The sequence below is a fragment of the Phyllostomus hastatus genome, unplaced genomic scaffold (genome assembly GCF_019186645.2).
Source record: "Phyllostomus hastatus isolate PE091 unplaced genomic scaffold, TTU_PhHast_1.1 phas_scaffold_385, whole genome shotgun sequence".
In the NCBI taxonomy this organism is placed as follows: domain Eukaryota; kingdom Metazoa; phylum Chordata; class Mammalia; order Chiroptera; family Phyllostomidae; genus Phyllostomus; species Phyllostomus hastatus.
Window position 1 is genome coordinate 15731483 of NW_025334026.1, and position 67974 is coordinate 15799456.

A 67974-nucleotide genomic window follows, 5' to 3' on the forward strand; every position below is an offset into this window, starting at 1 on the left:
GACTCAGACCTGTTCTCACCATTTCCTCCACTACTTTTCTGGGACAGGGTGGAAGACCTGTGCAGAGCTGATGCACTTTAAGGTGCCTCAGCCCAGTGTGGGGCACCAGAGGCTGCCGCCAACCTCTACCTCCCTTGCCTGGAAGATCATGGTCTCTCACCCCTGAAATCCTATTCTGCAAGGCCCAGCTCAAATTCTACCACCTCCAGGAAGCTGTCCCCAAGAGAACATTGCCTTCTTGGACAGTCATCTCACAGATGGCAGGCTCTAGTGGTGGCTCTTCAACCCCCACACAGTCCAAGTACCTAAGGGAGCTCAATTCTTGGTGATCAATGGATTAAAAGCCATAGTACAAAGTTAATTACTCACCAACATTTTCCATTGTTTCCACCTGTAAGCCACGTTGTCCCCTCAGTAAGTTCTAATTGTATAAAATTGAAACAACATAGACTGGAAAACACCAAAATTCTCCTTCACCTTTCTGTTCATTCACATTCCCCTCCTTAATTTAATTATCATGAAGTTTAAACTGTCATCAAGCTTTCATCATATCTGAATTTTGTATACTGCTTAGAAAGGCCAACTTCTAAACATAATTTTATAGTTTTGGTTTTATTCTTAACTGAGGGTTTATTTTTAGTCCCATGAAGAATTTTAATGGGTCAGGGGTGTGGGCGGGGGGTGTAAAACAGTGTGACATTGTAGGTAGAGAGCCAGAAGTCCCCTACCCGTTTATTGAATAGTAGTCCCTTTCCCTACTGTCCCAAAATGCCATCTTGATCATAAATTCTTACAAATGGATATACTTCTGGATTACCACATGTGTCTCATTACCACATGGCCCTAAGTAGCATGCTTTTTATATTTTGATACATGTTAGGGCCCTTGTTCTTGGCTATCCCTGAACAGTCTCCAGAGTTTGGAGCTTCAGAGACCCAACAGGTCATTAAATCTAGCAGCATAAGCCCGAATCATCAGGTCTGTGTTGTCCACATCTTCCCTCTTGGGCCTGGAGGTACAAGTTAGGGGACACAAATCTGGTAACAGCCACTTCCTGCCCTAACACCTCTTGGTGACATCCATACAGCCATAGCCCGAATCTAGCTGCCGTGAAAATAGCCCTTGTGGTCAGTCTCTAGAATGAGGCCCAGAAGGGTTGAACTGGCACCACAATTTCCTAGTTCTGCAAGCTTAGGCAAAGTGACTTCATCTCCCGGAGAAGCAGTATCTCCATAGGAATTGACTCTGCTTCACAATGTACTTGAGAGTAATCATGTATGTGTGGTACTTTGTTCACACCTGGCTCTGGCCCTCAGTGAGTACTGGTGACCATCCCTTTATATAAGATATTCCTCATGAGTTTGCAGAGTGAGACACATAACTGCTCCATATAGTTTTCACATATATTTTCAATGTTGTGAAGAAGTCACTTGTGTTCCAGCATTAAAGTAATATAAAAACTAAGATGTAACATCTAATATATACTATGTGCTAAATTTGTTGTGAGTGATTCCACACTTACAATTATCTGATGAGGAAGTAACTTGCCCAGGGTCATGAGGCTAGTACACAGTGAAGCTCAGATTTGAACTCTGACAAAAACTTTGGCTCTAGAACCCACACTACTGATTATGCTGAGCTGCCTTTCCTACACATAGTTCAAAAATTTAAATTGAATTATAAGGTTTTTGTCAAAAAATGGTAGTCCTGCCCTGGCTGGTGTAGCTCAGTGGATTGAGCTTGGGCTGCGAACCAGGCATCGCAGGTTCGATTCCCAGTCAAGGCACATGCCGGGTTGCAGGCCATGGCCCCCAGCAACCGCACATTGATGTTTCTCTCTCTCTCTCTCTCCCCCCCTTCCCCTCTCTAAAAATAAGTAAATAAAATCTTAAAAAAAAAAGGCAGCCCTCCACCCCATCAGTGGGGACCTGTGCAGAATTCCTAGACTGGGCTGCCTGCCCATCCTCTAATGCGAGAGGCCACTGCAGTCACACAAAATGCTGTATTTTTCAGCTTCCATTATACCACTCAGTCCCGTTGCTCGTTCTAATCTACTTTATCAAATTACATAATTTCCTTCAAGTTTCCCCAGGATTCTAGGCTCCTCTACCTACTAGAGGTCTTCTTTAGTTTCCTGGGATTCATTTCAGTGGGTTTGCCATTCTTCTATTTCTCAGCTCCATCCTGACTTCAGTCTTTAGTGCCCACTCTTTTGGCAATTCCAACTCAACGCATAGTTAGGGTTTTCAGTGAATCTGTGCTTAAGACTTGTTTTATGTATCCTCTCAAGGATCACAACATTCTACCCTATTCCCAGGCAAACAACTACAGAGCTCAGCAAAGACTTTTCCACCACCTCATCCTTTCAGGCCAACCAAATACAAATTCTTCTTTCATCTTGTAACCCCTCGGAGTCAGTGTTGCTTAGAGTTCAAAGGATGGTGGCTTACTTATTAGCTAAAGACTTTTTTCAGCAATTTGGGAGGGAAAAAAAAACCCTTCACTTTATAATTTAGGAGAGACTACAAACAACTCACTTTCTGTCAAGAGTTCATGGCCACAACCAGAGTTGAAAAAGCCATGTTTAAAATGACTTTAAAAGCAACTATTCAGTAGTAAGCTAACAGGCAATGCACAGCAGTGACACTCCTGAAAAGCACTACTTAGTATCATTTATCAACCCCGGTGAGCTTCAGCCTGTGTGGAGGCCCCCACCTCTCCTGCCTGAGCTGACCTCTGCTGCAGTTCCAGCCTGGCGGGGCCTAACCCACTGGAACAGCTCTTGAAGCCCACAGATCGACCTCTGCTGGCAAGGAGCTTATGGCACAAAATCCTCTGAGCTGTGGTTGTCAAGATGGGGTGTGTGTCCCACAGGTGGTATACAAAACATTCACTGGTGTCATGCAGAAAAAATGATTAACATTTTTAATTTTTAAAGATAAAAATACAATGAAGTTTTATTACTATTAAGTGACATTGGTGCCCTCACTGAGATCCAAATGTCATGGTTCACCTCTAATAAGATCAGTAACCTAAGATAGAGGGAAACCCACAGCCTATTATGATGGACTGTAATTTATATGCTACAGGATGTAGCAGTTCTGTGGTCCCAAACAATGGGTGATACTGTTATTTGCTGTTGGAAATAATTTTATGACCTGTTACAAGTCTTCTAAATGAGTAATTTCGGTGGATTTGAGCTCATCTATTAAAGTAGTAAATGCAGCCAAAGCAGAACCGATTCCATTTGGATTTACATGTTTTTGAGACATACTCTTTTCAGATATGAAGGCCACTGAAACTATTAAGCTAAAGTCAAGTTTCAGCTATACTCAAAAATGTTAAGCTCTGGCCCTGGCCAGGTAGCTCAGTTGGTTGGAGCATCATCCCGTAGACCCAAAACGTTGCGGGTTTGATTCCCAGTCAAGGCACATACCTAGATTTCGGGTTCAATCCCCGGTCAGGGCACATATGGGAGGCGACTGATGGATGTTTCTCTATCTCTCTCTCTGCAATCAATATATACCTCCTCAGGTGAGAATTAAGAAAAAAAAAGAAATATTAAGTTATGATTTAAAAAATGTTTCTCACTTTGCTCTCACTACGATGTTTTTAGTGCAAAAAAGTGTATTGTACTATTAACCAATCAAGTATTTAGAAACATTTACTTCATCACTAACTCATCCATTGTATTTTAATATGTAGAAGCAAATGTTTAAGTAACATGTTTATATAACACATAAAATTTTTTTAACTGATGAAGATGCCCACACATTTGGAGTCTTAAGACTCTAAGGTTCCACCCTGGCTGGCATAGCTCAGTGGATTGAGTGCAGGCTGCGAACCAAAGTGTCGCAGGTTTGATTCCCAGTTAGGGTACATGCCTGGGTTGCATGCCATGACCTCCAGCAACCGCACATTGATGTCTCTCTCTCTCTCTCTCCCCCCTCTCTAAAAATAAATAAAATCTTTAAAAAAAGATTAAAAAAAAGACTCTAAGGTTCCGTTTCAGTTTAGTGTTACATAACAAGCCACCACAAACTTAAGTGGTGTAGCCACCACCCTTTTACCATGCTCATGGATTCTGTGCATCAGGAATTTGGAAAAGGCACAGAAAGGTGGCTTGTCTCTGCTCCCTGATGCCTGGGAACTCAGCCAGAAGACAAAAGCTGGGTGTTGGAATCATTTGACTTATATCTGAACCATGTGTGGTGGTTAATGCTAGAAGTAGTCTGGGACCTCAGCTAGAGCTGTTGACTTAACACTTATGCATAGCTTTTTTCACAGAACGGTGACTAGGTTCCAAGAGTAATTATGTGGAAGCTGCCAGTTTAAGGTCTGGGCTTGGAAACTGGCATAGCATCACACAGTCATATTCTATTAAGCAATCACAGAGCCCACATTCAAGGGGAGAGGACCTAGAACCCAACGTCTCAGCAGAGAGTGGTAAAGAATCTGGGGAGCATGGCATAACACTTGCATAGATTCTAAGGTTGGAGCTCAATCCACTACACTGGGCTGTCTGGCTGCATACATATTGCCAACATTTATAGAGCTTCCAAGTTTCTCTTTTGATCTTGTGAAGCACTCTCAGCTTGGTTGGTATTTAAATAACTCAGGATTCTTTCCCCTTCTGCGTCCTCAGTGATCTTCACCTCTGTTTTCCCACTGTTCCCAGATCCCATAGAAAAGGCTCCTTTTCCTGGTGCCGTTGCACCTGAACACAGACTAAAGATCTCTGAATGTATCAGCTGCCCTTAGGGTACTGGTAGGCTGCCTTCCCAAAAGGAGACTCACAAACCAACTTCTAGCTTTCATCTAGGAGGAAGGGGAAAGGAGGAAAAAATGGGTTTGGCTGAGTGACCTGCAGGAAGTCATGGTTCCTTCTGCAGAGACCACTAGCTGGATGGCTGTCTTCAGCCTGGAAGACCACAGTGAAAACTGGAACTTAAAGCAGATGCCTAGTACAGGGACGAACTGGAAATCATATCTAAAAGGAGAGACTAAAGGGTTCCTTAAACCATGAAGGAAAATAGTTAAAGTAGAAAGTGATAAGTGTCTTCATATATTTGATTGTTTGTCAGAGGGAAAAGAGAGAGCAGAGGTCTGTGCTGCTCCAAAAAGCAGAGTAAGATCAAACAAGTCAGTGTTTCAAGAAGGCCAGCTTCCACAGATTATTTTATGACAACCTAAGTGAGAGATGAAGGTGGTAATGAAAGGAGAGACGGCTCAGAGAGAGATTTTGGAGAATGGCTTGACAGGACTTGGTGAGAACTAGCTGGGGAAGGCAAGAATGAAGGAGAAGATGATGTCAAAGACTTGCATTTTAGGGTTGGACACTTAGAATAACTTCTAAATTACCACCTACCTCTCAGATACTGAGATTCTATAAAATTTCAAATTATTACAGGTGTTTGGGGAATGAGGTCATAAAATCACCCCTGGAAAGAACCCTTAGGTGAAGGCTGCCAAGACGTTTGGACTGGCCTGGTCCCGTTGTAGGTGGGACAGGCAGGTCCACCCTCTAACCAATTAGAATACTACCTTTCCTCTTTAGCCTAAACTATTCTCAATAGATAAACTACTCAAAGGCAGCCAGTCTCTCCCTAACTTCTCTGCCCCGCCCAGTCTCAATCACTAAGCAACAGATCCCTGAGAGCCAGCATACTATAAGCACCTGGGGTGTGTGCAGAGCCACCCCTGCACACCCTGCTATGGGGCTGGGCAGGGCCATTTAAGACATCAGCAAAGACCTGATCCCCATCAGTTTAACAATCTCAAGCCACACCTGGGATCCAGCTGACTCAAACATGTTTATTGAGCTAATCACTAGGGCACAAAAGAGGTGGGAAACATGTTCCAAAAATAAAGGAAAACTGTTATGCTCTTTCAATTCAACACAGGAAAGTAGTGCCCCTCTCAAATACTGAGATGAAGCCCCCACCCCTCCAAACACAGCAGGAAATAGGCACTCTGCTCAAATACAGAGGAACAGAGCCATGGTGCATTAGGAATGATGGGGCTTAAGGCTTCTCTATGCCAACATAATCAGAGAAACATTAAATTAGAAAGGCGAAGCCCACTTCCTCTTCCTCTCAGAGACCAGGACTGGGGGTGGAAGTAATGGTTCCTTTTGCTTCCTTTTCCTGTTTGCCTTTTCTAAGTGATCATACTGTTGAGGTGGTGGGTGGAGATGGGTAGGGGCGTTGAGTCATGTCAGAAGTCCTGTATTGAGAAAAGTTGAAAGGCAAACACAGATATTAACAGACCACAGGGCAAAGAGACAATTGCAAGGTCCTACAGATGACAGTTCTAATTCCCCTCCTCCCAGGGCTAATCCTAAAGCTCTGGACATAGCTGAGAAGGCAGGCCACAGGCTGTAGCGTTTCTTTCCATCTATTTGGCAGGTACACAAATTATCTGCCAGCACATCCTAAGAATACATATCTCCTCTTACCCTGCCATCCACTGCCTGTTTTGGGGCCACTCACCTCAAAGTTCAGCTCTGTAGAATCCAAGAGGTCCAATCCAGGCTCACTGGGGTAAGAGTGCTAAAGAGAATGGGGTTGAAAGTCAGGAAGGTCCTTCCCTACTCCCATCACATTGCGAACAATCACAAAGTTCCTTTTCCAGTAACAAGTTTAAGGGCTGTAATAGGTCCCTGAAGCAGTCAGGGAGAGGAGATTAACAAAGGCAGGGTGGGAGGGAGGTTCAAGCCTAGGCTTCCCAAAGTTATCAGAGAAGTACCTCCTCTTCTGATATGCTGAGTCCCTTAAATTTGTTCCATTTTGGAACCTGAGAATGGGATTTTTCTTGAGGGGTCTTTAGGAGAGACTACAGAATTTTAATCTCGGCCTTGCTCGCTAGTCTCTGGTTTAAAGATGTCATTGTCTGTTTTTTTCCTTCTGAACATAAGATCTCCATTCTCCTGCTTTATTCCATCCCTTCTCCTTCCCCTCAAAGAGAAGGGAGCAGAAGGACAGCAATAGCAGACACATAATCTTTTTCAATTTATAATCCTTTTTGTTCTTTTTCCTTTTGTATTTTGTGTAAAAGCTTCATTTTAAAGATGAAGAGGCTAAGGGGGTTAAAGAGCTAGTTTGATGAAGTGGTAGAATTGAGGACTCTCAGGTCACCTCAAATTCCATGCTTTTCCTACTCAACTGGCAGCATTTCCTCCTGGGGAAACAGTCGGTCATGCTGGAGTAGAAAAGGGAGTGAGTGGAAGAACAGGGACTGGCACAGCCCTCTAAAGAGACAGGAGGGAAGGCAGGGTGCCCATGTGTCTGTGTACATGCATACATTATGAAGAGACTTAATGAATGGGCTGCAAGACTAGGCTAAAGGACCTTCCATCTCTAGCTCTAGAACGCCTTTCAATTTAGATTCAGAGGCAAAATACTTATTTGGAGTGCTATTTCAGTCCTTTCTGGTATTTTTAAAATTTCTTTAATAAAAGTAAAATCCCAGCATAATGCAAAGCAACTTCAAACCTCCCTCCTTTACTCTGTGATGCTTTTAAAAAGTCCTATGTATCTTTCGGGGACAAAGGCACCATCAGGACTGATAGAGCAGAACCATTCTAGTTTCTCTTTCTCATATGTGCATCTCATATGAGGGAGAAGGGAATGCTGGGTCCACTCACCTTGTCTGGATCTTGCCATTCTTCACCTGACTCGTTCTGAATTTCTAACTCTTCCTCATCCTCTTCCATAAGGCTGAGTCTGACGGCAGTAGCAAAGAGTAGAGGTTTCCAAACTGCTGTTTAAAGACTCCTGAGAATTTCTCAGAGGCACCCCAGGGAGCAGTAAGTACAGCAGGGCTCTAGGTTCCCACTCCTGCTTTAATCAGCAACTCTACTCTTATCACAGTTTTACATACTAGAGTTCCATATTACATTAAAAGAAGTGTTCTGTGGTTAAAACAATTCCACAAAGCATCAGCACAGAAGCTCTGGATAAGGGGAGGACCCCTTCACCATGGGTAACAGATCTGAAGTGAAGATAGAAGATAATGAGAAAAGCTCACCGGGTCAGCCGGTTGCCCAGACCAGGACCTGAACGGTTGAGAGCAGTCTGGAAATGCTGTGGACTCAAGAACCTTGACCTCTGGGTGCCTCTAAGGAGCTGGCTGTTGGGACGGATATAGGATCAGTGACAGGTATGTAAAAATAAAGGATAAAAAGAAGAGATAAGGTGGCGAACATTAAAGGGGAGAACAGCTCAGAGTGTAGGGAAAAAGAGAAAGTGTAGAGCTGAAAAAATTGAAAAGGACTGGAGGAGGATCCAAGAATGAGGGAGTGCTGCAGGGGAGAACAGAACAAAAACAGCAAGATGGAGATGGCAAGACACCAAACTAGGAAATCAGACACCCCGATTCTCCCTCTCAGCCCTCACCCTCGGGTAAACTCTGACTCTGAGCCACCTTCTTCTTCCACCTCTTCCAATGCCCCGAGGGGCTGCCTATTCTTCACAGCTGTGGAGGTAAGGGTGGGTGTAGGTGGGATGCTGTTCAGCTGCAGGCTTTCCTCCTGGGATGAAGAGATGTCTTCTCTGTGCTGCCTGGAGGAGCCTGCAAAGAAGCAGATGTGCATATAAACTGTAGACAAGGTACTGCCATGGACAGTTTTATTTTTTCAAGACCTGGATTTTGGTTAGAAAAAGTTAAGAAAGGAATGGAAAACCTAAATGGCCTCATTATGTTCTGACTAAAAAATGAGTGCAGCTTTATATACTAAAAGAATAAGACTTATAGAAGTATATCTAGCTCTTTCCACCTCCGGCCAACACAGTAAAAGCAGCTGCCACCACGTCTGCCTACCTGCAACAGATGGTCACACAGAACTGCTCCAGCTTTTTGATAAACAGGGATAAGCAGACATACAGCATTGACCCCAATAATCTGAAGGCATGCAACTCCTTCTGTCACAATGGGCTGATTCACCACAAGATGGTGGGTATGGAGCCAGTGGCAAAGGTGTGGTGGTCATCATGAAGTAGAGATGGGAACAATGAAAGCTGGCCACTTCCTATGTGCAAACCACCATCAACAAGAATGCCTGGGCCACCCTGAGCAGCATCCAGCACATGATCTGCAAGAATAAGTACTACTTGGATCTGTACGTGGTCACCATATGCAGGGCCAGCACTATCTTGGGCAGCCAGAAGCCCATGATGGTGAAGATGAAGCAGGTCCCCTTCACCAAGAGCTCCTGAGCACCACAAAGCAATAAAGATATCAGCGACTTTTCTAAAAAGTCCTGGCTGGTGTAGCTCAGTGGATTGAGCACAGTCTGTGAACCAAAGGGTCGCTGGTTCGATTCACCAGTCAGGGCACATACCTGGGTTGCAGACCAGATCCCCACTGGGGACTACGTGAGAGGCAACCACACATCGATGTTTCTCTCCCTCTCTTTCTCCCTCCCTTCCCCCCACTCTAAAAATAAATAAATAAAATCTTTAAAAAATAAATACTTTTAAAAAGACATGGAGGGACCTTAAATGCATATTACTAAGTGAAAGAAGCCCATCTGAGATAAATAAATAAATAAGTAAATGGTATACCTAGGACCCATAGAAGAAAAACTTACTACATAGGTTATAAAATAAGATGGAAAAAGATATAAATATATTTTTCACATATGAACAGTAACATCTGAACATGAATATGAGAAAGGGTTGGACTCCCCTAAGATTGAGAGGTCTCAGTTAATAAATGAAGATATTTAAGATCCTATTCATTCAAGATTTCTGTGGTGAGAAAAAGTTTAAAATGGCAAATAGAGTTTTGGGACCTGAAGCTATGATAGAAGGGGCCGGGAGGGAAAAAAACGGAACACTGGATTTTCAAAAAGCCAGAAAAAATTGAGATGATTGCAATGTTGGTGTAGTGCTGATATGAAGGATAAGTGAAGAACCTAGTTAAGAATCTCCTGCAGAGATCTAAAAAGGTAAAGGAGAAAAAAGAATCCAAAATGTCTCAGAAAACCCAGGTAATACTATTTGAAAACATGAGTCAAATTGATATTAATATTTGTCATCTGTAAACATTCACACACCCATTAGCCTCCCCCTTTATGGCCATGATCGTACACTGAAACCAATAACCTGGAAAAATAAGGAAGGGGAGGGCTACAGATTACAGGGGAGAGCTACGAACATGAGTCTGTAACCTGAGAGGAAACCTTGGGCCCCCAGGTGGATGGATCCTCCGAATCTCCCCAGCCTATTAATGGCATAATTCCCAAGCACTCAGCCCTTGGGCCCCTCCTTTGCCCCACCTTCACTGGCTTCCTTAGCCATTTAGCCTTCACACCTTTAAATACCAACTCCCAAATTCACCTCAGCTTTTGCCTTTCCCCTGAACTCTAGATTCCTATTCCCAGCTGTCTGTCCAACATCTCCACCTGTAAAAACATGGCTAATACCAAAGTCCTGATCTCACTCACAGCCTTCCCCATCTCCTATCAATGCCATCCTTCCAACTGTTAGGCCAAAATTCTTGGAGGCACCCTCAACTCCTCTGTCTTATATCACACATCTGTTTGTCAGGAAGTGCTGTTAATGATAGCTTGGAAATATGTCCAGAATCTGGTCACCTCTGCCACTCCCCTCATTGTATCCCATCTCCCGTCTCATCTGTACTCCTACAACAGCCTCCTCAGTGGCTGCTTTGCTTCTACCCTTGCCCCTCTAGTCAATTCCTCAAGAGGAGTGTTTTTAAAATGTAAGGCAGATCCTGTCATTCCTCTATTCAAATCCTACAGTATTTTCTTATTTCATTCCATGTAAAGTCCAGTCTTTACTCTGTGCCATACATTCTGAGCTCCTATGACATCTTTGTTCTTATATCCTACACAACCTCCATTCAGTGATTATGTACAGCCAAGGAACAACAAAGACCAGTATAGACAATCTCTATTTGGCTACACTGGTCTTCTCTGTTGTTCCTTGAATGTGCCAGACACATCCCCTATCATGGCCTCTGGATATGCTGCCCCTCTGATAAACTATCCTGATATACACCTAACACCTTCCTTCACTTGCTTTAGGTTTTTGCTCAACCTTCACGCTCTCTGCAAAGTTTCCCTCTGATCCCTCTCTACACGCCACAATCCCCACCTCATGAGTGTTTCCTCATCCTCTTCCGTTTTTTTTCCACAGCGTATTATTAGTACCTGACACTCTAAAGAAAGGGATATTTGTCTTTTTGTTGTTGTTGTTCACTGCTGTATTTCCAATACATGGTGCTCAATATGCATCTGCTGAATGAACAGTGGAACCAATCTTTTTAGAGTCATCCTACCTTTCCAAGCCCTGTTTTAGGGAAACCAATCAGTACATCCATGTGTTTTACCTAAAGCATAGCTTCTTGTGTTTGCTTATGCTATGCTGCTAGACCACGGTACTCATTCTTCCTTTGTTCAGCTTATGTAAATCTTACCTATTTTTCAGGCTCCAGTTTAAATTCCATATTCTTGGTAAAACCTTCAAAGATAAAGTAAATTTAAAGTGATAACTTCTTTCCCTGAATTCTTTAGCATTGATCTTTAAATTCGGAAACACTCAGGAAATTATCATTTCCTGGTGACTATTCATAATTCAGATTTTCTATAAATGTATTTTCTCTTTTTCCTATTAGATGGTAAGCTGCTTAAGGATCCTTCATGGTCTCTAAAACACCAAATACAACATGTTGCATATAGTAAGTCCTTAACAAATAATTTATTAGCTAAATGGTTAAAATAAAGTTTCCTGGTAGTATAGGATAATTTTAGGTGGTATACTGAAGACATTAAAAAGAAGGCATACTGTCTCTCACAACATAGACAAAAATTAACTCAAAATGAATCACAGACCTAAATGTAACAGCAAAACTAGAAAAGTGTTAGAAGAAAGCATACGTGTAAATCTTCATGACCTTGAATTAGGTGATGATTCCTTAAAATGACACCAAAAGCATAAACAATGAAAGAAAAATCAGATAAGTTGGATTTCATCAAAATTAAGAACTTTTGTGTTTCAAAGGACACCATAAAGAAAATGACAAGACAACCCACAGAATGGTAGAAAACTTTTGGATATCCTATTGGATATATGGCTTGTATCTAAAATATATAAAGATCTCTTACAACTCAACAATAAAAAGACAAACCAATTTTAAAAGGAGCAAGGGATTTGAATAAATATTTCTCTAATGAAGACAGATATACAAACAAATCATCAATAAACACATGAAAGATACTCAGCATCGTTATTAAGGAAATAAAAATTTAAACAACAATGAGATATCAATTCAGAGGCACTGAGGTGAATAAAATAAAAAACACAATGACAAATACTGGCAAGAACATGGAGAAACTGGGGTCCTCATACATTGCTATTGGCATTGTAAAATGATGTAGGCACTTTAGAAAACACTTTGGTAGTTCCTCAAAGAGTTAAACATGGAGTGATCATATGATTGAGCAATTTCACTCCTAGGTATAGCCCAAGAGAACTGAAAACATATGTCCCTGCAAAAATTTGTACATGAATGTCCATAGCAACATTATGTATAACAGTAAGAAAGTGGAAACAAACTAAATATTAATCAACTGATGAATGGATAAATAAAAATGTGGCCTGTCCATACAATGGAATATTAGTCAGCCATAAAAAGGTATGAGGTATGATACATGCTAAAACATGGATAAAATTTGAAAACATTATGCTAAGTGAAAGAAGTCAGACACAGAAGGCCATGTATTGTATGATTCCATTTTGTAAGATGTCAAAAAACTGGCAAATCCAGAGTTACAAATTAGATTAGTGGTTTTGCCCAGGGTTGGGAGGGTGGGGAGAACGAGGAATGACTACTACTAGTTAAATCACATCAAACTTGTGATTTCAAGGATGTCACTTAAGATGACATTATATAAGAAATTCAGTTTAAAGAAAAAACTCCTACGTGAATTATAAGACAGGTGGTGATCTGAAGGTAAAAAATCATAAAGGTTGTGTAAAAATATTTACAATTTGTAAAACCACAGAATATAAGGGGTACCCCAAATATACAGATCTTAGCTCAATCTTTGGCTTTATCATTAGTTTCCAGTTGATTTTTCATGGAGGTTTGCTTTTTTAAGTTGGCTAAATAGACCTTGATAAAATGAGTACCCTTAATGATAGTAGATGCACAATGAAATATTTTTTATTTAACCAAAAGCAGAAGTTTGAAGTACGCAAAAGACCATATGCTGCTTATCCACATAGTGGCACTAAAGGAAGTACTGCTGGGGACCCTGAAACCTGTATACACAGTATATACACACAGGACACATACATGGCACTTTACCTTCAATGCGCCTCTTCTTGGAGTGGGGGTAGCCCTGAGGGTTGGTCTCTGCTGCGTTCTCTACAGGGCTGAGGGAGTGGCAGTAAATGGTGACTGAACCCCAGGGATGGCCAGGGGTCTGGGAGACACGCTGCAGACACTTTTCCAGGTAGGACAGTCTAAGCAAGGGGTGGGATGAAGAGGCTGAAATGATCCCTGGGCCCTCACCATCCCCTTCTTCCCTAATCCACATCTTTATCCACCCATCCACAACTTACAGTAGCTGCTTGTCCTGATGGAAAAGTCTGGGGGAAAACTCTGAAAGGAGCTCCAGGAATGCAAGATTTGGAGGCTGACTGGAGGATCCAGCTGGAGGAAGCTCAGACAAGGAGAACTTGATACCTTCCCTTGGTTGAACAGAATTATTTTAGAAAAACAGTCCCTTTCCATTTCTGTCTCAGTGCTGTCCAAGTATACCCTCCTCCTGTCCCCCAGCTTGTCTCCCATAGCTACCCACCTGCCAACCTGACTGCTTATCCTCCCTCTAAGACCTTATTCCCAGCTCTCCCTATACACAGTGTTTGGCTTAAACTTCTCAGGAAAATTCAAAACACTGACTTCCAACCAATACTGCCTTACTTGTGTAGCATGACCACAAGGTCACGGTTCTGTAGCTGCTGGGGTCCAAAGCTCAAGGCAAACCTCCGGGCTAGGTCCCTCATCTCCATGAAGGCTGGAAGTTCATTCAGGCCCTGGGGCCCCTGTTCCTGCAGCAGTTCTGTGTATAGCTGTGTCCAAGACACATGATACATTTGAGAGAGGGAGGAACAAGGTGGACATAGAGAAGCAGAGCATTCCCTTCTCTGCCTTGATATTCTGAAGGGCTTGGGATGCTGTCTGCTACTTTTACTTTCTTTCCGCCTAGGACACTAGCTCGACTTCTGACCCCTGCATCAGAGACAGCTTTCACCCCTGCTCTATAGCAATAAAAAAAATGTCTGTAGTAACCAAAGGAGGCTGAGAGATAACAGATTTTTGAAAATTAAAAATTCCCTATTACTTTATTGTTGGTGTTCTTAAGTCCCATCTAATAGTTGAATTTCTATAGAGTTGGGGTAGAATCTGTCCTTCAATTAAATATTTTTTATGGGTCTAGTAGTTATGAAGGAGATGTCATGTAAAGTAACAGCAAAAAAAAAAAAAATCAGAAAGGTCCTGCTCTTAAGGATCTCACATTCTAAATGGCTTCAGGTGAACAGAGAGTCTGTCAACTATACACAGGGCATGCCACAGTTTTGAGGCTCTCCAGGCAGAAGAGCGTACCTGCTTGAGGCTCAGCAGCAGGATTTGGGAACAATGACTTCGGTCAATCTGTCTTGCTCTAGTTAATGTTTCCTTGATGATGTCACCATAGTCATTGTAAAACTGAGGGAGAAGAAATGAAGAAGACAGTGTTTGACTACAGGAAAAGACTGTTTGTTTGGTTTCTTCCTAAACATTCCTAATTAAGTCTCCTTCCAAAAGTGACTTAGTGACACCTTCACTATTTGTCTGACCCCACTAGAAGAGAAGTTCTATGAAGCAGGAACTTTTTTCTATTTTGTTCAAGGCATTGCCCTTAGTGTTTGGAATGATGCTTGGCACATAGTAGATGCTAACTAAACAGGAATCAATGCAATGGTGGGTTGAAGAAACCAAGATATACATCTAGGCATCTTATGAAAACTGATTCCTCTTTTTTCTTCCCTTCTTATATTACCATTCCAGAGACTGGGTTCACACAAAAAGATATTTCCTCTCCAATGAATTTCCTCCTCCTAATAACTTTTTCTCCATAATTGTTTACTACTAAGTTTCTTTTCTTTGTTCTTTTATTCTAAACTCCTATTGCTTTTTTCTCTCCTACTTTTCTTTTAAGCCTGATACCATAATCTCCCCCACCCACCTTTCTGTAGTGCTACAGAGTGCAGTCTTGCCTATAGTCAGCTTGGTGCCACACTGTACCTTGTTATAGTGTTTGAAAACATCTGAAGCTGCATCCATCTCCAGCACCCCATAAATCAAGAGCTTGCAGAATCCTGCCAGGAGGCGGCGCCGCTTGTGCAGCTGCTCTATCTGTAAATGGTCCTCCTGGGAATGACCTGGCTCATATCAAACGCAGAATGGAAATATAAGAACCAAAGATTTAGGCCTCTTGTCCTATTTGCCTGAGGTAGGCCCAAGCCCCAGACCTTCTTCAGCCCCAGGCATACAACTCCTGTACCCTTGCCCAGTTCTCCAGGCTGGATGAAGATGTGGTCCATGAGGAAGCTGGCTAGCTCAGACTGCAGAGTGGCTTCAGGAACAAAGACAAGGGGCCTAAGAAAATCACGTCCCCCTACAATCATCTGAGGGCTGAAGATGAGAAGTAGATCACTTAGTAAGACAAAAGCCTGTTAGGGAACAAAAAGAATGCTTAAAAATGTCAGAACACAGACCAAAATCAATATTACACAACTACTTCCTCCTTAGAAAGGGATTGCTCAAACAATGGGAAGTCTTGCCTCCTTGGTCCTTCTTGAGTAAATGCTCACCTGTTCCTGGGTCTCAGGATCCACATCCGAGAGGCAGCTCTGGCAGAGTTCACAGAAGGCCACCATTCTGCCCTTCAAACTCAAAAGCTGTTTCTGTAGAGACAGTGCCTTCAGGGGAAGGAATGAAGACACAAGCCCCTTCATTCCCATTCCCCCTACTCAGGCCCATATTCACCTGGGAAGCACCTGCTCCAGAAAGGTGGGATAGTGTCCAGAGAATGGAAAAATAGACAACAGTCAAGGCTGGCAGGATCACCTGTAACCACCAAATGTTACAAAAATGAGGGATGGGTCAGGAGAGTAATGGGAAGGCAGGGAGGGAAAAAGAGAAAGGACGAGAAGGAGACAAATAGGTAGGTGCATATGAGGTCTGTCTGGAAAAAAATCCAGCTATTATTAATATAACAAGAATGGTTTGTGCAATATCAATGTAACCTAGCAGCCAAGGGAGAGTGGACTGGAATGTGCATGTGTGAATAATGATGCCTTCACTGTACTAGTCAGTGAGGGTGGTAGCTGCTGTTGAGTGAGCATGTGTAGGTACTGTGTGGCCATTGTATTAAAAATGACTGAGTAGAACAATGGATTTGCATCAGATTTTACATTAAGCTTGAACACTTCTCCTCGGAAACTCTTTAGATGATGCAGAAGGCTGCAGCTATAGGCAACTAGTAATTGGCAGCTTCATCACAACAATGTGCCCACTCATACATCATGTCTCATGCAAAGTTTTTTTGGCAAAATCACTCAGGTGACTCAGCCCCCCTACAACCCAGATTTGGTGCCCTGCAACTTGTGGTCTTTCCCAAAACTAAAATCACCCATGAAAGGGAAGATATTTCAGACCATTGATGAGATTCAGGAAAATATGATGGGGCAGCTGATGGTGACTGGGAGAACTGTGTGAGGTCTCAAGGTACCTAATTTGAAGGGGACTGAAGCATCATTGTCCTATGTAAATATTTCTTGTATCTTCAATAAATGTCTCTATTTTTTGTATTACACAGCTGGATACTTTATGGACAGACCTTGTACAAAGCAGTAAAAAGAGACAGAGCCATGAAGGAGAGAGAAGATAAGATTAAGGGGTGACCCAATTCCTTTTCTGCTATAAAAGAAGTGATTCCAGACAATCTTCAGAGGATTTTATCCTGGGTAAAAATGTCACCTCTGCTTAATTTATTTGAGGTCTCCTAGAATCTGTCAATATTATCCTTGACTTCCAGACAACCAGAGATGATGGCTGTTTTCAGGCATTGAACAATACAGTTCAGCCCTGACTGATGTGGCTCAGTGGGCTGAGCACTACCCTGGCAAAGGAAAAGGTCACCATTCGATTCCTGGTCATGACACATGCCTGGGTTATGGGCCAGGTCCCTGGATGGGGGCATGGGAGAGGCAACTGATGGATGTTTCTCACACATCAGTGTTTCTCTCCTTTCTCCCTCCCTTCCCCTCTCTCTAAAAAATAAAATTTTTGAAGAAAATAAAAGTGCAGTTCACTTTCCAAGAGTGAAATGGAAGGAGAGCACACACATGATCTTCCTTTGTGTCTGTACCACATCCCTAGGACTGGAGTTGCCTGGGAGAATTTGCTACCTAGAACACAGGGCCCTTAAAAACTCCTCTCTGCCTCCACACCTCCAACTAGTCTACTTGCCTGGTGAGGAACCTGTCCTGTGTCCACAGCCTTCCGGATGAGTCGGTAGCATGGCTCATAAAGCTCCCATCGAGTTAGATCATGAGCACTTGAGTGGGAGGGAGGAGAGGGAAATGTTACACCAGATCAGAAGGTGGAAGAATCAACTCCATAGACACCAGTGGAAATCAAAGAGGAGGCAGGAGGTAAGCTGCTCACTTGTAGAAGGCAGAGAGGCGCTTCAGAGTGGCTGCCAGGCTATATACCTCATCCTCATCTAGGAAGGAAGACTGAGGAAGAAAGAAGGTCCACAATGGGATTTTCTCAAGAACTCACAGATAGATGTTCCCTGTACTATGGCCCTCTCCCTGTCACTCAGCCTCAGTTCCTACCTGCAGCAACTCTTCAAGCTCCTGCTGGAAGCGGTCAGTCAGCAGATCGACTAGTTGGCTGCGGGTAAAGTCTACCCGGCTGAAGAATGTGAACTCAGGATTACAGAGCAGACAGAGGGCGTGAGCTCCAGCCTCAAGCACTGCTGGATCTGCATGCTTCATCACCACCTCCTGGAGTTGCTGTAAAAACAGCTCCAGGTGCTGAGGAAAAAAATGGTGGGAGAAACTAATGCTGTTAGGGAGGTGGCGAGGACAACTCTTCTGAAGAGGAGTATAGCTAAGGGAGATAAGAAAGAGTGTTAAAAGCATTAAACTTTAAAAATAAGATATTTAAGAAAGGGAAAACTGATTTTTCAGAAACTCAGGTTCTTAAGAAGAACCAGATACTAGCAATAGGACCTTTGGCCCTAGCAGGGAAGCAGCAAGGTAGAGGAAATACATCTTCCTTCTCACCTTCTCTAAACGCCTGGTGCAATAGATGTTGAGGTCAAAGTAGTTAAGCAGCTGCAGCAGGGGAGCAACCTTCTCTGCATCAGCTGAGAACTGTGGTTGAGAGGGAGACCAACTTGTTATCTAATATAGTGCTAATTCTTACTCCTATTCCTCATCAGACACCCATTTCTTTTCACTCCTTCATTCCCAGATGCTGAACAGTGAGGCAGCTCTACCTTGGCCAGGAGCTGGGGTAGCAGAGGAATGAGATGCTCAGTCAGCTTCATCTTGTCATCTGCTTGGGTCTTACGTTCTTTAGGAGTTAAGCCCTGGAATTAGAGTCATTTGGAGGTGTGGAAAAGGTGTGGAGAAACACTGGTATGTGTGTCCCCCATCCCCAGGAAGGATAAGAGTATTGAGCAGCTCCATTCAGATTTTTTTTCTGGAAATGGAATTCTTTGAGGGACAGAGTAAGGGGCACCCTAAGCTAAGACTTGAAGATAAAGATTGATAATACCTGTTTGGATTTAATATTGCCACTCCCACACCATACCTTCCTCCCAGTGACCCGTCCCACAGGTGGGTGACCCTCTGAAGCTTGCCGAACACTGGACACAAGGATTTCTATCAGTGTGTTCTCCTGCACATCACCTAGGTCTGGATTGGCAAGAGAATGAAAACACAGAATCATGTATTAGCCACCTTCTACATCCAAGTCTTCCGCCATGCTGTGTCCCCACTGCCCATTACACTTCTGCCTTTTAAAATACAGGAAAGAAATCTCTCCTGGTTTCCCACCAGGTAAAAGGCCCCCACCCTGCCCCCAGCTACCATATGACACGCACTCTGGTCCTTCTCCAGAAGCAAGCTTGTCAGACTCTCCCAGTCCTTCAGCTGAGACCCTGCACAGTCCCACAGGCTGTCTACTAAGTAAGCAGCATGGTCATGGAGCTGTGGAAGAAGGTACACATTAAGTTACTGAAGCCACATTAAAAAACCCTAGGAAGTGACTACTGATAAACCATGTTTCTTCTTCCTGTAGTGTCAGCTCCCATCCTTCTCTACCTGCAGGTGTAATGCACAACAAACAAACAGCTCCTTCCTATACATCACCTCACTCTCCACAAAGAAGGACAGCAGAAGATGGAAGAAAGTCTTCTGAGCGAGTGGACTTCGGCGTCGCTCTTTCCCACTCACCATTCTTGTCTCATATTCAGGGTAGAAGAGCCTGGTAGAATGGACACAAAGAAAAGGCATAGCACAGGAAGAAATAACCACCATGGAGGGAGGAAAAAAATCCAAGAAGAGGTATAAAGAGAAAAGAGATTCAGAGCTAAGGGAAGCCCCAACGAGTTGACAGGGAAAAGGAGACCCTGAGAGACTTTAATAGGTATGGGGAGTTCTTAGCAACATCAGCAGCAGGTGAGAGAGAAAACAACAGAGGATGGTGTTAAAGGAACAAATGAAAGGAGCCCCACTCACTTCCAGTAGAGAAACTCCCCTGCAGCAGAGGCCAGGGCTCGGTGAGAGGCATACACAACAGGGTAGATGCTCTCACAGTCTGCATCTGTCAGCACTCCTTCCATGTTCCTGTCAAGAGAAAAAAAGAAAAAGGAGATGGATATGGATGTAGTTTTCTGGCACAACTAAGGCTAGAAACAAACAAAAACAATAAGGATTAACTCACAAACAACTTTTAAACAAAAAGTGGAAGGCAGAGGAGTATGGAGAGTTAGAGAAGATAGGAAAATTTCCCCCTGGATATCTTGCAACTCAGAAATGACCTCTGTCTTTCAACCTGTACATAAGGGAGAATCAACCTACACGAGGTGGAGGGACAGGACTCTGGAAGGGCCTGTCTGATGCTGGAAAGGTACAAGTTCGAGAAGCTTGCTTCCCCACTTCCCATGACTCACTTAAGGATAAGTATTAGCAACCTGACGGCCTCCACTGCCACATCGTACTCTCGGTCCATGACCATGGATACCATCCGATCCTGCAAGAAGGAGAACATTGCTCAAAACTTCACTGTACCCATCCCCAAAATCATGTTCTCTTAGAATTCGAGAGATTCCTAAAGAGAGGGTGTAAAAGCAGATGCTGGGATAGCTATAGCTATATCAGAGCAATAGAAATGGAAAGATGAGGCAGGGCAATGGGAACCACAGGAAAGAGCCAAGCACAGGAGTACTGTCCTAATTTTACCTTAAAGCGACTGGTAAAGAGCTCTAGGCGTGCAATCAAGTCTCGGTTGCTGTACAACTCTTTGAGAGCCTTCAGGCACTTCAGACGGACCTCTCGATGCTGCTGAGGAAAATGGAAGTATTACTGACCATTCCTCTCCTCACCCTCACTGGGCCTCCATACTATCTCCCCATCCCCCAGATTACTCATTCTGGGCCTGGGTGTCCTCTACAATGAGGATTCTGAGATACCTTAAAGACAATCTACAGCTATCTTATTACTTAAAAAATAAAAAGATCACAGTGGTATTTAGCAATCATAATGAAGAGGATCTCTAGTTATCACCCCAGCACCTATACTCTACCAAACCATCAATAAGGACTTTTCCTTTTTTATAGGAAAAGTCTTCCTCCCCTCTACTCTGGTTTTGAGGTGTTTCATTTCCTGGATAGGTCTTTCTCTCTTCTACCATATCCTATCCTCTCTTCCCCAATACTGAAGAAGTTTCAAGGTTCAGTATCTTGATAGGCTGATCACTGATAGCTAATGAAACACCGAAGTGGCAGGACCAGGAAAAGCTGAAGTATCCTAGGGCAGGGGAAAGAATGAGGGAAGTAAGGAAAAGGAGATGGACTCTGCTCTCACCTTATCATGCAGGGTCCAGCCAATGTATTTTAAATAGCTATCAGTGAGGAAAGAGGCACTGTAGCATTGCATCCAAGACCCAATCTCCTCAATGCAGATAGCACGAATGTCAGGAAGAACATCTCTAGGCATAAAAAGATAAATTGACCCATATCACCTTCTCTCCAAATTCACTTTCCATCCTACCTGATGATCTGTCACAGAAGAATTTTTCTTGACTAAACACCATGTTCTATGCTTTTTACTACCTTTTCCCAATGTAAATATAATAGATAAAAAGTAAACATTTTCTTTCTGTTACCAACCCATAAAATAGTTAAACTTATCTTTCTTGTCCCCTTTAAAAACTAATTTTGGAAGTTAATTTAACTGTTGGCAAAATGGTGTGAGTGGTTTAATTCTACTTCAAGGAAAGATCAAATCAACTAAAGGGTTCTAAAATGGCAGAGGAAAAAAATCTAGATAAGAATGAGAAACAAATACAGATGCTCTTTTTAACTAATTCTACCCATTTAAACAGTATAAGACTTCCCCGCTTTAGCATAGTGAAACAGCATGCTGGGCTTGGAAAAGGCTTGCCAAGCTATACACCCTCAGAAAAGCCCTGTCTTTTTGCTTTCTATTCTTATCCTCTCAAGTATCTAGCCTCAGGAACATGGGAGAGGGAAGGTACTAAACAATGCTAGAGCGTAAGAATACTCAGCAATGCCCAACCTCTTATTTGATCTCCCAGAAGAGCTTACAAGATCCTTTGTAATAAACTAAACTTTATTAATTTTAAACATCTCTTAGTTTGTGCTCTAGCTGAATTAGTTCTAAGACTAACCAAATAACTCAGAGTTAAGAGGGGGCCGTGTTACTTCTACAGACTCCATAACCAAAGACCAGCTCCTTCAATGAGAAGAGTCCATTAACTCACCTATACCGGTGTACAAAGACACCCCTGAAGAGGGCATTCATCATCCCCTCAATCTCCTCTTGATGCTCTTGGAGCTGAAGAAAAGGAAGGAACAGGTCAATGTCTCTTGTACTCGAACAATATAAGGCCACAAAAATATGAAAAAGTATGGCTTCTGCCTGCTTCCTATTTATTACAGAACATAGTCTGAACCCTTGGTATCCTATGTTCCCTTTAAACCTTCTAATTCTGGAAGAACCTGTATAGTCAACTAATACCTCAGGGGTCTCTTTGTATTTGGAAAAAATAATATTTCCTTTGCATCTGGTTATTTTATTTTTCTAAATTTTTGAAAATTTCATATTTAAAAGAAAAAGGAGAGGGAGGATAGAAGGAAGAAAGGTAGATCATCAGTACCAAACTCTAGAGAAGTTTGGAAAAGGGAATTTGAGAGAAGGCCTTTGGCTAAAGGGATTAGAAAGTTACTGGTTTGAGAATGATTTCAAAGAAAAATGAGGACAGAAGCTAGACAGCAAAAAGGATTCAGCTGAATATTAAGAAAGTTAGGAAACACTTTCTCACAGAAGCAAAGAATAAGGGTACAATTCAAGGGTCTCCATATATTTATAAGTGGAGAGAAAAAAACAGCAGGGAAGGAGGGACTAAAGACAAAAAGAGGAATGATAATTGATAAAACAAGAGCATAGAGAAGTATAAAACAGAAAGACACATTACTGTACATAAGGTTTGAGACAGAACTAATACATGTAAAGTTTAAGAGCATATTGACAGTGAAAACTGAAGAAGAGAATGAAATAGAAAGTTCCTTTCTCTAATGATTTAGCACACAAGATATCTTTGGTAAGGGCTGGGAAAATAGTTAATTACTACAGTTAGACACGGTGAGTCCTGCCATCTAATGATGGAAAAGTCTCAGATATCAAGGGAGAGTGGGGGGGAAAACCAGTGTTAGTCTCATGACAGACACAGCTGTCTGAAGTTTTAATCAGTGTAAAAGATTTTGTTAGGACTTGTATCCTCCAGTGGTCTTTTTGAAGTCTCAAAGGAAATAAAGCAAGTATCTATTATGTGCCAGGCTAGTTTACTCATCATATTCTCCATAAAAGGTAGAATTATCCCCCTTTTAAAGAAATGGAAACTGAAACTTCCAAGTGTTACATAAGGCCCTGGAGCTAGTAGCTAACTGGAACAGAATTTAAGCTCAGGAGTGACTGAAGGGCCTGTGCCCTTTCCATTCCTTAAAAACTTGGCTCCCCCATCAGTCGTGAGCCTTAGTGGTGACCTGTAGACTGTACACTTGACAAGAAAGTAAAAACTTAACTCCTTTCATGAGATGCAGGTACAACACTTAACCACTTCTAATAATGAATGTAGTCAATGGAAACTGGACAAAAGTGGAATTATAGAAAACTCTAAAATCTACAAATTATCAATGGAAATGATAATAATTGAGTCCACATCCCAGAAACAAGAGGAGTGTGCAATGACCTCTGACAGGATGGGTCTGTTAAATTACTGCCAGACTCCATTATTCATGATGTAAAAGGATGCTTGGGGACCTGTACCTTACCAGAGAGAAGTGCTTGGGGACTGATAAGGTGGGCTGTGGCAGTAGTGAATGGAAACTGGAAGAGAGGCAGGGAACACTTCTTACCTCTTTCCGTTTCTCCAACAGGCTTTCCAGCCTCTCAGGTGCTCTCTGTCCTGGCCCCTTGTTTCGTTCAGCCTCATACTGGCGCTGATTATTGTCTTTGTGCAAACTCAGTTGCAGGGCTACTCTTACCAGAGAGGTCATTAGCTTCATGGCTTTGAGTCAGGAAAAGCAAGATAAGGAAATCATCACTTAAGTCAGAGGACAGAGGGTAGATTCAAAAGAGGATGAAATAAGGAGCAGTAAAAATAAAAAGCTAGAACAAAATCACTCTCGAATTGTAAGACTCATGGTCCTGGAGTGGACTTTTTCCTCCCTAACCCCTTTGGGCTTCTTTTAATCCTCAGCATATTCCCAGTGGTGAGGTATAAGAAACACGGGAAAGCTGGAAATTGTAAATGTGTTCCATCCACCATTTTCTACAATTCCACTAGTGAGAAACTAAATTTGGTTTGTGATTAAAAAAAAAAAAAAAAGGCATGGCCTTGAAATAAGGAGCTAAGATGCAGGAAGGAAAGAACATCCAGGACTATAGAACAGAGGAAGGTCCTAACAATCCCCAGAAGAACATTTATAGAGTAAAAATAAGTGCTCACCAGCCAGGGTGCTAGTGTGACGAAAGGCACGGACTTGGGAGTCTGACAGGCCAGTGAGCAGGGAGATGAGGTTGTCCATAGGAAAGCCATCATAAAGGAGACTGTACTGACACTGATAAACCAAAGTCCTCACAAATTCACAGAAACTTCCATGGAATTTCTTCCAGGAGGGACCTGGAGCTGTCAGGGGATAGTCTCCTGAATCCTACACAGGGTTTATGAAAAGATTGGGAAAGTTACTACCGGGTATGTGAAGCCATAGGAGGTCCTGGATGTCAAAACCCAACAGTATAGTATGTTATCTTTGTTATACCGAATTTCCTGCAATTTTCAACTCTAGAGGTATATTCAGATAATATCTATGGGTTCCTTTTGCCCCCAAGAAATTGAACTTGTCCTTCTAAAAACTATCCTATTTCCCAGAATCAGAAAGAAGGGGATAAGGAATCTTGTGTTTTGAAATAAGAGTGGCATAATAATCTTGGTCTTCTCTTTCCACCTCATTAAACTGTTCTGTTAGATGCTGGATAATCTCCGAGTTGGACATCTCCTTGAACATCTCAGGTGTCACAGTGCCTAAGGAATGGAGGGGATGAGATATTTACAAGGGAAATAACAAGACATCATAACTCTTTACATATACATCTGAAGATGAGCTCGGGAATATATCAAAAAGAGCTTAGGTGGGGAATCAGAAGACCCAAATCTGCTCTCATCTAACTGTATATCTAATACAAGGCAACCACTCTAGAAAACCCAAAGGAATCAGTCAGTGGAAAACTACAGTTACAAAAAAATTCTACAAACAAAAACCAAAGACAGTGATAAAATGACACCAGATTTTGGATTCTTATAATACAGCCTGCCTAAGACTACCTGCCCCAATAAATTAGGTCATAGGGGCCCATAGCTTCAATGAAGAAATATGCAATAAAATGTCTGAAGAATAAGGAATAAGAAAATAAAATATTATTTCATCTAGAGAAAGGAAGACCAGAAGGTGTGTGATGGTCCATTTTTAATTTGTGACTAACATTAGTATGATTAATTGCTTTTCCACAGAGGGTTTTGTCTGCAAACCAAACAGTGTTCCCTATTGGATCCCTATTTGCCAGCTAACAAGGTAGTTAAACAAGTGAAAGTTTTCTTATGATTTACCTTCTCCCTTCATTTAGGAAATGCCCATTCCTACTTGACTAAATGGAAGAAAGTTTCATAACATAGGAGCAGAAGGCTGGAGATCAGAAAGAGGTAGGAGTTTCCTCACCTTTACATCCACAAGATCGAATGAAAAAGTTAATGAGCTCCAGGAATGCTGTCTCTTGGTTTTGCTTGTAGCTTTCCAGCCATTCATCCACCAAAGACTAGGAAAACAATGTGGATGATTTATATTTTTGGCAATACAACAGTCTAGAAATCCTGTATGATCTTCCCAACTGAAGCATCTAAACTTCTGATTAAATTTTAAAAATATCTTTAAAAATTTATTGCTGAACTGGAAAGGTAAAATTCTGTATAGTCTAAAAATGAAGTGAAGGCAGCGATCCCTAGAGATAAGCCAACTGACTTAGGCCCTGAGGACTTTTATTAAACCCTGGGAGCCTCAACTTTCTGTCCAGAAGGTTGCCTGGACATCAGAGCATAGGAGATGGAACCTAATAACTTCCCAAAAGAGGCTCCTACATAGAGCTGGGTCCTGCAAAGAGTCACACCCTCATGAAAGCAAGATTAGAAATAAACCTATGGATCAGAAGAAGACAACAAGAAAATTCTCTTGCTATGATCTTAGTGTGAGGTGGAGAGAAAAAAGAATTCTCCTTTGAGAATTCATAACCATAAGCCAGCTCACAGGTCTAGATACGCAGTCCAGATTCACACTACCTTATATAATCAGAATAATTGCAATCAGGTAATTTAATTAAAAGTGATTCTGGAGTGTTCCCAGTCAACTACCAGAAGCAAATGCAGATTCCTCTCTTAAAACCCAACTTCAACCCAGGCCCCAAAGAATTCCAACATATAGAGCTCCATGGAAAATGAGTGGATCATAGTAAAACCTAGTAAAGAAACAAGACACTAAAAGTAAGAATCAGCAGGAGAAACAGACAGCAGAATTATATTCACAGACTTTAGACACTGAAGTTATCACAGATTATAAAATTGTTATGTTTACTATGATTAAAGAAATGAAAAAGAAGCCTGAAGGTAGAAGCAAATAACAATTAATTTTGAAAAGGACCAAACAAAATCTGTTGTGGTAGAAAGTGTAATAAATAAAATTTAAAACTTCAATGAATGAATTAAAAGCAGATTGGGCCCTGGTTGGTGTAGCTCAGTGGGGTGAGTGTGGGAATATGAATGAAAGGGTCACCGGTTCAATTCCCAGTCAGGGCATATGCCTGCGTTGTGAGCCAGGTCCCTAGTAGGGAGCGTGAGAGAGGCAAGCACACATTGATGTTAATTAAAAAAAAAAAAAAGGCAGATTGGACACAGAACAGAAGATGAGTAAACTGGAAGATTAAGCGAAAAAAATTATCCAAAATGCAGCCCAGAGACTAGGAGAAATAATGAAAGAGCTATTAGAGACATGGAGAATACAGCAAGAAATTCTAATGGTATCTAATTGAATTCTAGAAGATAATATTTGAGAAAGAGGCAATATTTGAAAAGAACTTTCTGTAATTGTTGAAAGACACTAATCCTCAGAGCCTGTTCACTGATAGATGTTAAGCATGACAAAACATCCTTTAAAACATCCTAACACAAAAGCAAAAAAAGTCTTGAAATGGTCACAACAAAAGGAGATCACTTACAAAGAACTGGCATTTAACACTTACAAACAAAAACATACACAAATTAGATCTACACAAATACATTAGCCCCTAGTCATATCTGGTTATTAAAGTTAAATCAAATAAAAATTAAAAATCCAGTTCCTAAGTCACATTAGCCACATATCAAATGCTCAACAGCCATATGTGGCTAATGGATACTGTACTAGACAACGGTGACAAAGAACATTCCATCCTAACAAATTGTTGTATTATTACACAGCACTAACTTAGACTGATAGCTGACTTTCAGCAGCAATAAGGGAAGTCAGAAGGCAGTGGAATAATATTTTTAATGTGCTGAGAGGAAAGAAAAAGGTCATCTTAGAATTCTATACACAGCAAACAATCTCTCAAGAAAAAGGGTAAAGAGCCCTGACCAGGTGGCTCAGTTGGTTAGAGCATTGTCCCATATATCAAAAGGTTTACAGGTTCCAGTCCTGTGGGTTCAATCCCCAGTAGGTGTACATATGGGAGGCTACTGATCGATGTTTGTCTCTCACATCAATGCTCTCCTCTCTCTCTCACCCTCTCATCCCCTTCCAAGTCAATAACAATATCCTCAGGAGAGGATTAAAAAAAGAACAAAGGCAAAGACATTTTATACAAGCAAAAAATAAGTTTGTTAACAAACTCATATCAAAAGAAATTTTAAAAGATAAATATTAGATAGCAAGAGAATAATTCTGTACAGAAGATGTGAGATTTCATAATGAATGACAAAGAAAAGGATAAAAATGTAGTTACATATAAACAAACACTGTATAAAATAGCAATGTCTAATTTTGTGGGAGAGGAGGAATGGACACACCTAAAACACTGTACACAAGTATGTAAACTGGAAGGGACAATGGAATTAAAATGTGCTTAGGTCCTTGTGGAAGACAGAAATCCAAAAGCGAAAAGGGAAAAATAGACAGGAAAGGCAAGATAAAGTGAAAGTACATACAATGGTAGAAATAAATTCAAATATATCAGTAGGGACAATAAATATAAATGAATTAAACTCTCTTGTTAAAGGAGAGATGGACTTCTGGTCAAGATGGAGACACAGGTAGATAGTCTTTGCCTCTTTGTGTAACTACAGAAAGAATTACAACTAGAACTCAAAACAATTGATACCCAGAACTGTCAGAAAAGTGAGCTGTATGGAAGTCTGATAACCAAGGATTTAAAGAAGCCACATTCATCCAGATGAGTAAGACGAGCAGAGTTTGCAGGTGGGTGGAGGGGCACAGAAACATGGTGTGGCACGAAGAGGCAGCAGCGGTGGCAGAATGGACAGTCCCATATTCACGTATGGTGGATAAAAATCAGGAGGGATACCTTGGTAGTGAGCAATACCAGCCCCAGGCCAGACAGCACAGCCCAGGGTTCCAGAGCCAGAAAAATAAATCCCCATAACTTCTGGCTATAAAATCCATTGGGGGTTGTGGTGTCAGAACGAACTGCCAGATTATCAGGAGACTCTGTTTAAAGAGCCCACACGGACTTAGAACATATGCAAGTCCATCCACTCTGTGATTTGGCACCAGGGCAACAGCTGGAAGAGTGCAAGTCAAATATGGGAAATGAGTGAAGTGACGGGAAATGCGCAAACCTCCAGAAGCCAGGCAGTAGCACTGTCCCTTCTCTGAGCCCTCCCCACACAGAGCCACAAAGTAGTGAAGGGGGTTGCCTTGCCCTGGTGATTACCTAAGGCTCCCCTCCACACAATTTACAGGTGCCTTTTCTATAATAGGCCACACTACTAAGACAGGGAGTCAAAGCAGCTCTACCTAATATGCAGAAATAAACACAGGGAGGCTACCAAATTAAGGAGACAAAGAAATATGGCCCAAATGAAAGAACAGAACAAACCCCCAGAAAAACAACTAAACAAAACAGAGACAACCAACCTATCAGATGCAGAGTTCAAAACACTGGTGATCAGGGTGCTAAAAGAACTCATGAAGTATGGCAACAACATAAGAAATGAAGGCTACACTAAGTGAAATAAAGAAAAATCTACAAGAAACCATCAGTGGAGGGTAGGAAGCCAGGATTCAAGACAATGATTTGGAACATAAGGAAGAAATAAGCATTCAACCAGAAGAAGAAAAAATAATTAAAAACAAACAAAAAACAAACAAAAAAACGTGGATAGTATAAGAACCCTCTGGGACATCTCCAAAAGTGCCAACATCTGTATCATAGGGATGCCAGAAGGAGAAGAGGGAGAGCAAAATACTGAAAACTTATTTGAAAAAATAATGAAAGAAAAATTCCTTAATTTGGTGAAGGAAATAGACATATAAGTCCAGAAAGCACACAGAGTCCTATACAAGTTGGACCCAAAGAAGACCACACCAAGACACATCATAATTAAAATGCCAAAGGTTAAAGATAAAGAAAGAATCTTAAGAGTAGCAAGGCAAAAGCAGAGATTTACCTACAAAGGAGTTCCCATAAGACTGTCAGCTGATTTCTCAAAAGAACTTTGCAGGCAAGAAAGGACTGGCAAGAAGTATTCAAAGGGATGAAAAGCTAGGACCTACAACCTAGATTATTCTATTCAGCAAAGCTATAATTTAGAATGGCAAAATTATAGGGCAAAAAATTGGAAGGGCAAAGTGCTTTCCAAACAGGGTAAAGCTAAAGGAGTTCATCATCACCAAGCCATTGTTACATGAAATGTTAAAGGAACTTATTTAAGAAAAAGATGATCACAATTATGAATATTAAAATGGCAATAAATTCACAACTATCAACAAATGGATTTAAAAAAACAAACTAAGCAAACAACTAGAATAGGAACAGAATCATAGATATGATCATTTGGAGGGTTATCAGCTGGGAGGGGGAAGGGGAGGAATGGGGGAAAAGGTTCAAGGATTAAGAAGCATAATTGGTAGGTACAAAACAGATGGGGATGTTAAGAATAGCAAAGAAAATGGAGAAGCCAAAGAATTTATATGCACGACGCATGGAAATGAACTAAGATGGGGGATTGCTGGAGGGAAGGGGGATACCAGGCAGAAAAGGGTAAAGGGGAAAATTGGGACAACTGTAATAGCATAATCATAAATATATTTTTAAATAAATAAATAAAAATATAAAGGAGAGATTGGCAGAATGAATTAAATATGATAATCTGGATGTATGCTGTATGCAGCAGACAAATTCCAAACACACCTAGAGAGTATAGGTGTAGAAAAGATACTAGGCAAATACTATTAAAAAATAAAGCTAGTATAGATATGTTAATACAAACAAAACAATTTTTGTCTTAACGTATAAAGAAGTGTCAGTATACCACAACAAAAGGTTTGATTTACTAAGAAACAAAGCTTCCTCATACTTAAGGCAAAGACAGATATGAACACAAAAAGAGTAATTGAAAAAGTCACCTTTTTAATACACTTCTTTCTGTAACTGATATAGCAAACAGACCAAAAAAAAAAAACGAACCCCAAACCCCCTAAGTCAGTAGAAATACCAAAACAGTATCACATTTAAATCTTTCATCTCAGCCCTGGCTGGCATAGCTGCGAACCAAAGTGTCACAGGTTCGATTCCCAGCCAGGTACATGCATGGGTTGCAGGCCATGACCCCCAGCAACCACACATTGATGTGTCTGTCTCTCTCTCTCTCTCTCTCTTATATATATATATATATATATATATATATATATATATATATATATATATATATAATCTCCCTTCCCTCTCTAAAAATAAATAAAATCTTAAAAAAAAAATCTTTCATCTCACATAAGAGAACACTGGACCCAACAACTGAAGAACACACATTCTCAAGCACATGTAGAACAGTTTCCAAAAAGGACCAAATACTTAATCATAAAGCTAATCTCCAAGTTTCAAAGACCACATTTTCTGACAATGTAATAGTGTTAGAAATCATGACACAAATATAAAAACTCAGTATGTTTGAAAGTTTTAAACTTCTAAAAACTATAAAAACCTATACTACACATCAATATGGATCTCAAACAACTGAAATAATTAAGTCACAGAAGACTATAAAACGATTCATTTATTTAAATTGAGGAACACATTAACTGGTGATAAAACCACAATGAAAAGACAAGGAAATGATTAACAGAGAATTCACTCTAGTGGTTGCCTCTGGGTGGTGAGGGGGACTATGGGGGTAGGGTAGAAAGAAGATATACAAGGGCCTCTACAGCACTATTAATATTTCATTTCTTGAGCTGGGGCTGGAGATCTGGATGATCATTTAAAATTTTTGTAAACTACATAAAAGCCTTATATACTTTTAGGTGATAACAGAATTATAACAAGTTATATTAAAAAGAAATGTGGGGAAGGAAAAAGGAATTAGGTATAATCGTTAGAGTGGAACTAAAAAGTTACAAGGGTGAACAAGTTGCCTCCCATATTCAAGCTTTCTCTCTAGATTTTCCAATGCCTACTTGCTCTGTGATACTGTTAGGAAAGAAACACTTTCTCATCCAAGGTTTGTTTCCCTTTGTAACATTCCAACGATTCACTTCACCGTCTTATCTGCCTTTCCTGATATAGGTTATATTCATTAAAATGTCTACATGAAATTAAGTTTGTAGACACTTGTCCTTATCTTTCCACCCTACAAAGAGTGAGATGGTATCAAGAAAGAGAAGTGAGACACTGTTTTTTACCTGCATGTCACTCTTGGCAGCTTTCACAGCATCAAACAGATCATTGGCTAGTGGTTCTGACTCTTTCTGGCTATGACCACGTACCATTTGAGATCCCTTCCTAGGGTGTTTTGCCACCTATAAGTATAAAGAGATCAGGGATATTTTTAAAAAGTGCAAGTCACATCAACACTTGGTTTCATCATCACATAGGTAGGCTTAAGCTGCTAATTATACAACAGTTTGAGTTACTGACTCAGATCTGAAATAACTGATTTTAATAAATAACTTTGTTTTTCTTTTAAAAAGCCCCTTAGCCCCATAAAGATTTATTCATTTAAATTAAGGAACACGTTCATTGGTGATAAAACTACAATGAAATATTCCTCTGAATCCTAATACCCTCCTCTTTTAATCTTTTCTCTTCAAAATTTGCCTTCTTCCTCTTAACACTCTTTAAGTCTTGTTTTTTCGTCAAACATATCTCCTGAGCTTCTTCTAGGTTTTCTTTTGGCATTTCCCAGAACAGGTTTGAAAACAAAACAAAACTGACTGACTCACTGGGGTTGTTTTCAGTGGTCGTTTTGCTGCTCTCTTCTTCATATTGCGTTTCAAGCTGTCTTCAAAGTCACTGCCTTCATCAGTTGACAAAGAATCACTATCCCTATGAGGGAGTGTGGTTCTCCTTAGATACAACACCCCAGTTCCTCCACAGAAAAGGGTAAATAAATTATAATTTCTTTTTACTTTCTAACTGTACCCTTTCTCCATTAAGTATTTATTCAGATTTTCTTTAAGAAGAGATGAGCTTACTGACACCGAAAGTAGAGACAAAGCCTTAAAGAAAAATTCACTTGAATAAAGCAATGGAGAAGAAGAACGAGGAACTAAGGTAAGTGAAGAACAACTCTTTACTAACAGTCTCTCTGAATAAGAAAATCAAACAATATTTACTTAAGCAGGCAGAGGTATCACTGCTGTGTGAAGAAAAATCAGCACAGCTTGGGGAATCATATATTGCTCATACATAAACAGGAGATTGATATGGGCCTGGAGTTTAATCCCACCCTGGAAACAAATGCACATGTCTGATCAATTAAAGTTTTTAACATAGGTATAATCTGGTCCTCGATAGTAGCAGTGACAAAACTGGAAGAGGGGGATCGAAGGGTAGGCATGGTGGTCCAACTGCAGGAGGAAAGAGAGGAAAAGGTTCCTACCCTACCACTTCCCCAGCTCTGATCACCCCCCTTCTTTCCAAGGGAACTGCTCTGGAACTTGGATTGGGCGCGGGGAGGGGGGGCACAAAAAAAAAAAAAAAGACAGAGTCTTGACCCAAGACATCAGGGGATTAAAGACACCACTGCCCCAAAAACAGAAATGATTCAAAGGAGGCCAACTGAAAGAAATAGGGGATAAATCAGATCTTGCATACGATTGTATTTTTTCCTGCAAAGATTAAAAAACAAGTTATTATAACCTTCACCAAAAAGGCTCAAAAATGGTAACAAATAAGGATAGATGAACCTGTATATAAAATCCCCAAATAAAAGCACTACAGGACATCAACTACAAAGCATATACTGCATGTCAGGCAACAAATAAAGAATGCTTTACTTTCCCTTTCCCTCTCGCCCTGCTCCCATTAGAGGTTGTACATGCTGAAAATACAAATGTATTCAAGAAAGGTTTCGACAACTTGAATGATGAATTTAGAACAGAATGTATTATTCTTGATCTTTACAACATGGACAGCAAGTAAAAACAGACACCAGAACTGGAGGGGTGTCACTGTCGTGCACCAGAAAAGCATCTTTTACGTTTTCATGTAGTCACATCCATTTTACTATTAAAAGTACCAGTAGTAAAAAAGAGCAGAAAGCTGCGGACCATGCAGGAGAAAACCGGACAAGGTAACAATTCCTCGCCAACTCCACTCACCCCTCTGAAGTCTGGTCCGAGTCCCTGTCTTCACAGGGCACATTGACATACAAACTGGAAGATGCAGACAAGCCCCTCTGTCCACTTGCCATTGCTTGTTGCAGTGGGGAGGACACACTGCTTGGGGAGGAGGAGCCATGGAGCCAGGAAGAGGGGGATCGAAGGGTAGGCATGGTGGTCCGACTGCGGGAGGAAAGAGAGGAAAAGGTTCCTAACCCTACCACTTCCCCAGCTCTGATCACCCCCCTTCTTTCCAAGGGAACTGCTCTGGAACTTGGATTGGGCGGGGGGAGGGGGGCACACACACACACAAAAAGACAGAGTCTTGACCCAAGACATCAGGGGATTAAAGACACCACTGCCCCAGACAGACGCAGACTGGGTTTGGAGTTACTCTCCGAGGGCAGAGCGAGGCACACACACCAGAGCAGCTGAAAGCAGGTCCCTCTCCAGATTCGGGAGCCTAAACTGACTGGCGCAAGTGCACCAGATCACACGTTACAAACAAAAAATTAAAAAGTACCTAGAGTTTCATTTCTAGCATGGAATAGGACATTTTTCACAATTTGGGGGTGGAGGTGCCATTAGAAAACGGCCAGAAACGCCAAACGAGTAAAGGAAAGCTCGCATTCTCTACTTTTCTAGATGGTGGTACTTCTGACCCTCCATTGGGTGTTTCTTTGGGCTGAGGAGGCTTCTAACCACTCAGAAGAGTAACTATCAGTCCCTCGGGTTGTAAAGACGGAGGAAGCCACTGAGGCACGGAGGAAAACGGCTCTCTGAGGGCCGGGAGGGCTGTGGGTGAAGGGGTGGGGGCGTATTCTCAGGTCAAGGAGCCTCACTGTCTGAGCCGGGAACAGCAATTCTGGCTGAGCAGGACTGAGGAAAAGTCACCACCTCGGGGGTCCCTCTGGTTTCTGTAGTCACCCCACCTGCGACACAGGAGCCCACTGCTTCCCTTCTTGTGGCAGAAGAATCCAGAAAAACGCGGGAAGGCGCAAAGTACGTTGTGCGCAGGCGCGAGCCCAACGGCTAGTTGCAGGGCTGGTAATTGTCGCGAGGCTTGGACGTGTGCGAGCTCGTGCTCACTACATTGCAGTCACGCTGCTCTGGTAGCCTCGTGCGGCGGCCAGCTCTACCGCGTGCCGCCCCGTCACGTGGGCTCAGGCGCGCAGTCTGCCTGCTTCAGCTGTGCCTCATCCTGGCTCCGCCCCTCTGCTTCAATATTCTCCTTTTCCCCCACCCCATTGGCCGGGCTTTGCACTAGACCAGTAGTAGCCCCTTCAATCTGGCTTATCAACTGCCATAGGCTGGGTTCTATCCTGGCCCCTACTTTCCGACTGGATCGCCACGCCCCTAAGAAAAGCCACGCCCCCTCTCCCTCACTAACCTCCTTAGTTCAGCCTAATTACGCCCCTCTGCCGAGCATCCCTACTACATTGGCTTAATTTCTCTCTTGATCCCGCCCCTGAGGCCGGCTCCGTGCTATCATTGGTAAGGCTCCACCTTGGGCTCCTCCCGCTGTCCGACTCCTCTCTCCCATTGTCTCAAAAGAGACAGCTATCGTGCTCAGTGTTCGTATTTCTGAGGTCGCGCTCTTTCTCTGGTCGGCGGGGCAGTCCTGTAACGGAGAACCAGCTTCCCGAGTTCGGGCAGCTCTTCTTTCCTCCTTAGGACCCACTTTGCGTTCCAGGGTCGCAGCTACTATGTCTGCGCTGCGAACTCTTCTGCTTCTGCTGCTACCTCTGTATCCTGGTCTTGGTCCTGGAACCGGGAGCGAGGCAAAGGTCACCAGGAGTTGCACTGAGACCCGGCAAATTCTGGGGGCCCGGGGATATAGCTTAAGCCTACTCCCTCCCGCCCTGATCTCAGGTGAGGAGAAAAAGGAAGACTAGAGAATTCGGGGAGAGAGAGGGGTGCGGGGTGGGTCCTCCCCATCTGACAATAACTCTTTCCTTTCAGTGACCTTTATAATCTTTTCATCCCATAGTAACTGTCTCTCCTCCTGAACTTCCTTGTTAGAATCACAATAGCCCTCCTGTTCACATAATAGCTCTCTTACTCCACCCCATCCCTTCCCAGGAATCCCTTTCTAGTAAAGAGCATCCACCTCTGTTCCTTTCTTTATAGCCCAATATGTTCGCCTCGCTATTTTTAACAGTACTTCTATGATAATACATTATATCCTGCTTACCAAGTAACCCCAACCCTCCAAACCCCATTCTTTCCATAGAAGCGGTCCCATAAGTCCTTAGAGACCTGGGGTGTGCGATGTTGGGGAATGTCCCCTGAGGACCCTCTGATCACTAATTTGGTCCATCACTATTTGATTCCATGGCCAATGCCAGTGGACTTGGGATGGGTGAGGGGACAATAAAGTGGGGATACAGTCAGGTGGAAATGCCAGTACAGACAATAGAAAAGAACCCAGACAAGCAAAAGAGAAGGGATGGCCCCCAGAGATTGGCAGGAAAAGGAAGGAATTTCACTACATCACTTCCCACCATTCCTTATCACTTGCCACCATTCCTTGTTCTCTGTCCAGGTGAGCATCTCCGGGTCTGTCCCCAAGAATATACATGCTGTTCCAGTGAGATAGAGGAGAGGCTGACCTGGGACACTGAGGCTACCTTCCGAGGCCTGGTGGAGGAGAGTGGCTCCTTCCTGGTTCACACATTGGCTACCCGGCATAGAACATTTGATGGTGAGGACTTGGGGTCCCCAAGCCTGGCCACACACCCCCCTCTGTGCTCATAACCCCAGTAAGCATCCTATCATTTCCTATTCCATCCCAAAGGCACCCCAGCCCAGGCTTAGCCCCCCACTCCCACCCCATCCCCACCCCAGGCTCTTTCCAGGATGCTGCCCCACCCCATTCCCAATCTGCTGAGAGTTGCTCAGTTTCTAACTCACTTGTCTTTTCTCTTCTCTCCCCATTCCCATTTCTTCTTTCCTCTGCCCTTTCATATTTCCATCCTTCTCTGGCCTCACCTCACCTCACACCCCTTTATTTGCATTTACCACAGAGGTTTTTCGGGACATGCTCTCGTCAGCTGAGCACTCCCTGGCCCTGCTCTTCCACCGCTCCTATGGCCGCCTGTATTCCCAGCATACTCCCTTATTCAGTGGCCTGTTCTCTAGGCTGCGGGACTACTATGAGAAGTCCGGTGAGGGGTTAGATGATGCCTTGGTGGATTTCTGGGCGCAGGTCCTGGAGAAAATGTTCCCCCTGCTGCACCCACAGTACATCTTCTCCCCTGAATACCTGTTCTGCCTCACGCGCCTTGCTTCCTCTGCTGATGACTCTCTGAAGCTTTTTGGGGACTCACCCCGTCGCCTCCGCCTGCAGGTGAGAGGTTTCAAGGCCTGAGTTTCCATTACCTCTGATCTAGCGACCTCTGAACTGTGCATTCACCTCGAATTGAATGACCCCCCCTTCATGCCCCAGTCACTTCTGACCTGGTGATACCCACATCCTGAATGTCAGCCACCTCTGACCTGGTGACTCCTATATTCAGCCCCAGTCATTCCTGCCTGACCCAGTGCTCCTTGGTCTCCTTTGATTGGATGTCCCCCACATTCATCTTGTGCGGGAGTTTCACACACATCCCTGACCCACTCACCTATTCTTGGTCCCCAGTCACCTTTCTGCCAACTCTTCCTTCATCCCAGTATCTTGACTTCCTCTGGTTCAACTAAATGTGAATTAGGCCCTTAATATTTGAGAATGATTTTTTTTTACTTAATCTTTATTTTTTTCCCATTACCATTTAGTCCCCTTACAATCACCACAGGATTTTCACTTTATAGTATCTCATTTAATTGCTATTGTAACTCTGGGAGGTAGGTGGTAGTATCCCTGTTTTGCAGATGAGAAAACCGAGCCTCCCAGAAGTTAATGTCTTACAGCCAGTAAGTGGTAGAGTTCTGTCTCATACCCAGGTCTTCTGGCTGTAAATTCAGTGATTGTTCTGGTGCACACAGTCCCTCTGTCTCGAAGCCCTGTAAAACGTAATCCCTCCATCTCTTCCCAAGCCCAACTCCTCTTGATCCTTCCAGACTGTAATTCCTTTGAGCCTCTTGCACCTGCCTCCCTATACCACCTAACATTCCTAACCACCCCTTGATTAACTCCACAGACCTACCCCCTCACTGCTTATCCCTTTGGTGCGGTCTCTTGGCCCATCTTGACCGACATAACAGCCCTATGGTTTTTCTCCACTTTTTTCCCCTCCTCCAGATAACCCGGGCCATGGTGGCTGCCCGGACCTTTATCCAGGGCCTGGAGACTGGAAGAAATGTGGTCAGTGAAACGCTTAAGGTTAGAGGGGGCCTGAGTGTGGGAGGGACTCAGAGAGGGAGAGGAAGAATAGGAGAGGTCCCATGATGAACAGTCAAATGCCAACCAGCAGGAGAGACCTGGAGCCTTCTCATATCAGCCTCAAGGTCCTGGCATTCCAGGGAGAATGAGGAAGTGGGGGTGCCAGAGCGAAGTCTCCCTTGTGTCATGATTCATGACCTCCTCTCACCTCTGCTGCCCTCTGATGATTCATACCCTTGCCATTCTCTAGGGACCTGCTCACCTCCATAACATTCTGAGGTGGGAGTACTGGTCCCCCTGGCTTCCTCCAGACTCCTCGGTAGCTCCCTTTTCCCTCTCCTGAAGGCCAGATTCCTGATCTGGCTTTCAAGGCCCTCTTCCTTCTGCCCATTCTCTCCCTGACCTCCCAGCTTTACCTGCATCCTCAGTTTCATCCTTTCCCTACCACTGTTGCCTCATTCTTGTCCTTAAGCCTTTTCTCAGACCCCACTGTCCCATCTCTCCCAAGAAACAGTTTCTGCAACTTGGCTCCTAGGAGCCTCCCTCCACAGTCTTTTGGAGGTCTCACCTGCCGCCTCATGGTGTTCATATCAGTTCTCCACATAGGGCCTGGGAAGGTAGAGTGGGGTATTTGATTTCTCTCTGTGCCTGACACCAAGCTTTGCTGAGGGCAGCCTCAGTGTTTATGGATGACACAGCCCAGCCCTCTGCCCCTAGGTGCCCATGTCCGATGGCTGCAGGCGGGCTGTGATGCGTCTGACTGGCTGCCCCTTTTGTCGGGGGGTTCCCTTGCTGCCTCCTTGCCGGGGTTTCTGCCTCAACGTGGCCCATGGCTGTCTCAGCAGCCAGGGATTGGACCCTGACTGGGGGGCCTATCTGGGTGAGCACTCAGGGAAGCCTGAAATGGCTGTCTGTGTAGGGATGAGTGGGATGGACTGGGAGGGGGAGCATGGAGGGGAGCTCTTGAGTCTTCCCCCACCTAACACTTTGCTGCCCAGGTTAGGATTTGTGGGAGCTCCCTAGTTTAGTGAGTATCTCCCTGGCTGCCCCCTCACTTCACCCTTTGTCTTTCTCCCCCTCTTTCAAGATGGTCTCCTGTTACTGGCTGAGAAGATCCAGGGCCCCTTTTCCTTTGAGCTGGCAGCCCAGGCCATTGGGGTGAAGATCTCAGAAGGTTTGATGTACTTGCAGGAAAACAGTGTGGGGCTGTCCGCTCAGGTACAGGAGGAGTGTGGGAGTGTCAGTATGGGGGTGAGGGGAGACAGTCGGGGGGTGTCTGTTCTAGTACAGGACAGAGAAGGGTGGAGGCAAGGGTCTAGGGTTGGGGGACAGTGTGGGGTATCAGGGAGGCACTGTATCTGGGGAAACAGGGAATGTCAGGGGAGATTTAGGTGTTGGAGAGGGGATACAGTTTCAGTTTCACTGTGTGGGGGCATCCCTGTGCCACAGGTATTTCAGGAATGTGGCGTCCCCCCAAAGGCGATGACCCGTGCCCGCCGAGCCCCAGCACCAGTAGAAGAGGTGGGCCGATTGTGGACAGCAGGGGCAGAGGAGGAGCTGCCAACAACAGCAGCAGCCATGTTGCCCCGAATGGTGAGTTAGGGACAGGCCACATGGGGGTGTTGGGTGGGTGAGTGGGCACGAGCTGCAGCTCTACCTGCTCTCTCTGCACACCCAGGTGTGGGAGCTGCGTGAAAGGTTGGGCCGGGTCCGGGGCTTCTGGGCCGGGCTGCCCCTGGCGGTGTGTGGGGACCCCCGTATGGCAGCGGACATCGCACAGGAGGCAGCACCCTGCTGGACCGGAACCGGGCGGGGCCGGTGAGAGCTGGGCAGATGGATGACCTGGTGGGTGGGTGAAGCCCAAATTCGGGGATGGGCTGATTGGCAGGGCCAGGCGGGAGCCTTCAGTGCTGCTGTGCTCGCAGGTACTTGTTGCCCGTGGTTGGAGCCTCCCTGACAGAGCAACTCAACAATCCAGAGGTGCGTGTAGAAGCCTCAAACCCTGACCTTCAGTCTCGGATGCGGCGGCTGCAGCTCCGGTCAGCCACAATCAGGATGAAGGCAGCCGCCCTGGGACGTGACCTGGACCTCGAGGACTGGGGTAAGATGCCCAGGGTGCCCTGATGGCCTCCCTCCTCTGGCTGCTTGAGACTGGACCCTGGTCCTGCCCACTGCTTTCTGAGTCCCTCCCCTCTCATCTTGGTTTTCATTCATTCTCTCATGCATTTTACAGTCCTGTACTAAATGATTACTTCAGAGGTTAGGGGTAGAAGAACAATTTGTGAGAAGGTCTCTACCTGTGAGTTCACGTTCCGGTCAGGAGACTCCAAAACATTCTTACAGAACAGTCGGCAAAGGACTGTGGGAGAATGGGGAGAGTGGGCAACCCAGGGGAGGTGGGGGAGTGGGGTGGGGGTGCCATTGGCCTGGCTTCCCAAAGTAGAGTTTGCCAGAGAGGCAAGACAAGGACACATGGTTTTTTTCTCTCTCCTACTATCTGTCTCTATATCTCATTGTCCTCCCTTTTCCTGTACTCTCTCTGCTTCTGTGTACTTGTTTTCTCTGTCTTTTCCTATTTATCCGCTCTCCCCATCTGTCTGTCTGTCTTTTCTGTCTCCCACTGCCTTCCCTCATTCCCATGTCTACCTGACCTCTCTCTCCCCTTGCCTTCCTGTCACTGTCTTTCTGCCTCTTCTCATCTGCCTACCTATGTCTCTCTCTCCTACCACTCTTTCTTACTGTTTTGGAGTTTTCTTCCTCCTTGTGTCTGTCTCTGATCCCCTCCCTCCCTGCAGATGAGGATGCCAGCGGCTCTGGAGAAGGACAGCACTATGCAGATGACTGGATGGCCGGGGCAGCAGCTGTGGGGCCCCCAGCCCGGCCTCCTCGCCCTCCTGGCCGCAAAGGAGGTTTCATCATCCGCCAAAACCAGGGCAGGAGCAGGACTGGGGGGACATCTGTGGGTTTTCACACCCAACCCATTCTCATTCTCTTCTTCTCAGCCCTGGCCCTGCTTGGACCTCGATAACCGGGGAGGGGTGCCCTGGCATCAGAAGGGTTCATGGCCCTTCCCTCCCCCGCACTTAGCTGGGTCTGGGGAGGAGTTGAAGGGGGCTGCAGAGAGGGTAGAGAAGGGACTTTTTGGGTGAATGGCTAGGGCCCCAAATCCAGGAGATTCCCACTGGGGTTGGGTGGATGGGTGTTCACAATATTTATTTTTTCATTTGGTATTGGGGTGGGGAGGCTGGGGGTGTTTATTTAGGAAGGACTTGTGGTCTCTCCAACCAAGCCTCTAAGGCTGGGCTCTGGTGGTCAGCTCCAAGGAGGAGAAAGGGAAGATTTTTAAACTGACATTTGGCTGTGCGGGGTGGGGGTAGGGGAATAAAAGAAGTTGGAAGTGGGGGGTGGGGGGGCCACCTGGTCTCAGAAATGAACAAAGCTGGGTGCCCACAGGTGCAGGGCAGGGAACTTGGTTGGGTATGTGAATAGGATGTCAGGATCTGTGGGCTTCGGTTCTATGAGTTTTTTCAGCATCAATTTCTTCAACTAAAACACACACAAAAAGGACAACTCGTGACCTCTGCCATCCACATCCTTCACAAGCTTTGCATTTCACAAATAAACAATGAATTTATTGGACCCTGAGTGTGTGACTCTGTAATTTCAGCAGCTCTCCTCGGGCCCTGGCTCCTTACAGAGGCCCCAGGGCCTCTGTAAGGCTCATTTTCTGCTTGCTTCTTGCCTCTCTTGGATCCTGTCCCCTAATACTGAGTTTGGGCAAGTTGTTCACCCTCTGGATCTGAGGACCTTCATTTGTAAAATGGAGAGAAATGTGAGGACCAAACAGGAACTGTGTGAGGAAGCACCTTGTCACTGCCAAAATTCTTTTTGAACGTGAGGCATCATTATTATTACCACACTAGTGCCCCTGCCTTCAGGGCAGGGTCCTGTTTCTGCCCTCCTGCCTTTGGCTACCTTGTCACAAGCTCTTGACAGTGCCTGCTTTCAACTCTTGTCTGTTACTTGCTCCTTTCTTTCTGTCTCCTGAATGAGTCTTTTGTTCTGCAGGAAGCAGAAACAGAAAAGGAATAAGTGATTCCTAAGTGTGAAAGGAGGGTAGAAATTGTGTCTTCTAAGGGTGAGCTGGGTGCCCTAACAAGGGAAAGATGCAGGGAGGGAGAGGCCCGGGACTGGATCAAAGCTGAAGCAGCAGCAGGGACTGGCCAGACAAAGGGAGGGTGAGGGGAGGAGCCTGGGCACTGAGAAAGTTTATGGGGAAAGTTTAGAAGAGTGAGGAGCCGGTCGGTGGCTGGGAAGAGCCAAACCCTGATTTCCCTGCTGCCCCTCAGGTGGCTTGGTGAGTGGGCAAGTGACACTGAGGCTGCAGCCGGTGGAGGGACTCTAGAATTAATGGGAGGAGTCCTTGGAGGGGGGCGGGGGGAGGGGGAGTCACCAAAGCTGAAGGGGACAGAGGGCTGGAGTCAAGAGTAATGGGAGGAGACAGAGATGGGTGGAAGGAATAGAAGAAATCTGGACACAGGAGTCTGGCGCAGGGCTGGATTCTGGGGACTGTGTTGGGGGACGGATGCCAGAAGGGGCAGGTCTCTAGATTGCAAATATCGATTCTCTGTCTGGGGTTACTCCCGGCTCATCCTGGAAGGGGGCTGTCCGGGCTTGTTTGAAGGGCTGTGGCCCAGTAGTTGTGGGCTGTAATCTAAAGGGGTGGGTCGGACTCCCAGTTGATTAGGAAACTAGGGCCTGGGAAGGAATTCCAAACTCGATGTTTATGTCTGTCAGTACCTTTGTCTTGCAGAGTTTCTCACCTGCTCTCCAGCCTGACTGTCTCAGTCTCCTCTGCCTGCACTGATAGGGTTGGAAAGTGGGAATAGGAGTGTGTGGAGGTGTGCCCAGGTATCTGGGTTTTGTCAGTAACCCCACACTGGGGTCAGCCCTGAGCTGAGAGGGGGAAAGGAGATGCCTGAGTTTAGCCCAGATGACTGACTCTTACTCATTACGAAGTCAGTCCTGTGGTCTCACCATTCTAGGTTCATCTGACCCATATTCCCTCCTTATGGCTTTCCCTTTCAGCCTCCAAATGGGACTCTTCTTTCCGATCTATCAGAAGCTCAGGAGGGAGCCAGGGCCTGGCAATGTCCGCCTCACTGTCATATGAGCAGATTGGCCTGATCTTTCTGGCAGGGTCTCTTTTTCCCCTTCCCCTCCAAATTCCTGAGGCTCAGGAAGAAACTATAGGTGGCAGTTGGGAGAGCTGGTGGCTGACAGCAGAGGAGTAGTTGTGGGGCCACCTAGGTCTGGGTGTAGAGAGTACCTCATCACCACCCCCCTCTGTGAAATAGTCTCAGCTGCAGGAGAGAAGGCTCTACCCTTTCCTTAGACTCCCCTCCTTCCCCTCATTTCCCTTCTAGACGCTGACAGTGGCAAAAATCTGCTAACTCAGGGGGCAGACTCAACCAGGGCTGCAAACAGGCCTGGGGAATGACCCCCGATCTCGAACCTGTGCCTTCTGCAGCTGCACGGCTGCCTCCAGCTGTCTCTGCCTCTGTGCCTGACCCTTGCCCTGTCACCCTTCTCTGTGCCACATGGGCCCTCTGTCTCCTACCAGGACCATGCGCCTCTGGGGGCCTCGGAGCCTGGGGGTGGCTTTGGGAGTCTTCATGACCATCGGATTTGCCCTCCAGTTCTGGGGGGGACCCTTCCAGAGGAGGTGAGTTTCATCTTGTTCCGATACCTTATAGATGCCCCCTCACATGCTCCTCCCAATCCTACCCATGACTGCTGGGAACTTGGAGGAGGCTCCACACCCTCTGAGGCTCCACACCCTCTGTCCTTGCTCCACAAGATGCCCAACCGCCTGCTGGTGAGGGACAGAACACATCCCCTCCCATCTTTCCCCCAGGCTACCTGGGCTGCAGCTTCGACAGACCTGGGCCCGATCCCCAGAACCAGATGTTCCATCCTGTTCTCCTCGGCAGCGACTGGTGTTCCTGAAGACGCATAAATCCGGGAGCAGCTCAGTGCTGAGCCTGCTTCATCGCTACGGGGACCGACATGGGCTGCGCTTCGCCCTCCCCGCCCGCTACCAGTTTGGCTACCCAAGGCTTTTCCAGGCCTCTCTGGTCAAAGGCTACCACCCTCAGGGTGGAGGCACCCAGCCCCCTTTCCATATCCTCTGTCATCACATGAGATTCAACCTGAAAGAGGTGAGTGGTATCGAGGGAGTGGGTGGGACTGGAGAGAGATGGGATCGGGCCTTTGGCCAAGACCATCCATCAGTGGAGGAGGCCCCAGGCATCACCTCACCTAAAAGTTGGGCATGGGGGCCACAAAGGTGAAATTTCCTGCCTCTTCTCAGCTGTCCCTTCTCCAGTAGTTCCTGAGAGCTGAGTCCTGGCCCCTCCTATCCAGTGCATTTTCCAGTCTCCTCCTTGACTAGCTGACCCAGCTGGTGTCAGCACCCTGACTGCTTTGATTCCCACCCCCAAACTCTCCCTCCAAGTGCCCCTTGCCCTCCTTGGACACTTCCATTGACATTACCAGGCTCTCTGCTTAGCCACTGCCTTCTGACCTGTCTTCCTTCCCTCCCCTCACCATGTCTGCCAGAGTTTGAGGGTCAGATATATGCCAAGCCATAGCTCAGCGCTGACACCCCTGGAGCCTCAGTTCTAAAGGGGAAGATGGGTACATGGACTCAGATGCTCATCTGAACACACAGAGAAACCCGAGAGCTCTTGGAGAAAGTCAACATTGCAAATGAAAACATGCAGGGAAGAGGCTAACTTTTATTGAATATTTCCTGAGTTCTGGGTATTAATCTTACCATCACCTTGCTGGGAAGGCATTGGAAGTGCCTCCATTATACAGAAGAGGAGATCAAGACTCTGAGAGGCCAGTGACTGGTCTCTGTTAACCAGATTTGAACCCAGGCCCATCTGCTCCAAAGTCAGAGTGCCTCCTGTGGCATGTGTGCATACGTGTGTCTGTATTTGGGACTGTGGGGAGAATATTCATCAAAAAGAGGTGGGGCTTTCTGGAGAGGTAGGTTTTAAAGAAAAGGGTGGACATGATTTTGTAGTAAGAACACAAGGCATTCTAGGAACAAAGTATCAACTAATGTGTGGAGGTGTGTAAGAGGTGTGTGTGTGTGTGGGTGGTAGAACTTCAGTGGGGGCAGCAGACACACTCCTGTTGAAGCTGGATCTGGAGAAAGCAGCTGAGGAATGTGAGTGTGACCTAGTGGGCAGCGAAGGCCCACTGCTGGGGGCGAGGCAGTGACAACGATCTTTGAGGCAAGTTTCTCCAGAGGTTAGAATGATGACCTTCACTGTCCCCACCACTTAGTGAATACCTATCATGTTCCATGTACTTCCACATTCTTTAAGTGTTAACCCAGATTTATAGATGGAGGAATGAAGGCTCTGAGGAATTCAATAATCTGCCCAAAGTTACTTAACTGGTAAGTGGTTGAATTGTGATTTTATTCCAGGTCCACCTGATGCCACAGACTATTCTGTGTACTGTTCTCCTCTTCCTTCACAAAGACACACACTTCACAGCTCCGCCCTGCAGGCATGCTCATATTAGCAGGGCAGATTGGAGGACATCATGTCAGGGAGTCAGGTTCAATGATAGGGTCACATTCAGAGGCAGAAACCCTTCAGGGAGCCCAGGAGCTGGTTTCCGATGTGCATGCACCTGGCTCTGCCCAATTCCCACCTTCCTTCTTGCTGAGAAGTGGAACCAATGTCCCAGGTCTCAGGGCAGCTCTCTACCAGGTGACCATGGCTCCCCAGTGTCCAGTCCAGAGGTGTCTTTCCCTCTCCAAGATGCCCAGGAGCCCCAGAAGTGCCCTGTTTTTCAGCCATCCTGGGCACCAGACATCTACACCTGAGACAGCATTATGGTTGCCACCCTTCTCCCTCTTCACAGCAAGTGACCTCCACCCCCACTGAGAAGGCCTGATGCCTTAGAGTTGTGACCAAGAGTCCCAGGGTAGGCACTTAATAGTTTTTTATTGGAGAAGTGAACACAAATTGTGATTCTTAGAAGTTTTACTGACCAAGGAAGACAGAGAGGCCAAAGGAAATAAATATTTTCCAGAAGCTTTGCACATTCCAAGTTCCCTCATATCCTTTATCCCATGTAACCTCCATAATCAGCTAGGAAGGCAGGCACAAGTATCTTCATTATGTAGATGAGCAAACTGAGTCTCAGAGACATTAATGACTTGGCCAAGATCTGTCAGCCATTTAAGAAAGCTGGGGGTTCCTTGCAGAGCTGTCGGGAGGAGGCTGGGGTATCTGTGGATGTTAGGCTTGCACTTAGTTTCTTCCTGGCCCAGTTCTTTCTCCCTATGTCTGTTTTCTCTCCTCTGCAGGTACTTAAGGTCATGCCTTCTGACAGCTTCTTCTTTTCCATTGTCCGAGACCCAGCAGCTCTGGCCCGCTCTGCCTTTTCCTATTATAAGTCCACCTCATCAGCCTTCCGCAAGGCGCCTTCCTTGGCTGCCTTCCTAGCTAATCCTCGAGCCTTCTACCGACCTGGGGCCCGTGGAGATCACTATGCGCGCAACCTGCTATGGTTTGACTTTGGCCTCCCCTTCCCTCCAGAGATGAGGACCAAGAGAGGATATCCTCATCTTCCCAAAGACCCCAACCCCCCAGAGCTGCATGTCCTGCCTTCTGGCACTGGCCCTCGAGCCCACACCCTGCATCCCAATACTCTCCTCCATCCTGCTCCCACTGCTGTTGATGGTCACAGCCAGCTGTCCAGCCCTGCTGCTTTAGATTTGGGGTCTTCATCCTTCATCCAGTGGAGTCTGGCCTGGTTGGACTCTGTCTTTGATATGGTCCTGGTGGCTGAGTACTTTGATGAGTCTTTGGTTCTGCTGGCAGATGCCCTGTGCTGGGGTTTAGATGATGTGGTGGGCTTCATGCACAACGCCCAGGCTGGAAGTCAGCAGGGCAGAAGTGTCGTCAGCGATGGTGGACTGTCTGCTGAGGACAGGCAGCTAACTGCACGGGCCCGAGTCTGGAACAGTCTGGACTGGGCTCTTTATGTTCACTTCAACCACAGCCTGTGGGCACGAATAAAGCAATATGGCCAGAGTCGACTGGAGAGTGCTGTGGCGGAGCTCCGGGCTCGCCGAGAGGCCCTGGCTAAACATTGTCTAGTGGGGGGTGAGGCTTTAGACCCCAAATACATCACTGACCGACGGTTCCGCCCTTTCCAGTTTGGGTCAAGTAAGGTTTTGGGGTATGTACTTCGGAGTGGATTGAGCCTCCAAGACCAGGAGGAGTGTGAGCGCCTGGCTACCCCAGAGCTGCAGTACAAGGACAAGCTAGATGCCAAGCAGTTTCCTCCAACGGTCTCTCTGCCCCTGAAGACTTCAAGGATACTCTCCCCCTAGACATTAGACCACTGAGTCTTAGGTTAAAGAACAGCTAACCTACAAGACACCTGTGACAAGTGTGGGGCTGCCAGACGACATTTCTGCTTCCCTCGGAGAGCAAGCCTGCTCCCTAGAGGATGAATGGAACGTTGCACGGTTGTGGGAACCAAAATTAACCAGGCTGTGCCCAGGAATCCAGTAGTTCAGCTCCTAGCAGCACTCCTCTGCCCCGTTTTGCCTCCTTCCCCTTTCCAGGCCCCTGCCAGGTCCGGGTAGAACTCTCAAAGGCTCCCTGGAGGAGCAAACCATGGTATAAGCCAGAGAAAGTTTGGTACACAATGGATTGGAACAATGCATCCATTTCTCCATGAAATATTTGTTATTAAGCTATCCTCATTTCACTATGAAATGTTTGTTGAATGAATAAATAATTTGAAACTTGGACTTGCTTTATGTAGGGCAGAAAAGGGACGGAGCATCTATCTTTCTTCCTGGGAGAAGCAGAGGTGGCGGGGGTTCTTTTAATATTACTTTTCTAAAAAGTCTGTCTAGTCTTCCCTAAATCCTCGCCGCAGCCTAACCGTAGCCGAACCCCGCCCTTCTCCAGGGTCCGATCACCCACAAATTCCGGGGCCTCCGAGGCCACGCCCCTCCCCTTCCGCTTCCGGCTTCTCTCCAGTCATTCGGCCTTGCACCGGGTTCCGGCCCCGTGGGGTCCCGGTTCCCGACCCCGGCAGGTGTCTTTGGGCCGGCCTGGCCTGGCCACGCACAGCGCCCGTTGGGTGTCAGGACTCCCTGCCCCTACCCCGGAGGCTCGCCCTTCACGGTCCTGTCCCGTCTTGTCCTGGCCCGTGCAGTTCTCGCCGCCCCATGGAGTCCCAATGCGACTACTCGATGTACTTCCCGGCTGTGCCGCTGCCACCGCGCGCAGAGCTGGCTGGGGACCCAGGCCGGTACCGGGCGCTGCCCCGGCGCAATCATCTCTATCTGGGGGAGACTGTCCGCTTCCTGCTGGTGCTGCGCTGCCGGGGCGGCGCGGGCTGCAGCACCGGGGGTAGCCCGGGCTTGGGCTCCCGAGGGGCCTGGGCAGAACTGGCAACTGCCCTGGCAGCCCTGGCCTCGGTCAGTGCCGGAGGCGGGGCCCCCGGGGGCGGTGGCTCCTGCGACCAGGATCCTGAACCCCCAGGGGGCGGGGATCCTGGCGGTGGGGGGTTGTTTCGAGGCTGCAGCCCCCTTCTCACCCACGGCCCGGGTCCTGCTACCTCAGGAGGAGCGACCACGGTGAGAAGCTGGGGTGACACACATAGGGGCGAGGACGCGATTTGCTGGGCCCCAAAGACCACAGAGAAGAGGGACACGGGAGGGAAGCTGGAGATAGATGACAGTTGAGAGGGGAGGGAAAGAGCCAGGCACCTGTTAAAGGGGACGCTGCAGGCTGCCTCTACCCTGACCTCTTCACCCCTTTCACATCCCCAGCTGCCTGTGGAGGAACCAATTGTGTCCACAGATGAGGTCATCTTCCCACTCACTGTTTCACTGGATAGACTGCCCCCAGGGACACCTAAGGCCAAGGTAAGATTGGCAAGGGGTGGAGCTGTTGTTCTAATTACCATGCCTTCTCTAATGTTGGCTGGCTGTCTCCCCTCTTAACTGTGGTCCTGTGTACCCTGTGCTCAGATTGTTGTGACTGTGTGGAAGAGGGAAGTTGAGGCACCAGAGGTCAGAGATCAAGGCTACCTGCGCTTGCTGCAGACCCGATTTCCTGGGGACACCTTCCGGGGAGAGCAGAGTGCTTTCAAAGCCCAAGGTAGGGAGAATGCGGGGAGAAAATGTTGGAGTTTGGAATTTGTGGGGCAAAGTGGAGGGGTGTTATTAGCAAGTGCCATATCTGAAAAGAAAAAGGTTAGAACTGTGGGTTGGCCGAGGTCGGTGCCCAGCCCATCAGTTCTTGCCTCCACCCTCTCCTGCAGTGAGTACCCTGCTGACTCTGCTGCCCCCTCCAGTTCTGAAATGCCGCCAGTTCACTGTGGCTGGAAAACACTTGACTGTTCTCAAGGGTGAGCAGATTGGCGGCTCAGGCCTTGGGTAGTAGCAAGGGCACTGACTGGGTGGCACTTAACCTGTGCAGGATGGTGGGGATAGGTCCATTTTGGTGGGATTAAGGTGGGGTCTGAGGGGTCCAGACCCTCTGTGCTGAGCTGGTTACCTTCTACAGTGCTGAACAGCTCCTCCCAGGAGGAAATTTCCATTTGGGATATCCGCATTCTCCCAAACTTCAATGCCAGTTATCTACCTGTCATGCCCGATGGCTCTGTGCTGCTGGTGGACAATGTCTGGTGAGGTCCTAGGGAGGGGCAGGGCTGTGAAGTGGTGGGGATGGGGGCAGGGCTGAGAGTTCTGGCATGGAAAGATCCAGCTCTTCCTCCTTCTGAACTAGTCACCAATCTGGGGAGGTCTCCATGGGCTCCTTTTGTCGACTCCCTGGTACCTCTGGCTGCTTCCCCTGCCCGCTCAGTGCCCTGGAGGAACACAACTTCCTGTTTCAGCTGAGAGGGGATGAGCAGCCACCTCCAGGGGCCAAGGAGGTGAGTATAAGGGGCTGGTGATTTTAAGGAACAAGGTTAAGAAAAAACAGGAGGGAAAGGCCAAGGCGGGGCTGCCTAATGGTGACATATATGGGGGTTCCCTTTGTCTCTCTCACAGGGCCTAGAAGTTCCCCTGATCGCTGTGGTTCAGTGGTCCACCCCAAAGCTGCCCTTCACCCAGAGTATCTACACCCACTACCGGTGAGTGTGTGGGAGCCTGGTGAATACCACCTTGTTCACCTTTGTTTCAAAACACACACATCCTGCTTTCCTCTCTCACTGCATCTAGCCTGCCCAGCATCCGCCTGGACCGCCCATGCTTTGTGATGACTGCTTCTTGTGAGTCCCCAGTGCAGACCTACGAGCGTTTCACTGTCACCTATACACTGCTCAACAATCTCCAAGACTTCCTTGCTGTGAGGCTCGTGTGGACCCCAGAGCACGCACAGGCTGGTAGGTTGCTGCCAGGCTAGGCCCTTGTCCCAAAGGAGGTTAGGGGAAAGGAAGTCATGGAAGTGGGTGACTTGTGGCAGGCTGCTTTGGCTCTGTCCCTGGGTAGTCTCCAGTGTCACAGATGGGTAGTTTAGAGAGGCATTAGGAAGTACTGGTGCTGGGCTCCCTGGTATTGGTATGTTTGATTCCTACCTCTCATTTATAAGCTGTGTGACCCTAAGTAGGTATTTAACCTCTCTGAGCCTCAGATTCCCCATCCCTAAAATGGAGAAAATAATACTGCTCACTACCCCCTCCCCATGAGGTTGTTATGGTGATTTAAAGATTTAACATGTGTGAAGTGGTTGGAATAGACCTCTGCACAGTAAATATAAGCTGGTTTTTATAAAATTTGGCAAAAGATATACTCAGTTCACTCCACAGAGTGACCTTGAGGGTCAAACGAGACTGTGCTTGTTGGAAGCCCCTTGCTGAAGAACACTATACAGATGTGTTTAGTGGTTGCTATTTCTGTCCCCCAGGAAAGCAGCTGTGTGAGGAGGAGCGCCGGGCCATGCAGGCTGCCCTAGATTCCATTGTCTGCCACACGCCCCTCAACAACCTTGGCTTTTCCCGAAAGGGCAGTGCACTCACCTTCAGTGTGGCCTTCCAGGCTCTAAGGACAGGGCTCTTTGAGGTGGGCAGGGGAGGCACTGGAGAGGGGTGAATGGTGTGCTGAGTGATGCAGAATGTCGGGATGGGAGGCATGGGGGTTGCTAGCTCCTGTGGATGAAATAACAATGGGCGGCATGAAAAAGCCAGGCCACGGGAAGGTGGGACTTAGATCCAACGCTGCCCTGTCAAGGGGGAAGATGATTTGAAAGGTTGTCTGGGGCCTGAAAGCCAAGTGGGGATGCTGATCTGTCTCTGTCCACCCAGCTGAGCCAGCACATGAAACTGAAGCTGCAGTTCACTGCCAGTGTGTCCCACCCTCCACCTGAGGCCCGGCCCCTCTCTCGAAAGAGCAGTCCTAGTAGCCCAGCTGTCCGGGACTTGGTGGAGAGGCACCAGGCTAGCCTGGGCCGCTCTCAGTCCTTCTCCCACCAACAACCCTCTCGCAGCCACCTCATGAGGTATGGAACCAAAGGAGGGGTGCCACTGGACTCGGTAGAGGTTGGAATTGGAGAGGGAGCAGGAAGAGTTCCTGAGGTCTAACCAGAGCCCGCATCCTCTGCCTTTCTCCAGGTCGGGCAGTGTGATGGAGCGCAGGGCCATCACACCCCCCGTGGCCTCCCCTGTTGGCCGCCCCCTCTACTTGCCCCCAGAAAAGGCTGTGCTTTCTCTGGACAAGATTGCCAAGCGCGAGTGCAAGGTCCTGGTGGTGGAGCCTGTCAAGTAGCACTGTGCTGGCTCTCTTACACTCCCAGGAATTGAATGCCTCCAGAGGGGGTCCTTGTTCTAGGCTGTGCCTCCCTAGGGATGCCTCCCGCTGTGCGTGAGGAGGCCCTCCAGGGCGCCTGTCTGTGTCTGCTGATGAGAGAAGAAGCTGTGAACTGGGTGGGCATGGCTGCAGCACTAAACCAATAGTATTTCCCTGACTTCCTGGGGGGGCTGGCCCCACCCCTGGGTCAGGGCAAGGGTTCCTAGAGCTCCCTTGTCCCCTGCCTTGTCCCCTGGCTCTAAGTTTACAAAGTGTTTTCTCATTCCTATTGTCTTTCCTGCCTCTTACATTCCCTCACCCACCCACCCACCCCAGGGCTGAGATTAGAGGGTGGTGATGGTAAAGGGACCCAGACAATGACCCTCCTGTGTCAGAGGTGAGGGGAGATAGCTAAGTGGCCTCCTGCCCCTCTTGTTTACGTTTGCAGCCAGAAGCACTTTAAGTTGTGTGGGGGTTTTTGTCTTTGTTTTTTTGATCTGTCCCTGTAACTTATTCTCCAACTACTGCTTCCACTGAAATGAGATTATTAAATGCCTGTTCAGGAGGGAGAAGAATGACTGTTCTTTGTGTATGGGTGGCAGGAGCAGAGACTCAGAGGCTTAAAATGATTCCCTTCAGCATGCATACCAAATAGCTCCTGTCAGTTCCCTTCCCCCATTTCTTTTTGATTCCCAGTTTCATATGCCCAGAGGTGGCCTAGCTCCACACCTTTGGGCTGAGGTACCAGACTTTTCTTCCTAGAAGGTGGAAGATATGGGTATAGCACCCCCTACCCCCACCCCGACCCCATACACACATCCCTGGGCCGGGGAACATCAATAGACTCATGTTTATTTTCCTCACCGTCCTTAACACAGTGCAGTCACCAAGCCCTTCCAGGTAATGGGGGGCGGGGAGGAGGAGGAACAGAAAGCCTTAGTTCTAGCAGCAGGCCAAGAAAGGTGGAAGAAGTTTGTATCTTTCTCATCAGAGGCTCATGGACCCAGTCCACCTCTGCCCCTCGCCTTTGGCAGGCTCAGACGTCAATGGGCTCCCGGCCTCGGTTCTGCCTCTTCACCACAAACACCCTCTGTCCTGACACGGTCACCAGCAGCGTGTGTTCTCCAAAGACCACTGGAGGGGAGACACACCTTCCCAAACCCCGGGAAAGGGAAGGGAGCACAGAGTTAGTGGGATGCGATGGCCTCCATGGGATCTCACACAAACTGGCTGGGATCAAGAGCCAAAGAAATTCGATGGTTCAAGGCTCAGAGATCTAAAGGTGGGAGGTCTCCATTCAATCCCCTCCTCATTTTCTCATACTTCCAAGATGCAGGGGTGAATCCCAAAGGGAAGAAAGTGGCCAGGACTAGGGACCCCAGGGAGAGAGGGTAGGAGGTTGGTAGGAAACAAGTATTTTTTCCCCTGAGGAGAGCACCCCACCTCTGGGAACACCCCACTTCCTATCACCACCATCAGGGGCAAGGGCTGTGGCTCACCCGACAGGCGCTTGAAGGGTATGTTCATGCTGTGGTGTAGTCGGAAACTGCAGGCTGTGCTGACCAGCTCAGAGATGGCACTGGCCGCCTGCTCGTCATTCTCTAGATCCCCAGATGACTACATGCAGACAAAGGAAGGAGGACGGCAGAAATTAGGGAACAAAATTGGGAAAGAATTCCAGGAAGAGTCACTTGGCTCTAGCAATGGTACTGGCTCCCAATGGTCACCTCGGCTTTGGAAAAACAAACCTGAAACTTTCTTACTACACGGCTCCTCCTGATGCCACACTGTTTCTCATCCTTATTCTGGCCTTCCCCTGATGAGCGGTGACTCTCATCTACTTCTTTACTAACTGCCACTTCTCTAACCCCTCGAAACTTGATTTCTCTCCCTGTCTCCACCACATTCTCAAACATCAGTGCCCACTGACTTGTTCAAGGCTCCATCTTTTCCTCAATCTTCCCACTTGTTGCCCTGTCTGTAGAATCTGAAATAAATGTTCTTTTTATCCTTGAACCCCCTCCTATTACCTAGGCCTTGAGTAATAACATCAATGGCCTGGACTTCCTTTTTTCTGGTGACTGTTGCAACTTCTCCCTACCTCCTCGATAGGGGCCTCTCACTAGGTTAAGTTCAGTTCCCTTTGCTCTCTTGGACATTGGTACCTCAGTTTCTTCATCTGTAAATTGGAGACATTACCTATCTTATGGGTTTGTAAGGATTTTATGTACATATATTAACTGCTATTATCCTATTTCAAATACAATGTCTAAAGTCAAGCTATCAAAATTCCCCTTACCGCTCCTATTCCCCAATCAACTTCCTTTAGTAATTTTCTGTTAAAGACACCGCCATTCTAGGACTGAATGGGAAAGAATCTCCTCTATTACGTATGTCTAGTCATTACAAAGATATATTGATTCCTACTTTAAAATGTCTCCTTGCTCCTTCTCACTGCCACCAGTCCAGATTCATAGATTTCCTTCCGCAGCAGCCTCCCCACTACTGGATCCCCAAATTCACACCTATTAGAACAATCTTCCTCAACTCTTTCATCAGCTTATGTTTCTGTTCAAAACCCTTCAAAGCTCCTATTACCCTCAAGATTAATCCAAACGTGCTAACCCAGTTGGGGCATCCTCCACAATCAAATCTTTCTTAACCACATCCTCTTCTTTCCCTAAACCTTTCCAAATCTTTTGAACATAAACCTATCACCAAGTCAAACAGGCTGGTGTCACTCCAGAAAATATCTCTACCTCTCAGCCCTTTCCTTTTCTGCCTGTTCACAACCATCCATCCTTTAAGCCCAGCTGAATTTCTTATGTCCTCCAAGGATTCCTTGTCATAACACAAGTTATAATGTTAAGGGTTGAATCCTCCATTTTCTGGACTTCTTCAGTAGTCTTACCACTGGCATTGCCTTCAACTTTTACCGATAAGCCTTGTTTCTAGGTAGACTGAAAACTTCCAGAGAACTAACACTGTAGTATACTAGGGAACAAAATACAAATCCTCTTCAATAAATACCAAATAAAGACATATTCGAGGATAACTTGGGTAATATTATCAACGAACCTGTGACTAGTTGTCTGACTTTAGTAAAGTTAGTAAACCCTTTTACTTCAGAACACTTACCACACTAAGATTCCAGAGATTTATTTAATTATTTAAAACTTGCTCTATGCCAGGCAGGAATGGTACCAATTAAGACCGCGAATAGCGGGAAATAAGTGGGCAATGTTAGAAGGGATCACCCGGCTGTGTGTACTTGGGGGAAACCCCCTTGACCAGAACGCACCGCCAGCACTGCGCCTTCACTCAGAACCAGGTATCCAAGCTGATCAGGAATTCGCTCCAGCCCCTGGGTCAGTGCAGAAGTCTAGTGGATAAAGATGCAATCAGTAAGAAGCGCTGCTAGGAGGATAGCTCTTGAAATTCTTCACTTGCAACCCACATCACTCCAGACCTGCCCTAGACCTTCTCTTTCCCAAGCCAGGGCCCTTCCAGAACCTCTTCCCTCTACATGGCCTACAACACTGATCTTCTTGAGCCTCTGACCTGTCCTCACCCTCTGCTCCTGGACTCCCTTGGCCTTCCACATCCCACCATTGCTACCACCGGAGGCCTTCGCAGCCCCACTGGCCCCTCACTCCAGACCCCTCTCCAATTTCCCACGTGGCCAGCTGCTCCTCTGCAGACTACTCCCCAGCCCTCGTACACCCTCCCAAAGACCCCTCCTCAGCCCACTACGTCGCCACCGCCCTCCTCCCCCACCTCCCGCTCCAACCCTTCTCTGTCCAGCAGAGAATAGAAAATGAGGGCGGAATGCGGCCCCATAAAGGGGTAGCCTGAGACTGGGGACCAGGGACATAGAACCCCCAGCAGGTACTCCTGCGCATGCGTCCTCACTCACCATCGCAGCCCTAGGTGCGGAGGGGTACTCCCTACTAGATAGGTAGCTTCCGGATCCAGGCCCAGGTCACGTGCTCCCACCAGACAGTCTTCGCCTCCTCCTGACTTGCGCCTGCGGGACTTCAGCCCCACCCCCAAAATGTGTATTGGAGCTCGACTAAGTCATCAAACTTAATCTGCCAGTGTAAAGAGCCACTTCTCGGAGAGGCATGCGGATTGGTCGCAGGCCCTCTTTAACACCCATCTCCCCGCCCCCTTGCCCTGAGTGTGAGAAGGAGGGGTAAGTGTTGGCGGAGGGTGGACCTATGGTGGAGGCGGGAGGGGGCGGTGCCAGAGGGAGGTGTGCGGGAGCCTGCCTGCCTAGGATTTGGCACAGGTTGTCTGTCTGGCATACACTGTCCAGATCTGTGACCACAGCAAGAGAATAAAGTGAAATAACGTGACTTGAATGTGAAAAGCAATTCGAATGCTACTCTTAGGCCTATTCCAGACTGTTCTCTGTTTACGGCAGGGATTGGTTCCCAAAACGGCGTTTCTTCCAGGAATTCTGTGAGGAGCAGTGGTGACGGTGAATTGAATCTCTCGCTGGGCGAGACAGCTTCAGTACTGATACTCTCTGCCAGGAAAAACTGGAAACAGTACCGTGGAGTCATTAAAAAAAAAGTCACATAGGAATTTTGTGTTTTAATTTAAATAGTTTCTAGACCTGCTGCAATACTAATGTGACTGAGGCAGTGTTGGTAAGCAAAATGGATGATTCTAGAACTAAAACAAGTACGTGTGGCGAGAGGATGTGGAGAAATTGCAGCCCTCACACATTGCTGGTGGGGATGTAAAATGCTGCTGCTTCTGTGGAAAACATCAGCGGTACCTGGAGAAGTAAAATACAGAGTTACTGTGACTTAGCAATTCCACTCCTGGTTATGTACCTAAGAGAACTGAAAAATGTGTTTACACAAAAACTTGTACTCACATGTTGTGGCAGCATTATTTATAATACCTCCCAATGTAAACAACCCAAATATCCCTAAACTGAAGAGTAGATAAATAAAAATAACATATCCATGCAATGGAATATTATCACTATAAAAAGGAATGAATTACTAATATAAGCTACAACACAGATAAGCAATGAAATCATTAAGCTAAGTGAAAGAAATCAGACATGCACAAAGTCACATATTGTGTGATTCTCTTTATGTGAAATGTCTAAACTAGACAGAAAGCAAATCCGTGGTTGCCAGGGGCTGGGGGGCAGGGGAGTAATAGGGAGTGACTGCTAAGGGGCATGAGTTTCTTTTCCAGTGATGACAATGTTCAGGAATTTTATAGTGGTGATGATTGCACAACTTTGGGGTTGTAATAACAACTGAACTGTACACTTTAAAATGGTAAATTATATCTCAATGAAATAAAACTAAGTACTGTTGCTTGAGGAGAAAGCTCATTAGAGAAGATGCATTTTAAAAGAGGAGTTATGTTTATAATAAAAAATTTAAAGTGGAGGAAGATGTAGAGAGAGAGAGTAAAATACAGTGTGAAGATGTTTAATTTGCAAAGCCTTCCTGAGCCTTAGTATTGATGACAGTTTGTAGTATTTTCTTTGCGCTCACTGTTCAGAGCATTTTCATCCATGCACTCAGCTAACCTTCACAGTAACCACCCTGTACTAGTACCCCAACTTTGTGGATGAGAAAGTGGACACTAAGAAAGGCTGAATGTTGCTCACAGGGACCAACTGGCAAGTGGCAGAGCCAGGTTCCAGTCTGAGTCTGCTGATGCTGATGCTTTTTCCATTGCTCGATGGGCCAACTAGGTTTCTTACTATGTTTAAGCTACATTTAATATTACTGAATTTCCTGCACTCATTTTTCTTGACACAGAGAGAGCCTTAGCAGAACAATACTCATTAGCCATCATTAAATTGTTTCATTTTCACAAACAGCTTGAATCATACTAGTCATGTAGAAAGCAAGGTTTCTCTTTCATTCAACAAATGTTAATTGAGCAAATTCTATGTACCAGATGTTCTCCTTGGAATTGGAGGTACAACAGTGAATAAAAACGAGACATATTTTGTTTTGTTTTCAAGGAGCTGTGAGGGAGAGGGTAACCCCAGACAATCAATCAATCAATCAATAAGAAAATAAATGTTATTGCCCTGGCTGGCGTAGCTCAGTGGATTGAGAGCGGGCTGCGAACCAAAGTGTCGCAGGTTCGATTCCCAGTCGGGCCACATGCCTGGGTTGCAGGCCATGGCCCCCAGCAACCGCACATTGATGTTCCCCCCCATCTTCCTCACTTCCCTCTCTAAAAAATAAATAAATAAAATCTTAAAAAAAAGAAAATAAATGTTAATTGCTGAGAAATGCTATGAAAAAAATAAAGCAGAATTCCATTTATATCAAGTTCAAAAACAAAAAACAAAATAATGTATCATTTAGGGAGATACATATATTTATAGAAAACAATAGGGATATATATACCTCAAAATAATAAAGAAGATCAAGGGAATAATAAATTTTGGCAAAATGGTTATTAGTGGGATAAAGAGAGAAGTGAGATATAGGTACAAAAAGATTAAAAATATCGATAAGTGTTGTAGACTGAATGTTTTTGTCCCCCTTCAACTTTGTATGTTGAAACCTAATCCCTAATGCGATGGTATTAGGAGGTGGAGACTTTGGAAGGTGCTTAGGTTATGAGGATGGAGCCCCCATGAATGGGATTAATGTTCTTACTATTTAAAAAAAAATTTTTATCTTCACCCAAGGACATTTTTTAATTGCTTTTAGAAAGAGAGGAAAGGAGAGAGAGAAACATTAATGTGAGAGAGAACAATCCATCAGTTGCCTCCCAAACATGCCCAGACTGGCGACCAAATGTGCAACCTAGGCATGTGCTCTGACCAGGAATAAAACCCACAACCTTTCAGTTACAGGACGACACTCCAGACAATTGAGCCACACCAGCCAGGGCGGGATCAGTGCTTTTATAAAAGAGACTCCAGAGTCTCTGCCCCTCTCATCATATAAGGACACAGCAAAAAGATGGCAGTCTGTGAACAGGAAGTGGGCTCTCAACAGATACCGAATCTGCTGGTGCCTTAATCTTGGGTTTCCCAGCCTCCAGGAATTTGAGAAATAAATGTTCTGTTTTTTTATAAGCCTCCTTGTCTCTGATATTTGTTATAACAGCCTGAATGGACTATGGCAGTAACATTCTATTTCTTAAGTTCTAAGTCTGTGAGTAAGTGTATACATATAAACACTGTTTTTATTTTTTTTTAACACTGTTTTTAATACATGAAAGATTTAATAATTTTTAAAAAACCTTTAAAAAAATAGGTCTGTGACCCAGCAATTTCACTCCAAAATCAAATGTATCTACCCAACAGAAATGTTTACATGTGTTCACCCAAAGACATGTACTGGAATGTTCACAGAAGCTTTATTCCCAATCACTCAAAATTGAAAATGCCCCCAATGCCCATCAATGATTGAATGGATAAATAAATAAATAGTGTTACATTCACATAATGGGACACTATAAGCAATGAGAATGAATGAACTAAAATGATACACAGCCACGTGAATAAACTGTATAGACTTCACGTAAAGTGAAAGAAGTCAATCCCAAAAGACTACATTCTGTGTGGTTCCATTTATGTAATGTACAAAAACAAGCAAAACTAATTTATGCTGTCAGAAATCAGGGTGCTGGTTATCCATGGGGGAAGGCTTGAAACTGTGTGTATATTATACTTGAAAGGTTAAAAAAAAGTGGGAGGTTGAGAGGGTGGTGTGTGCTATTTTATATCAAGTGGGCAGGATCAGCCTCTGATCAGGTGAAAGCTAAGCAGAGAACTAAGGGAGTGCACCTTGCCATTGCTTGTCCACCTGGAAGTGATAGGGGACCCAAGACTTGGAAAATTTTAGCTTAGGGTAAAAAGTTTTAAGTCTAGCAAACAATGTGTATGTTAAACTTTTGTTTCAGAAACTACAGGTAAGGCCCATCCTGGCTCCTGGGAAAACAGTTGACCTCTTGGGGCACTGCTAAAGATTACCACCTGGAGACAACTGGAGGCACCTGGGCCTTTGTGTTCCAGGGAGAGATAGACGACCACCCTCCCCTGGGAACAGCTAACTGCCTAGGACAGGAATGTTGCAGCTTCTGAATCTCAAAACTCTCACTGCACCTTGTTTATCTCCCCCGCCAAGCCCCCCAACCCCTGTTATAAAAAAAAATCTGGCCTGGAAAGAGAATACAAGATGGTCTGTTAAAGTATGAACCCACCATCTTCTCAGATCGCTGGCCATCTAAATAAAGTGCCCATAAAGATTCAATTGCTGTCATTGCTTATTGGGTTTGGTAGTGACAGGCAGCCCGAACGTGGGTGTCTTTTCTGGTTTCAGTAACAGAGGAAGAAGAAGAAAACTAACACCATGTTTTCCGCTTTGTGTTAACTTACTTAAATGTCATAAGAACAGTAGGTAAGTTTTGTATAAATGTCTATTTTAAAGATTCTGTGTGTGGCAAATTTTTTAAAGATAAAACTAATCTCTGATTCCTCTTTTTTCTTAATCTATTTTCCCCCCAAATGGTAGAACCAACTTTACATATTGCAGCCCTCTTTTTAGAAACTATAAATTTTCAACTTATGGCAAATAAGAGGGTTCAGGCAGGGGCCTGTTCGCTAGGTACCTGTGGTGTCTCATTGTTTCTGAGTCGCCCAGCAGGACTTTTCCTGTTGTGTAGGTTCCTCTCTTTCTCAACTACTTGTAAATCTCCCATTCTTGCTTCTGAAATCTAACACCCTGCCACCCTCCCATTTTCTCTTTTGTTCAAAATGTCTTATATATCTAATGTTGCCTCACTGTCTTTGGAATTTTCATGCCTATGTGGATTCCCCATGTGCATGCATTAAAAACTTTGATTTTCTCCTGTGGAAAAAAGTCTGGATTGAAAAGAAGAGTGCTAAAGGAGGGAGCAGAGATACAAACCCAACAGAAATTAGCCATCAGTTAACCACTGTATTAGTCAGGGTTCTACAGAGAATGTGGGAGAGATAGAACTATTTTAAGGAATTAGCTCGCGCAATTGTGGGGGCTGGCAAGTCTGAAATTTGTAGGGTAGGCTGGCAGGCTGGAAGTTCAGGGAAGAGTTGACATTGCAATTTTGAATCTGAATTTTCAGGGCAGTGGGCTACAACTCAGGCAGGGTCTCTGTGTTATTACAGCCTTAAGAAGAATTCCTTCTTCACTGGGAAACTTTCATCTTTTCTTTTAAGGCAGGAGTGTCAAACTCATTTTCACCAGGGAGTCACATCAACCTCGAGGTTGCCTTCAAAGGGCCGAGTGTAATTTCAATTCCTTAACAGCTAAGGAGTAGTTACATTTAAACAATCCTAAAATTATTTCGGAGGAGGACATCTTCCACATGAGGGTTTTATCTCCTGTCCTCACAAAGAAAAAGAGGACAGCCAGAGTGCCCTTCCTGCACCTACTATTTTTTTAATAGTAGCTCAAAATAATTTTTTGTGTGTCAAAAAGGCGTATATCATGGTGACATATTCTCATTTCCTTGAACAGCAACACCTACGCTGTTGCTTGACTAGGCAGCTGAGTACCACAGCCTAGCCAAATTAACACCTAAAATGAACCGTCATAGCCACAAAACCCAGAGAGGGTGGGCGTCCCTTTCTTACAATGGTCTCCATGGCAGCATTCGTACCTGGGCCTACACTCCCGAGTGATTCTTCCCCCTGGTTTTCCCTGTTTTACTTCCACCCCCACCCAGAAGTATGATGAAATAATGGAGCGAAGGGGAAGGACTGTACTTTGTCAGTATGTATTTAGGGGAAGCATTGGTGAGCTACAAGGTAAGGAGGCATTTGGGGGTCTGGCAACCTGTGAGCACCAGGAGCTTATGTGATATTGCACTGTTCATCTCCTTGCTTCTCTGTGGCCAAGAAGGATCAAAGCTTATTAGAGCCCCAACCACTGCCACTTCTCAAATTTAGCAGTAATGTGAAAAGGCAAAGAGAAGCAGGGTTCCAAAATTGTGGCACAAATGAAATAGTTATATTTGACAAATGAATGCTTTTAACACAAAGCTTTATGATTTTGAAAGTTATTCAGGAATTACAAGGCTTATCAAGTTATTCCATGGAGCAGAATGCTATAATGAGACACCAGTTAAACTGTAAGCTGAAAGCCTCCTTCTGTAACTGGAAAAGACACCCACGTTCGGGCTGCCTGTCACTACCAAACTCAATAAGCAATGACAGTTATTGAATCTTGATGGGCACTTTATTCAGATGGCCGGTGATCTGAGAAGATGGTGGGTTCATACCCTAACAGACCATCTTGCCTTCTCTGTCTAGGCCAGACTTTTTATACCAGGGAATAAACAAGGTGTGGTGAGGGCTTTGAGATTCAAGGAGGATTAGGTGATAGAAGCTGCAATATTCCTGTCCTGGGCAGTTAGCTGTTCCCAGGGGCGGGTGGTCATCTGTCTCTCCCTGGAGCACAGTGGCCTGGATGCCTCCATTTGTCCCCAGGCGGTAATTTCTAGCCAGTGCCCCAGGAGGTTGGCTGCTTTTCCCAGGAGCCAGGATGGGCCTTATCTGTAGTTTCTGAAACAAAAGCTTTAACATACACATTACTTGCTAGGCTTATAACTTTTTACCTTAAACTAAAATTTTCTAAGTCTTGAGTCCCCTATCACTTCCTTTCTTCTGGGTATGCCTCTGGCTGAATATATAACCAGTCCCCTTTAGAGGGAACATTCAGCACCCACATTTGAGGTTCTTTGTGGATGTGCGGCCCAGGCAAGAAGTCCCCCTCACCCTGGGATGGGCTCCAGGTACAACTTTAATATGCCTCAATGTTTAGTTATTCTCATGACCCTAAGTAGGGGGAGTCCCAGACAGAATTAATAATGTGGCTACATGGCACATCCTCAGCCCTGGTCTCTTTTTTTCTAGTTATAGATTTACTCAACTGAATGTGTAGCTCCTTCTAGGACTTAAGTTTTTCCCTTAGTACATGGGAGGATTCATTTGCCCATTATTGAGAGCTGCTCTGTGTCCAGCACTGTCACTGTTCCACAGGCTGTGGACAGAACAGGCAAAGATTTCCACCCTCATGGAATTTATATTCTAGTGGATGGGAAGAGAAGCAAGCAGTACACGAAAAAGGGAAATGAAATAGTATGTTTTATTCACTAGTATGAAATAAGTGTAATGGGGAGAAAAGCAGAAGTAGATCAAGGTAAACAGGATCCAGAGTGCAGAAGTAAGGGGTGAGGGGCATACCATAGTATTAAATATGGTGGTCATGGTGGGTCTCTCTGAGGAGACATTGAGAAGAGACCAGAAAAGACTGGAAGGAGATGAGTCATCCTGGATGAAACCTGAGAGAGAGTATCCATAGCAGAGATAACAGTGAATGCAAAGGCACTGAGTGTGTGTGCGTGGATGCTTGAGGTACTTAAGAATCAGCCAAGAGGCCAATGTGGTTGGATCTGAATGATCAAGGGGGAGAGTATTAGGAGACGAGTTCAGGGAACTAATGACGGACAGATGATGTAGGGCCATGTAGGAATTTGAAGTGCCTCTGTATTAGTGGTTGTTCACCTTTTTAAAATTACTATGTCCCTTCTAGGCCATTTTAGATTTTATTTTCCTAATTGCTACCATTCCATAAAATTTTAATAACATAGATATAACATTTTTGTTTATGTATTGTAGCCCTTTGGAAGGCCACACACTATTGTGATATCCATGAGAGAGAGTGAGTGAATAGAATTTCTTGGGCAATGACCTTCTGGTGAGAAAGGATGGGGTCTAATGAAGGGTTAGAGAAGAGTATTAATAGTTTATACATGGTAACAGAGGGGAAGGCTGATTATATGGATGTGAATGCTGATAGTTGGATAGATTGTGGGTGGGGGAGTCTGTGAAAGGTTTTTAGAAGTGGGAACCATCGTCATTATCTAAGAGAGAGAGGATGAAAAAGGGTATTTGGAGTTTGAGGACAGAAGCTCAGGTGTAAAATGATCAGCCTAGACTGAGTGGCTGAGAAAGAGTAGATGACAAGATCATTGGCAGGCAGCAGCTCACAGAACCGAAAAGCTATAGTGTTGAAAGTTTCACCTACATGGATTTTGAAATTGATGTGTGTTAGGACAGGTAGGAATTAGAAGACTGACACTTAGCCAGGAGCTGACTTTGTTTAGAAGTGAAAGAAAGGACATGGTGGCCGGCAGATAGCAGGAGCAACTTGACATGGGATCTCAAAGGCCCTGAAAAACTGTTGGTGTGGGTCCCATTTCTGGTCATAAAAGTGGATCTGGGAGTAAGGCATGTGAGGTGGGAAAATGTGACTTCAGAGAAGTAGCATTGTGAGCCACAGGGTCAAGGCCCAGGGCCAGCCAGTCAGTAACAGCTAAGTGACCAGGCAGACTGAGAGCTAGAGTAAGGAGGGGCTCTTTTCCTGGCTTCATTAGAAGATGAGTGTATATTGGTTGGGGCAGGCATTTGAAATTAAAAGATGCTGATAATAGGATGAAGATGTGTAAACTTCCAGAGCTGCTAGTGCACATGGCTTCATAGGAGTTCATTGGATGGGAGTCCAGTGGTTTATTGACACCACTGTGGATTTATTAAGTAACATTTTCTTGCATGTGTGGAGAAATAGCTGTATATTATTAGTGTTTGACACTATCAACTCATCCTCTATTCAGCTCCTGAAACCTCAGCTCAGGGCTGCTGTTAAAAACTTGCAAACTGAGAACAGAGAGGATCCAAGATGGAGGCAGAGTGGGTGGAAGTTATACTCACGTCCTCTTGGGGCCCAGTTGGAATTATGACTAAATTGTAGAACGATCAACCTGAATAACAACTGAAGACTAGCTGAACAGAAGTCTTATAACCAAGGATTTACAAAAGAAGCTACGTTATGAAGTAAGGGTGGAGACATGAAAAGGGCTGGCCCTGTACCCACGTGTCACAATTGAGAATCCGGAGAGATATCCCAGCTGCAAAGGTCCCCTCTGAAGAGCAAGGGGTCTCAATCCCATGCTGGGCTCCTCAGCCCAGGAAGAGCCCACATAACATCTGACAGTGACAATCAGTGGAAATTCTGTCTGTCAGGGTGAGATGGGACACCCTGTTAGAAACTCAGGCCAACACACATCTCATTTGGGGCCACTCCAACCTGGGCTCTGAAGGAAGAAGGGTGACTCAAAGGGTATCAGAGAGGGAGAGACTGGCTTCTGTGGCTTGGAGAGAGGGCTGGGGCACAGCTGCCAATGTCTCTGTGCTGAATCCCTCTCACACTGCCCACAGACACCATTTTCCCTGAGTTGAGCACTCCCCTCCATGTGACATCAGTCTGGGGGAATGCACTAGACCTACCCATCGGCTCCCTGTGGCCCTGCCCTGCCAAGCTTGCTCATTGCAGAGCATCTGCTGGCTGTGCCAGCCTGGGCCTACAGTGCAGACTTTCTTAGAAGGTAGACTCAACAGGTGTCAGAGATGCACAGGAAAAGACAGAGTTGTTTGGTTCTAGGGCCATATCCCCCCTGCAGGCCCAGGCCAATGCCACCATTCCTGTGCAGATCCCTCCCTCCACATGGCCAAATCTCAATCTGTTTTAGCCTGATGAACTCTATTGCCTTACCCTGATGACTCCCTGAGACCCTGTCCTACCACAAAGATCTGCAGGCCCCAGGTACTTGGCAGCTGGCCTTGATGTACCCTGAGTCTTTTCCTGAGTGGCTACAGACCTAGCACTGGCACCAAGTTTGTATTAACCTGTTAGTTACCACTCACCCCTGCCCGGTGACTCACTGAGAGCCTCCCTCAAGCAACTCACATACTGGCAAAGGCTCTTTCAGTGATTAAATCTAACAGGCAGCTGTCAGGAAGAGGTTAAGCTTGAGTGCCTTGGACATTTTGCTGACCTGCCCCCTGGTTTGGTACTGATGGAGGCCAGCCTTGGTATGCAGCTTGACCCCTCCCACATGCACTCAGACCTGCAAAGGCAGCCACAAACTGTGGATCACTTTGTAGCTCACAACAGGTAACCTAGGGCTGGCTATAAGCAGTGTCTGACATTGACCTGTACCAGAACCCCAGAACCAACACACCCATTGGCAGGCTTCAGACCACAACTGAGCATGAGCCAATTAGCTCCATAAACAGCACACCCAAAGGGAGATCTCAGCAGGTACTGACCCTGCTGGGGAAAATGCTGCTTCATGGGGTCAGCCCTCGCACAACTGCTCCTACACTGTGGTCAGAACCAGTCCTTATAGTCAGCTAGCCTGAAGGTCAACTTGACCCACAGATGGGCCAACAACAATCAAGACTCAAGTACAAAAGGAGGGCTCACATAAGCTGTACAAGGGACATCCTGGGGCACCTAGCTCAGGTGATCAGGGAGACAGTGCCGTTGAGCCCCACAGGACACCTACTACATAAGGCCACTTTTCCAAGACTGGGAGACATAGCAGATCTATCTGATACACAGAAATAAATACAGAGAGGAAGCCAAAATGGGGAAACAAAGAAACATACTCCAAATAAAATAACAGGAGAAATTCCCAGAAACAGAACTAAATGAAATGGGGGCAAGCAATCTACCAGATACAGAGTTCAAAACAATGGTTATAAGGATGCTCAAGGAACTTAGAGGAAGAAGGAATGACTCAGTGAGAACTTCAACAAAGAGATACTAAGCATAAAAAAGGAGAGTTTGGGATTATTCTTTGATCAGCTTTACTGCTTGACTTTTATCTTGGGACTGATTCAAGTTGGGTTTTTTGTTATTTGTTCCTCTGACTTTATTTGTCCTTGGGTTTGGCTGGCGCAAATAGCATTAGTTGGTACTCTGTTATTTATCTCCTTGACTAGGGAAATTTAAGCTATTTATTCTCTGTTTAAGAAGAATGAGAGGTATAAACCATTTGTTCTCAAGTGTCCTTGGTCAGGGAAGGTCTTCAATTCTGTGAATCCCGAGAGGCAAGGAAGCTGTAGAAGAAAAATTTGAAGTTAGCAGAGTTTGGTTCATGTAGTTTAAGGAAAGAAGCTGTTTCCACAATATAAAAGTACAATGGGAAGCAGGAAGTGCTGATGCAGAAGCTGCAGCCAGTTATCCGGAAGACCTAGGTAAGATAACTAACGAAGACCGCCACACCAGTCTTGTGTTAGAAGATGACATCTAAAATTTTCTTTTTTTTTTTTGAAGAAAATTAAACTTTATTTATTTTTTAAAACCAGATCACTAGGAAAATGTATCATAGTCCTGAAACAGCAAACAGAATGGCTATATTACTATTTCGAGTAATAAGTTGATAAAAAGATAACAAGGTCCTTATCAAAATGGTAAGGTGCCAGAGCCCCAGGCAAAAGTGGTATTTGGTAGTGGAGGGGTGGGGATGGGGAGGGGCAGCTCCTCTTTTGCTCTAAAGGAGCCACAGCTCACCTGAGTTGCTTACTTTTTCTACCTTGACCTTCCTGCTGCCAAAGGATTGTCTCAGTAGGGCTCTGTTATTTCAGGGTGCTAAGTAAGCAATACTGGGTTTAGGTTTCATTTCTGAAAACCAGATTTTTTCCAAACCCAGTACTTCATAACTCTCTTAATTAAGTAGTCAACAGTTCCTCTTTCATTGTTCATTCCTGGATATTGGTATACAGCACAATCAAAAACCCCTCTCCCTTCAAAGTAGAGTACCACTGCAAGATTGTCCTGTCACTCTGCTGCAGACAGGCTTAGGGCCCATCACTGCAGCCAGTGAGAAGGAAGGTCTGCTTCCCATACTTAGCATGACATTGCCTCTTACGTTTCTGGAGGGTCTCCAAGCTGAAAGATGTCATGTGTGAGAATTTACAAAGTTCACATCTACATCTTGATGGATAGAAACAGCTATCCAAAGGAAGCTTTTAAAGATCTTATCCAAAATACCTCTTCCAACTCCACATCTCAGTCAACTTCATGCCCTTGCATATACAACAAAACCAAGGAAAACAAATACCCAGAAACTGTTTTTCCCTTTCTAAATTAGTGACTTCATGGATTTTGTTTTACAGCTTATCAAAAATGGTGTGGTAATGCTTATGGTAAACAG

The 67974-nt window shown here is 45.4% G+C and overlaps 5 protein-coding genes and 1 pseudogene across 8 annotated transcripts; 4 read left to right on the forward strand and 2 right to left on the reverse strand.

Annotated features, from left to right (window-relative positions):
* Nucleotides 1–6169: 6169 nt before the first annotated feature.
* Nucleotides 6170–33940, reverse strand: STAG3 (stromal antigen 3). The gene is made up of 33 exons (XM_045819540.1): nucleotides 33758–33940; nucleotides 32378–32480; nucleotides 31838–31954; nucleotides 25613–25709; nucleotides 24845–24921; nucleotides 24346–24550; nucleotides 23753–23904; nucleotides 22099–22172; nucleotides 21180–21303; nucleotides 20556–20654; nucleotides 20267–20346; nucleotides 19833–19940; nucleotides 19464–19578; nucleotides 19196–19301; nucleotides 18904–19007; nucleotides 18587–18679; nucleotides 18372–18461; nucleotides 17919–18119; nucleotides 17746–17816; nucleotides 17548–17635; nucleotides 16063–16143; nucleotides 15888–15980; nucleotides 15578–15746; nucleotides 15319–15455; nucleotides 14638–14739; nucleotides 13954–14102; nucleotides 13593–13721; nucleotides 13336–13493; nucleotides 8397–8571; nucleotides 8029–8130; nucleotides 7646–7724; nucleotides 6492–6551; nucleotides 6170–6225 (listed from the first exon to the last, which is right to left on the reverse strand). Exons 1-33 carry the CDS (start codon nucleotides 33928–33930, stop codon nucleotides 6217–6219), a joined length of 3720 nt encoding a protein of 1239 aa, XP_045675496.1. The 5' UTR covers nucleotides 33931–33940; the 3' UTR covers nucleotides 6170–6216.
* Nucleotides 8618–9215, forward strand: LOC123806273 (annotated as a pseudogene).
* A 1257-nt stretch (nucleotides 33941–35197) lies between the features above and the next one.
* On the forward strand, nucleotides 35198–41106 carry GPC2 (glypican 2). The gene is made up of 11 exons (XM_045819692.1): nucleotides 35198–35251; nucleotides 35451–35629; nucleotides 36303–36461; nucleotides 36784–37106; nucleotides 37998–38078; nucleotides 38796–38958; nucleotides 39166–39296; nucleotides 39528–39671; nucleotides 39757–39896; nucleotides 40004–40179; nucleotides 40874–41106. Exons 2-11 carry the CDS (start codon nucleotides 35464–35466, stop codon nucleotides 41104–41106), a joined length of 1716 nt encoding a protein of 571 aa, XP_045675648.1. The 5' UTR covers nucleotides 35198–35251; nucleotides 35451–35463.
* A 1226-nt stretch (nucleotides 41107–42332) lies between these two features.
* On the forward strand, nucleotides 42333–48049 carry GAL3ST4 (galactose-3-O-sulfotransferase 4). 3 transcript variants are annotated; one of them, XM_045819614.1, is made up of 4 exons: nucleotides 42333–42435; nucleotides 43702–43803; nucleotides 43996–44299; nucleotides 46474–48049. In XM_045819614.1, the coding sequence occupies exons 2-4, from the start codon at nucleotides 43706–43708 to the stop codon at nucleotides 47503–47505; spliced, it is 1434 nt and encodes a 477-aa protein (XP_045675570.1). In that variant the 5' UTR covers nucleotides 42333–42435; nucleotides 43702–43705; the 3' UTR covers nucleotides 47506–48049. The 3 variants fall into 3 exon arrangements, with proteins under 3 accessions (XP_045675570.1, XP_045675568.1, XP_045675569.1); XM_045819612.1 differs by having other exon boundaries at nucleotides 42353–42435; nucleotides 43505–43803; XM_045819613.1 differs by lacking the exon at nucleotides 42333–42435 and adding an exon at nucleotides 42601–42679 and having other exon boundaries at nucleotides 43505–43803.
* A 92-nt stretch (nucleotides 48050–48141) lies between these two features.
* Nucleotides 48142–52493, forward strand: TRAPPC14 (trafficking protein particle complex subunit 14). Its single transcript, XM_045819611.1, has 11 exons — nucleotides 48142–48768; nucleotides 48964–49059; nucleotides 49165–49294; nucleotides 49458–49544; nucleotides 49703–49823; nucleotides 49925–50072; nucleotides 50191–50273; nucleotides 50362–50525; nucleotides 51047–51201; nucleotides 51444–51637; nucleotides 51750–52493. Exons 1-11 carry the CDS (start codon nucleotides 48358–48360, stop codon nucleotides 51901–51903), a joined length of 1743 nt encoding a protein of 580 aa, XP_045675567.1. The 5' UTR covers nucleotides 48142–48357; the 3' UTR covers nucleotides 51904–52493.
* A 262-nt stretch (nucleotides 52494–52755) lies between these two features.
* On the reverse strand, nucleotides 52756–55985 carry LAMTOR4 (late endosomal/lysosomal adaptor, MAPK and MTOR activator 4). Of its 2 annotated transcripts, none has more exons than XM_045819531.1 (4): nucleotides 55841–55985; nucleotides 55226–55306; nucleotides 53424–53541; nucleotides 52756–53075 (listed from the first exon to the last, which is right to left on the reverse strand). In XM_045819531.1, exons 1-4 carry the CDS (start codon nucleotides 55841–55843, stop codon nucleotides 53029–53031), a joined length of 249 nt encoding a protein of 82 aa, XP_045675487.1. In that variant the 5' UTR covers nucleotides 55844–55985; the 3' UTR covers nucleotides 52756–53028. The 2 variants fall into 2 exon arrangements, with proteins under 2 accessions (XP_045675487.1, XP_045675486.1); XM_045819530.1 differs by having other exon boundaries at nucleotides 52756–53058; nucleotides 55841–55983.
* Nucleotides 55986–67974: the final 11989 nt, after the last annotated feature.

What these genes read in the sequence shown, in the direction of transcription:
- STAG3 (XM_045819540.1), bottom strand. Translation starts at nt 33,930, where the DNA reads ATGCCTACCCTTCGATCCCCCTCTTCCTGGCTCCATGGCTCCTCCTCC. An exon ending in TCACACTAGCACCCTGGCTG is followed by an intron (nt 23,905 to 24,345) that starts GTGAGCACTTAT and finishes CCTGACTCAAAG; the next exon opens with CCATGAAGCTAATGACCTCT. An exon ending in TGCTGCTGAGCCTCAAGCAG is followed by an intron (nt 14,103 to 14,637) that starts GTACGCTCTTCT and finishes TCTTGGACACAG; the next exon opens with CTATACACAGAACTGCTGCA.
- LAMTOR4 (XM_045819530.1), bottom strand. An exon ending in GTGAAGGCGCAGTGCTGGCG is followed by an intron (nt 53,542 to 55,225) that starts GTGCGTTCTGGT and finishes GTCTGCATGTAG; the next exon opens with TCATCTGGGGATCTAGAGAA. An exon ending in ACCCTTCAAGCGCCTGTCGG is followed by an intron (nt 53,059 to 53,423) that starts GTGAGCCACAGC and finishes TCTCCCCTCCAG; the next exon opens with TGGTCTTTGGAGAACACACG.
- TRAPPC14 (XM_045819611.1), top strand. Translation starts at nt 48,358, where the DNA reads ATGGAGTCCCAATGCGACTACTCGATGTACTTCCCGGCTGTGCCGCTG. An exon ending in ACACTTGACTGTTCTCAAGG is followed by an intron (nt 49,545 to 49,702) that starts GTGAGCAGATTG and finishes TACCTTCTACAG; the next exon opens with TGCTGAACAGCTCCTCCCAG. An exon ending in CTGCTGGTGGACAATGTCTG is followed by an intron (nt 49,824 to 49,924) that starts GTGAGGTCCTAG and finishes CTTCTGAACTAG; the next exon opens with TCACCAATCTGGGGAGGTCT.
- GPC2 (XM_045819692.1), top strand. Translation starts at nt 35,464, where the DNA reads ATGTCTGCGCTGCGAACTCTTCTGCTTCTGCTGCTACCTCTGTATCCT. An exon ending in CAGCCATGTTGCCCCGAATG is followed by an intron (nt 39,672 to 39,756) that starts GTGAGTTAGGGA and finishes CTGCACACCCAG; the next exon opens with GTGTGGGAGCTGCGTGAAAG. An exon ending in CCTGGACCTCGAGGACTGGG is followed by an intron (nt 40,180 to 40,873) that starts GTAAGATGCCCA and finishes CCCTCCCTGCAG; the next exon opens with ATGAGGATGCCAGCGGCTCT.
- GAL3ST4 (XM_045819612.1), top strand. Translation starts at nt 43,679, where the DNA reads ATGGGCCCTCTGTCTCCTACCAGGACCATGCGCCTCTGGGGGCCTCGG. An exon ending in GGGGGACCCTTCCAGAGGAG is followed by an intron (nt 43,804 to 43,995) that starts GTGAGTTTCATC and finishes TCTTTCCCCCAG; the next exon opens with GCTACCTGGGCTGCAGCTTC. An exon ending in TGAGATTCAACCTGAAAGAG is followed by an intron (nt 44,300 to 46,473) that starts GTGAGTGGTATC and finishes TCTCCTCTGCAG; the next exon opens with GTACTTAAGGTCATGCCTTC.